This window comes from Hylobates moloch, unplaced genomic scaffold (genome assembly GCF_009828535.3).
Source record: "Hylobates moloch isolate HMO894 unplaced genomic scaffold, HMol_V3 SCAFFOLD_16, whole genome shotgun sequence".
Lineage (NCBI taxonomy): Eukaryota > Metazoa > Chordata > Mammalia > Primates > Hylobatidae > Hylobates > Hylobates moloch.
The window spans coordinates 51,642,486-51,714,574 of NW_026652291.1; the positions used below are offsets into that span (position 1 = coordinate 51,642,486).

The window sequence follows — 72,089 nt, forward strand, 5'->3', positions numbered from 1 at the left end:
TTCCCTTCCCAAATCTAAGTATTGGCTTTTATTTGGGCTCTATCTTGGACTCCCTTTCCTCATGTCGCTTTTCTGGTAATGTTAATCATGGGATGTATGTCGGAAACACCTGGAGAGTTATATATATATATCCAGACCCCAGAAATTCTTATTTATTGGGCCTTTGGTGTTTGTATTTTGAGACAAAATTTCACGAGTATTTCTTAGTACATCCCTTGTTAAGAATTATGGCACATGCATGCCTTCTCTCTCTCTTTTCCTCCCTCTCTCTAGGTGATCTTATCCTCTCCTAAGGTGTCCATACAGTGATGACTTCCAAATCAAAATTTCCATCCTGGAGCTTGCCTTTAATACACATCACTATATACAATTGCATTTCTGGGTAGCTCAGAGGCTTCTCATAAAATTCAATGTATCCTAAATGAAAATCATGACTTATTTCACCAAATCTGCTCTTCCTCCTGTTTTTTCCATTCCGGTAAATGACACTGTCATTTGTACATCCAGAAAAACAAGGCATTCTCCTTAATTCCTTCTCCTTCATCTCCCGTACCCAATGAAGCACCAAGTCTTGCCAAACCTGCATTCTATATGCAATTGCTCATTAGGAACCACATTTTCCTACAACAACAACAAAAAGGCAATTTCGGATAATTCAACCTAATACTTATCAACTCTGTTTACTTTTCCCTATTCCAATGATGACATCTTGGTCCAAACACTCATTCTTGGGATGGCTGAAATGCCTTTTGTACCGGGCCCTCTGCATCTGCTGTTGGCCCCCTTCTTCCATTATTTACACTGTCTTCAGCTTGATTTCTTAAAACATGCGGCCCTAAGTACATCATCCTTTCACTTATAACCATTCAGTAGGCTCTCAATGCACTTGGCATAGTCTAAAATTCTTAAATGGCTTGGAAGCCCCTATATCCCTTTTTTCCTCCACCGCTTTATTCTAAGCAGTATTTTTTTCTTCCACTTTCGTCTATGGCCAGATCTCACTGGGCTTCTTTAGGGTCCTTCTGGTTTCAGAGACTTTGTACATGCAATTTCTTTGGCCTGATACGCCCTTGATCAAATTTTTGTTTGGGATACTTCTTGCAAATCCCTTTTATCTCAGCCTAAGCATCACTTTTTCTAGGGCACTTTGCCTGATGCTCCCCTATTGTGGTTGAGGGCCCCTACTATGTAGCCTGAAACTGTAGTCCTAATTTCCCTTGTTATTCATTACGTAAATAATTCATTATTGTTCTGCAATTATTTATGCAATAACTGTTTCTCTGTGAGACTACACCTCCATGAAAGCAAGGACTATATTCCTGCTTATTTTCCCCTGTACTCCCAACTTTTAGCATGGTGCCTTAAATTTGGTAAGCTTTCAATGTACGTGTATTGAATGCATAAGTAAGATGGGAGTTGAAAAACAAATATCAGAAAGTATTTTGAAACATCATAAGTGGAAGCTTGAACACAGCACAGTGGATGTTGAAAGAAAGAGAAATTATCCTGTTTTTTTGTTTTTACAGACAACTCCTCTGTCACCCAGGCTGGAATGCAGTGGCATCATAGTTCACTACAGCCTCGAACTCTTGGACTCCAGCGATTCTCCCGCCTCCACTTCCCAAGTGGCTAGGACTACACATGTGTGCCACTGTGTCCAGAATTGGTGGGTTCTTGGCCTCACTGACTTCAAGAATGAAGCTGTGGACGCTCGCAGTGAGTGTTACAGCTCTTAAGGTGGCGCGTCTGGAGTTTGTTCCTTCTGATGTTCGGATGTGTTCGGAGTTTCTTCCTTCTGGTGGGTTCGTGGTCTCGCTGGCTCAGGAGTGAAGCTGCAGACCTTCGCGGTGAGTGTTACAGTTCTTAAGACGGCGCGTCTGGAGTTGTTCGTTCCTCCCGGTGGGCTCGTGGTCTCGCTGGCTTCAGGAGTGAAGCTGCAGACCTTCGTGGTGAGTGTTACAGCTCATAAAAGCAGTGTGGACCCAAGAGTGAGCAGTAGCAAGATTTATTGCAAAGAGCGGAAGAACAAAGCTTCCACAGTGTGGACGGGGACCCGAGCGGGTTGCCTCTGCTGGCTCGGGCAGCCTACTTTTATTCTCTTATCTGGCCCCACCCACATCCTGCTGATTGGTAGAGCCGAGTGGTCTGTTTTGACAGGGTGCTGATTGGTGCGTTTACCATCCCTGAGCTAGACATAAAAGTCCTCCACGTCCCGTCAGATCAGTTAGATACAGAGTGTGGACACAAAGGTTCTCCAAGGCCCCACCTGAGCAGCTAGATACAGAGTGTCGATTGGTGCACTCACAAACCCTGAGCTAGACACAGGGTGCTGATTGGTGTGTCTGCAAACCTTGAGCTAGATACAGAGTGCCGATTGTTGTATTTACAATCCTTGAGCTAGACATAAAGGTTCTCCAAGGCCCCACCAGAGCAGCTAGATACAGAGTGTGGATTGGTGCATTCACAGACCCTGAGCTAGACACAGGGTGCTGATTGGTGTATTTACAATCCCTGAGCTAGACATAAAGGTTCTTCACATCTCCACCAGACTCAGGAGCCCAGCTGGCTTCACCCAGTGGATCCCGCACCGGGGCTGCAGGTGGAGCTGCCTGCCAGTCCCACGCCGTGCGCTCACACTTCTCAGCCCTTGGGTGGTCGATGGGACTGGGCGCTGTGGAGCAGGGGGTGGTGCTCGTTGGGGAGGCTCGGGCCGCACAGGAGCCCATGGAGGGGGTGGGAGGCTCAGGCATGGTGGGCTGCAGGTCCTGAGCCCTGCCCCGCGGGAAAGCAGCTAAGGCCCGGTGAGAAATCGAGCACAGCGCGGGTGGGTCGGCACTGCTGGGGGACCCATCACACCCTCTGCAGCCGCTGGCCCGGGCGCCAAGCCCCTCACTGCCCAGGGCCGGCAGGGCCAGCTGGCGGCTCCGAGTGCGGGGCCCGCCAAGCCCACGCCCACCCGGAACTCCAGCTGGCTCGCAAGCCCCGCACGCAGCCCCGGTTCCCGCTCGCGCCTCTCCCTCCACAATCCCTGCAAGCTTAGGGAGCCGGCTCCCACCTTGGCCAGCTCAGAAAGGGGCTCCCACAGTGCAGCAGTGGGCTGAAGGGCTCCTCAAGTGCCACCAAAGTGGGAGCCCAGGCAGAGGAGGCGCCGAGAGCGAGTGAGTGCTGTGAGGACTGCCAGCATGCTGTCACTTCTCACCACCATGCCAGGCTAATTTATTTATTTAATTTAAAAATAATAATTATTTTTGAGACAGTCTCACTCTTTCACCCAGGCTGGAGTGCAGTGGCACTATCATGGCTTACTGCAGCTTTGACCTCCTGGACTCAGGTGATCCTCCTACCTCAGCGTCCCTAATAGCTGGAACTATAGATGCGTACCAACATGACTGGCTAATTTTTATATTTTTGTAGAGACAAGGTTTTGCCATGTTGCCCAGGCTTGCCTTGAATTCCTGGGCTCAAGTGATGCTCCAACCTCAGTCTCCCAAAATGATGAGATTACAGGTGTGAGTTGCTATGCTGCCTAATTTGTGTGTGTGTGTGTGTGTATGTGTGTGTGTGTGTGTGTTGTCAGGGTCTCTAGGCTGGTCTCAAACTTTTGGCCTCAAGCTGTCCTGCTGCCTTGGCCTCCCAAAGTGCTGGAGTTACAGGCATGAGCCACTGGGCTGGGCCCTGGTTTTTTAATTGACAGTTTTACACAGAGAGTGATATTTGTGTTGGCACTTCACAGATGGTGCAGTTTTCCATGGATGGGAAGTGGCATTCTAGGCAGTGGGAAAACCAGGAGCAAAGGCATAAAGGTAGAATAAATAGAATAAGCTTGAGGAATAACCAATGATCCAATTGGCTTGAGGGTAAGGCATTTACTGGGGAGGTCATATATGTTGCTGTGAAATAGGGGAAGGAGGAGCAGAGGAGGGGGAACCTATGGAGTTTAAACTTGAAATTTCCAGCCATGATCCAAGCAGTGTTCTGAGAAAACTGATCTGGCTTTGGTGTGCAGTGAAAGCTTTGGCACCAAAAAACTAGCTAGGAAGATTGCAATAAACTTTGGGAATGATAATGAGAGCCAGAACTTGGGTTGTTGCAATGGGAATGCAAGAAAAAATGGACTTGAGGGTAAGATTACAGAAGTAGCACTGCTGAAGGTTTGATGACTGATTCCAGGACAGCAACAGAAAGAGACCAGACCAAGATGACTATTAGGTCCAAACACTAAAAGAAACACAATGCCTTGGCAATGTCAGAATAGCCACTATTAGAATCTAAGGGAGAATTAACGATTGCATCAAGTGTCCATTCTGCAAAAGCTGCAAGACTTCATTCATTAGGCAAATACATTCACCCAGATTCCCTGCTTTCTGTCCAGTGTCCATTCTGCTGGCACCTGTCTGTGAGTAAGTAGTTGAGGCGATTTGTAAGCTAAGCTGAATTTTAGACTGGTGATTTTTAAAATGTAGCTTTTTTTTTTTTTTTGCATTTTTTTTATTCTTTTCTTTTCCCAGGCAGTTCTTATGGTTCAATCCACTTCACAGGTATGCCTCAGGCTTCCAAATGACTATTTCACATTTGCTATGCAAACTAGTGACTCAATATGTTGCTTTAGAACCAGATACGTGTGGTTTTGCTTCACTTGAGGAATTCAGTAAAGAACATACTTCATGTCAGCAGAAACCCTCGTAAATCTATATAGAGAAGGACATGAGTAAAACTTCCTTTTATAATCACATGGCTGCATGGAATTTGTTTCCTTTTCTTTATGGAGAAGCGCTGGAGTTTTCTCTAAGACCTCAGAAAGCAGCTTATTTGTGCTTGTGAACTGATTTTGAGAAGGGACACCATTGTCATATTTATCTTGAATTTGCGCTTCAAGATTAGAAAATAATCGAAAAAGAAAGTAAAATTCTAGGGGTTGTTATTGCATTTTGTATATAAGATGTATGCATTTTCCCTCTAGACACGTACTCTGGGGAAGCTGGCCAGGGAAAACAAATAAGACGACATGGCCTTACACGGTTTTTCCTGCACAATGGCTGAGCTTCTGTATCTGGCCCTAGGTATGTAAGCTATGTGTCCTGAGATAGAAAGCCTTCCAGAGCACAAAAATATGGACAGAAGAGTTAGGGAAGATGTATAGATAGATATGTATGTATGTATGTATCTAGATACAATCTATATATATATATGCGTGTGTATATATATATAATGGTGAAAGAACATTTATATCATTACAATTTCATCTTGGATAGAGATTAAGGTTTGAAAAAATTTCTACAAGTAGCATCTCCTGGCTATGTAGGTTTTGGCTCAGAGAAATTGGGGTTGGTGAGATTAAGTGAAAGGAGATAAATATTCAGGAAATTTTTCAGATGGAAGGGTTTCTGTTGAAGCCACCTGCCCAGTTTGCCTTAATGGACTCAGTGGCCTGGCAGAACCTTTATTTGAATACTTTGGTTGGATTGATGACCTTTTGTGGCTTTTGTGGTATGGAAAAAACACATAATTTATATTTTTCTGAGTGGAGTGCTATAGGTTTCTCTATAGAGTCCTTGGCATCCTATTGTCTCATGGTCGTTATAAGCTAACCTGGGGAGATTGTTGGACATACATGATATTTGAAACAAATTTAGAACTTTGAATGTTCACTTTATGTATGCTACATTACAAAATTTTCCTAAAAAAATGATATATTATTGGTCTATATTTATACTTCAAATACAAAGCATTTAATAGTGCCACAGGGGTATGTAGTTAGTATTTTCATAGTCTTTAAAAACATGTTCTTGTTTTATTTCTGGCTTGAATAACACTATTCCTTGTGTGTGCATGTGTGTGTGCTTGTGCACACCCTTACCTCTGAAATTTGTTGTATTTTGGGTGACTTTAGAAGACTTTAGAGACAACTTGTCACGCCTAGTGATCAATGTATGGGGACTGCATATCCTAGAGTACGTAGGTCTTGGAACTGAGGTTGCCACCTTTGGGTTAAGAGTAGCCTGGTGTTCCATTCCCCATGGCCAAGTATTTTAATATGTTTTATGGTGAGTACAACTAGAAAACATCGCCTATTTAATTTATAGCTGACACTTTCTTGGAAGGGAAAGCTACAAGTGAACATGTGAGATCAGAATTAGACTTCAGAGTCATTTTGATAGGAGCTGCAGAATTAGCAGAGCAAAACTTTGTTCTATGGCAAATGCATCCCCAGGTTGTCAGAGCATTCCCTCTTTTTCCTGCTTTAACTCAAACCTGGCTGCTCCCCAGGCCTCCTTCTGCTGGGGGCCTCCCCAATACAGGCTGCTTGCCCAGGTTTCTGTTCACTTCCCACTTGTCCTTACACACTCATGAAAAGCCCCGTTCCTCTGAGGTCATCTCTATCCATCGCTGTTTTCTACTGACTTCCATCTCCTGATCACTCTTCTCTCACTTTCTACTGACCACTAATGGCTTTGGCATGCTCCTTTTTCATTCTTCAACAAATATTTGTTCTTCTCCTTTTTCCCTATCATGATTAAAAAGATGGGCTGGGCATGGTGGCTCACGCCTGTAACCCCAGCTACTTGGGAGGCTGAAGTACAAGAATCACTGATACCAGGGAGGCAGAAGTTGCAGTGAGCCGAGATTGTGCCACTGCACTCAAACCTGGGCAACAGAGTGAGACCCTGTCTCAAAAAAACAAAAAGAAAATATATTCCTCCTTGTACATAAGGTCAATCCCTACTCCTAGGCTCTGGATCCTATCCCCTCTGGCTTCCTTTTAGCCCACTGATTTTATCTACTCAACACCTCTTAGATTCTTTTTTCCAGCTCCACCTTCACTGCCTCCTTCTTAATTCAAGCCAACATAACCCTTCACAATCGCTCTGCTCCCCTAGTTTATCTTCCTGCACATGGTATTACCTTTCTCCAGACCATCTTTCCTCATGATGTTAGAATGAGTTTTCCCAAATGTAAATCTGAGCATTTCTTTCCCTCCCATCCCGGGCCCTCCTTAGTTGTTCGAATAAGGTCCAGACTCCCCAGCACAGCATTCAGGTCTCTTCATTGTCTGGCCTTTGCTTAGCTCTGGACAGAGATAACAAATCACCTCTTAGCAATTTAAATAGTGATACGGATTAATAAAGTCTCTTCTGATAAAAAGTATTTTTTCAAAAGACAATTTCTAGCATATGCACAGCCTAACTTCAAAGGATCAGGAGAGAACTTTGGAGCTTATGCCACTTTATAGGCTAAAACTGTTTCTGACATTTGGAGAATCTCTAAAACCATACACCATAGGCATAGATGCGTATGGATGCACGTTTGGACAATTTCTTTTGTATGGAAGATGTGATTCATAGGAGAGATTGGTAATTTAGAAACCATGACTTCTAATTATGGGAAGTTTCCTGTGCAAGGCATGTGTTCAATCTTCGCCTGTTTCCTAAGTGGTAAGATGGTGACAAATCTACGATACCACCCCCGAGAGTGTTTGTGAAACATAGCTAATAAAAATATTAGGCTATGTTATAGGATATTAAGATGCCTTGCAAATAATATTTCCTGTTAATAATGTATGATGACTTATGAGTCCTTTGGAACTGTTTTCAATCCCTGAGGTTAGCCCTTATGTAATTTAAGAAAGAATAATCAGATACATGGTGGTCATATTTCCTGCTTCTCAGTTTATGTAATTCAATATATAATGCCAAAATAAGGGCATGAAATTGAAAAGAAAATCAGCTAATATTTAGTATTTATGAATATCATTTTGCCTTCACAACTCTTTCCAAACCTCAAATAATTAATTTATACACATCTCAGAAGAAGGTGATGATTATCTGTTTTATAGGTGGGAAGAAACTGAAGTTAGTTGTTAAATGCCTTGCCCAGGGCCATAGAGGAGGGGGATGTTTTATGCCTGGCCTGGAACCTAGGCATTTCCGATGTCTAATTCAGCCGCATCACACTCTCTTTGAATAGTATTTAATATCTCTGCTCCCCTCAGCAGTAACCTTGATAGCTGATTGAATGGATTTTTGTCATTTGATCTTTACCGGCTAGAAAGTTGAAGCTAATGTGTTTTGTGATTCATGTGGACTTCACGGGTCCCCTCCAAAAAGCTCAGTTTATGGAAGCTTATTTTTTAGGGACAAGTTTTAGGGAGGACAAAAGGGGATGGGGAAAATGTAAAAACATGACATATCAGAAATTCTTTTGCTTCTATGTTTGAGTGAGTGATAACTGATCGCCTGTGTGGCTCCCAGTATGAGATTTAAGCATTTAATGCTAAATGTTGAGAGTACGCTTGCCCTACCTAGTACACCAGGATGAATTGTAAGCTTCTAGGGAGCAGAGATGATGGTGTAATTCCTTTGTACCTGCAAATTGAGAATGACAGGTTAAACAGGTTGTTCACAATGCTCTTTGAAAAGGGAATGTCAGAGGTCTTAGGTTGCTTGCATTCCTCAATTTACATAACAGATATATTCCTCTAAAGTTTATGTAAATGCAGTCATATTTTTAAAGCACCAGGAAAATTTGCCTTTTAAAAGATCCTCGTTTGAATCCATTTGAAAGTGAACTAAACTATTGTGATATAGACAGTTACTTCTCAATTAATCTATTGTGCAGATTTAGTTTTTCAAATAGTGAATTTTTAAAAACAGAGCCTTTCTGTGAACTTGTCACAAAATGCAGCAATGCTAGTGATACTCAGTAGAAGGTAGCAGGGCCTGGGAAGCAAATGATCTTAGAGACAGTTATCTCTGGGTTGCAATATAAATTCTGTGAATTAATACTCTGTGACCATGAGCGAGTTTTCTCTGGTTAGTTGTACAAAACATTGCAATACCTTTATACTGAGAATTTTAATTTGACTGAGTCATAAACAGACTCAAGGCAATTCTAAGGCAGTTAATATAGATTTTTCTCAGTCTTCTAATATTTGCATGGTATTTCATGGCATAGATTTACCATAGCTTATTTATTCTTCTGTTAATGGACACATTGCTTTTTTTTTCTAATGTTCTATTAAAAAAAGTTCTGCAAAGAATATTTTTATAATACATGTTTATGTATTCCTATTATATGTGTAGGTCAGATTTCTAAAAGTGACATTGCTAGGTATGTGTTCTTTTAATTTCATAGATCCTGAAATTATACTGCCAGTTGGCTGTACTACTTTGTATTCTCATGAACAGTTTATTAGAGTGCTCACATCCTGACACCATTGCTGAGTATTGCCAAACCTTCTTATTTATCTAATCTGTTGGATGGCAAAAGTATCTCTTTGTTGTTTTTATTTGTATTTATTTAATTGTGGATGAGCTTAGTAAAGAGATTTTACGTGAGTGTTAGATCAAATAATTTTGTTTCTGACTGATTAGAGAGAAATAAAAATCAGGCATGCAACTTAATCCGACTCTGGGGCTAAGAACTTCCTTAATATTTTTGTTTGTTTGTTATAATGGTTACAGTAACTTGCAGGAGGGTAGCTAGACCTATTTAATCACAACATTTTGGGGGGAAAAAAAAAACAAGTGCAAGAAATTTCTATATTGTCTTCAACTTCATTAAGACTTCTGGTTATTAGACAAGCATTTTTTGTTGTTGTTGTTGTTCTGGGAACTGGAATTGATGGGAAAGTTTTTAAACAAAACCTAGGAAAAAATTTAATTTCAAGGAATGTGAGACTTAAGATTTTAGAAAAATGATTATTATTTAATGGAAAATAATTTTATACCCCTGAGCTCTGACTTTCAGCTGGAGAATCATTAGTTGCCATGACATTTTGATTGTTATAGGTGGTAGTAGTTATGAGTTTAATCACTCTAATTCTTGGTTTGAACAGCCCACAGAAATTTGGCCTGTAGCCTTTTGAAGAAAATGACCCTTTAAATGTGTTACTGTTGAAAAACAGAATAATCTCTGTGCAAATATTAAGTCTGATAATAAGCCTGTCTTAAGGGCCTTCACTGTAATTCATTCTCTCTCTCTCTCTCTCCTCCTTCCCTACACCCCTCTTTCCTCTTTCCATCGATCAAATTCGACTTCTTCCTTAGCATTGTAAGAAGCTTTTTTCAAACCTTACCTTATATTAATCAAAAAAGAGAGGAGAGAGTGAAAAAAGACCAGAACACAAAAGCAACCTCTTTTTAACTTACAAAGATACAAAAATTGATTGCAATTTAAAAAAAAACCTCAGGTTTCTTTTTGCTGTTAGCACCTTAGTGTACTTTCTCAATCATGTATCGCTATTTGGAAAACTGTGACAGTGGGATTAAATAGAAATATAAATAAGGATAAAATGTATGTCACTTGATAGAACCAAAACATTGTTGCAAGGAATCACAGGTAGTGTCTGCCTTTTAACTAAGGGGTTGAGGTAGTCTAACTGGCATCCCAAATCCTGTTCTGAAGGAGGGTTCATAATTAGAACAAGAAGATCTGGTACATAAAAATAAGACAATGAAGCTAGTTCTATCCTATCACTTAGGTCATTTTAGTTAGAGTAATTTGGTGGGGAGGGGGACAATGGTGGAGGACAGATGTAGAACAATGGAAAAGGATAAGAGGCAGGTGAAGGAAAGGTTTTTGTGATATTGGGTTAGGTAAATAGTTCTTAGATACGACATCAAAATCCATAGGAGAAAAAATTTGATAATGTGGATTTATTCAAAATTTCTGATCTTTGTGCTTATTTCTCTGGTGTGCTGTGTGGGGTGGTCTGGCCATGAAAAATGGTGGTGGACAAGAGGACTTTTAGGGGCAGGGGTGGCTAACTTTTAATCTCATATTGTTTGCAAATCTGCAAATTAAATCATCTTTATTCCACCAAAACTCGAGTACAACCTGCTTATACACATACTTTCTGTGAGTGAGTTGTGTTGTTGCTGTTTTAAGTTATTATTCTTTTGTTGGAAATCTTGGGTTGATGTGTTATGGAAGAGAGACAGCACACATAAGCTAGCCAAGTGATTTACAGATGGAAACACTTGCTGCAATATTCTGAAAGTTGTAGAAATCTATAGATGTGGGGGTGCTGTTTGAATGTTTGTGTTCCCTCCAAAATTCATGTTGAAATTTAATCCTCAATGCAACAGTGTCAAGAGGTGGGGCCTTTAGGAAAAAATTAAGTCACGGGGGTAGAGCCTCCATGAGTGGGACTAGTGACCTTATAAAAGGTCTAGTGGGGACTAACTAGGTCCCTGTTTGCCCTTCCTTCCCTTTTACCATGTGAAGACACCTAGATGGTACCATCTGTAAGGAATGATCCTTCCCTAGACACCAAGCCTGCCAGCACCTTGATCTTGGACTTCCCTGCCTCTGAAACTGTGAGAAATAAACTCCTGCTGTTTATAAATTATCCAGTCTCTGGTATTTTGTTTTGTTTACAGCACAAACAGATTAAGGCAGGGAAAAAGAGAAACAAGGGATTTTCCACAAAATGTGGATGGTATGTTCAAGCCAATCCTATCTAGACTTTGAAAGTCTTATCTATACATAGGCAGATATCTGAGCTGCACCTTGCAGTTGAGAGATGCTCCTCATATAGAAAAGAGAATGACCTTCTCTGCAAAAGAGAATGGCCAGAATGACTTTCCCTCATTCTGGCCCATGAAAGCAGATACAACTTTGGAGGATCCACTGGAGATATTGTATTAAGATTTAATTTGTATATCCATCAAGAATATAATCAGTTAAGTGAGCAAAAACTGTTTGTTAAATAACATTCCTTGAAGTAATTCAGGTTTTTATGTGAACATAAATTTCCATTTCTCTGGGATAAATTGCTCCCAAGTGTGATTGCTGAGTTATGATAATTGCATTTTTTTAAAAAAAGAAACTGTCAAACTGGCTTTCCACCAAGATAACAGTGAGGGCAAAAGAGGGAGCCCCTGCCTCTCTCAAAGCCAAAGCTAAAGCAAGGGCTGTGAAGGCCAAGGAGGCAAGGCTGAGGTGTCTACAGCTACACACACACACACACACACACACACACACACACACCCCTACATGTCACTCACTTTTCAGCTGCCTGAGATGCTGTGGCTCCTGGGGCAGCCCAAGTATCCACGGAAGAGAGCCCTGAGGAGCTTGACCACTCGGCCATCATCAAGTTCCCCTGACTACTAAGTTGTCTGTGAAGAGGATAGAAGATGGCAACACACTTGTGTTCATTGTAAATGTCAAGGCTAACACGCATCAGATCAAGCAGGCCAGCTGAGGAGTTTGAACATAATGAAACCCCTTCTCTACAAAAAATACAAAAATTAGTTGGACGTGGTGGCATGCGCCTGTCATCCCAGCTAGTCAAAGTGGGTGAGGGGCTGGTCGACAGAGCAAGACCTTTTCCTTTAAAAAAAAGTATATAGAAAAAAGTACACCACACTCTTAATAATTATCTCTTGAGTGGTAGGCCATTGCATAATTTCAATTTTTCTTTTTCCCCATATGTAGCTTGCTGTTTTCCATAGTAAAATAAATATTTGCAACATCAAAATAAGAGAAAAATTAATATATGCTCACTGTGAAATAATAGGAAAAGATAGAAAAGTGGAATGTAAGAAAAAAAATTATGGTAGCCTGATCCAGTTTTGGCAACAACATTGTTGTCCGTTTCATGCCAGACTTTGCTTTCTATATAATATGTCTACACATTTTCCCAAATGACCTATTTTTGTCATTCTTTAAACCTGTATGTATTATCTTAACGATCAAGAGCCTACAAACTTACCCCAAGAAATAGATTTCTGTTGTTTGCTGCGCTACTACTGAGGCCTCAAGAGTGTGCTCCTGGGGCCGGGGCCTGCAAAGGCAGCATTTTCCCCTTGAGGATGCATATATGATGCCATTCGATTGATGGCTTCAGTCCAGAGCTGGCTACTATGTGAGTGGGCATTTTCCAGGTAAGAACTGAATGCAGGTAGGCAGGTCACATATTTCCAAGAGGTTTATTTTCAACACAGGAGGTACCAGTCCCTTACCTAGACAGTCTTCTAATAATTAGTATGTCTATATTTGTTCCCAAATCTATTATCATTTTTGGTTCCCCTTCACATGTACAGTTCCTTCATTGTTCTTCTTTTGACCTCAGGTTCAAATAGAGCATTCTTTTTTTTTTAAATTTTTAATTTTGTTTTGAAACACCGTCTTCCTTTGTTTTCCAGGCTAGAGGGCAGTGGTGCAATTTTGGCTCACTGTAGCCTTGACCTCCTGGGCTCAAACAATCCTTCCGCTTCAGCCTTCTGAGTAGCAGGGACCACAGTGGTGCTCACCAAGCCTGACTAATTTTGTAGTTTTTTTTGTGTGTGTGAAGATGGGGTCTCCCTATGTTGCCCAGTCTGATCTTGAACTCCTGGGCTCAAGCCATCCTCTTGCCTCAGCCTCCCAAAGTGCACTGGGATCAGAGGTGTGAGCCACTGAACCTGATCCAGTCTCACATTCTGGAAGCTCTCTGATATGGTTTGGCTGTGCCCCCACCCAAATCTCCTCTTGAAGTTCCCATAATCTCCACGTGTGGGAGGGACCTCGTGGGAGGTGACTAGATTATGGGGGCGGTTCCCTCATGCTGCTCTTGTGATAGTGAGTGAGTTCTCATGAGATCTGATGGTTTTATAAGGGGCTTTTCCCTCTTTGTGCTGCACTTCTCTCTCCTGCCACCACGTGAAGAAGGACATGTTTGCTTCCCCTTTTGCCGTGATTGTAAGTTTCCCAAGGCCTCCCCAGCCTTGTGGAACTGTGAGTCAATTAAACCTCTTTCCTTTATAAATTACACAGTCTTGGGTATTTCTTCATAGCAGCATGATAATGGACTAATACACTCTCCCCTATTAGATGTGCTTGTGTTTGTACCAGGCTTTTTTTTTTTTTTTCTTTCATGTTTGTGTCAAATTCCCTTTGGGCATCTCCTTGATTATTCTAGCTGCTGTCCTCTCTGGCCTCTGACTGGTCCGCTTCTCCCAATTCTCTCTCTGTGTCTCTAGGCCATTACTCTATGTCTCTGCCTCTGTCTTTCTCCCTTCTCACTACCCAGTTTCTCTTTCTATTTAGACTCTGGGCATGCACAGAGAGGTCTGAAGGCAAACCTCACTCAAACTCCTCGTGGTCAAAATATTTCTAGTGGTTCTACATCTGGTGCCAAATATCTGTGATAATATTGCTTATGAATATAAATTGTCAAGTGTGATGATTGTAAGAGAGAAAGTTATTTAGATTAACTTTGCAGTATCTTTTTTATTTGCAGAGAGAGGTAGTGTCATAATGGCATTTAGGAATGAACACTCTAGAGCCAGATAACTTGGATTTGAATCCCTGTTTTACCATGTTTCAGCTGTGGAACATTGGGTAAGTTACTTAATTTCTCTGTGCCTCACTTTTCATGTGTGTAAAATAATAATTATTTTGAGACGGTTTTTCACTCTGTCTTCCAGTTGGAGTGCAGTGGCACAATCTCAGCTCACTGCAACCTCCGCTTCCTGGATTCAAGTGGTTCTCATACCTCAGCCTCCCAAGTAGCTGGGGCTACAGGCAGGTGGCACCACGCCTGGTTAATTTTTGTATTTTTAGTAGAGACAGAGTTTCTCCATGTTGGCCAGTCTGGTCTTGAACTCCTGGCCTCATATGATCTGCCTGCCTCGGCCTCCCAAAGTGTTGGAATTACAGGTATGAGCCACTGCACCTGGCAAAATAAGGGTTTTAATGGTGCTACTTCATGGTGTTGCTGTGAGGATTAAATAGGTTTTGTAAAAGGATTTAGGGGAGTGCATACTGGGAGTGCTACATAAATGCTAGCTGTCCTCATTATGGGATAATTTCACCTCTCTAGGTCACAAAGATGATGGTAGAAGTAAGCATTAGCTACAAATGTCAAACAAAAGTTGGGACTTGAACCAGTTCCCAAAAGAGGATTCTCTGTGATATTGAATGAAAACTAGCTGTCAAGGCAGAGGGCCTCGAGTACTGAGATAGCAGAGGGGATGTTCCCAAAGGGTTCAAAACTTTGAGCAGCTGCCCCAACCAGAGTAGTTTCTTGGACAGCTTTGACCTTGGTGACAACTGGGAGTATCAGGAGTCCAGAAAGCTGCTTGTTTCTGTCCTGTTTCATGTGTGAGACTGTGAGTGTGTATAGACATTAGAGTGAGTGTGTCAGTGTGACAGTGTGACAGTCAATATGTGAGTGTGAGATAGTTTGTATCTCTGCCTCTTTCTCCCTCCTTCTCTAATGTGAACTTATGGGAGCCAATGGTAAATATAAATGCTAGCTGCAGTCCCACTCACCATGGGCTGTTAGAGAGTGGGAGAGTGTAAGTGTGCGTGTGTCGGTGTGTGAGCATGAGTGTGAGAGTATGTGAAAGTATATGAGTGTATGTGTATGTGTGAGTGTGAGAGTGCATTATGTATGTGCATATGCATAAGTGTGAGTATATGTGTCAGTATGTGAGTGTGTGTGCAACAGTGTGTAAGTGTGAATATATGAGTGTGGGAATGTGAAATACATGAGTGTGTGAGTGTGAACATTGCAAGTGTGTGAGAGTGTGTGAGTGTGCAAAATGCGTGAGTGTGGAAGTGTGTATGTGTGAGTGTTCCATTATGAGAGTGTGTGAGCCTGTGTGAGAGTGTATGTAATCAGAGTGGGGAGCAGGAAGGTGGGTTCTTCCTTCACCAATGCTCAGTGAGCTAAGAGGAGGTCTGTGAACAAGTGCGTGTAAAATGACAATACTATTAACTAGGAGCTTTGACCTTGCTTCTCAGTTAACTCTTATTTGGACCTGGGAGAAAAATTATTGGCCAGGAAGAAAATGAACAAACCTTACTTTAGCTGTAGAAATGTAAACTCAAGACCCTGAGAATCCTATTTTATCTTTCATATTTTGCTTTATTCTACCTAGTGAGTGCCTCCTACCCAAATGCATGATCTCATCATCATTTCCAAAGAGAATAGAGGCAACAAAGGGATATTTAAGGGCACACATGTGATGGGAAATGAGCTCTTTCCACAAAATGCACCACTAATGAGGGCATTTCTAATTTGATCAGATACTTCTAGCATGCATCCATTAAAGGCAGTGGAATATGTTTACATGAATACCCTGTTTCCTTAGAGCAGTGCTTTTTGAGTCTTTCTCATCTGACCTGAGGATGCTTGTGCATGCCCTCCCACCAAACAAAAACAAAACACAACAAAAACCCAAGATGCTGGCAGCGGACTGAGAGGAGGAGATTGGATCAGCAAAAGTTTGGGCCTAGGAGGGATTTAGCTACAGATAAAGTAGAGAAATAGGGCCAAAGGGATAGGCAGAAATTGGCCCTCGTGCTAATTAGGAGGGCAAGAAGGTCATGGCAGAAAGGGTGCCCAGCGAAAGGGTTGTAAAAGGGTTCAGGGTATTGATTTCTTTTTCTCAGGCAAACATTTGGATAGTGAAACTTCAAAAAATTCCATTTACCACAACTCAAAAATCACAAAATACTTAGGAATATATTTAACAAAAAGCATGCAGGGACTCTGTGAGAAAACTACGAACCATGGCTGAAAGAAATTAAAGAAGATCTAAATAAATGGAGAGACATACATATTCATGGGTCATCAGTCTGATAGTGCTCAGATGCAGGTGCTCCCCAAATTGATGTGCAGAGTCAGTGTAAGCCCAAAGTTCCAAGAGAATTTTTTTTATAAAAATTGATACATTGATAATAAAATATATATAGAAGAGCACAGGCCCTTGAATTGATAAAACAATCTTGAAGAGGAAGTATTTTGCATAAGGTAAATATTGACAACTAAACTGCTGTTACTTAATGATTTAAGCTCATTTGGGGAAAAAGCTAGAATACTGATATGGCCAGGGAGGCTTATTTTTTGTTCTTACTTTTTATGTGTGTTTCACTAGTGGTTAATTCCAAAAACGAATGCAGTTATAACTGCATTTGATTCTTGGTTGGCTTCCTTTTCTTCCTAATTCAAAAGTCAGAAAGAGTGGGGGTGGGAGGGAGTTAACACAACAGATGATTTCCCTGCGTGCTTCTGTTAGTTTCTAAGTGTATGGGTAAAAATTTCGCTCTAGCATACACAGCTCTCTAAATTTACTAACAAAATCTCTGTGTAAATCTTAAAAGGTGGTTTATATTTATAGCTGCTTCCTAATGTTTCCCCTCTTTGGTCCTCTCTTTATACATGCTAACCATAGGGTTTAGAAAACTGGGGCTGTTTAGACAATGTTAGAGAATATTGGATTAAAGCCAGGATGTGTTAAACTTCTAAATGTAAATATCTACCAACAGCCCATGGTGAGTGGGAGTGCAGCTAGCATTTATATTTACCATTGATTCCCATAAATTCACATTAGCTGGGCTGCAAAGTTAATCTGGATACAAAACTTGAATGGAGCTCCTTTACTATGTACAGTCTGTGAGTGGAAGTGAATGGTGATGACAGCTGCTAGAATAACAAAATTGAGGAGAGGAAAAAGGATAGCACAGCTCTCATCCCAAGCTCAATTGTAGCTAATTGGAGGACCAGTCTCCATATCCAGGCAGCTTGTTCTGGGCTCAAATGGCAGACAGATGCTCTAAAGCCCTTGGGCTCAGGTATCTTATAATTGTGGATCCAGCCAAGGACAAATTTGATTTGTAGCTCACATTTTGACCTCTCTATAGTAGCAAAGTGCTGTGAGTTGTTCCCACTTTGCCCCTCTCCTTCAGATTGTTTCCATCACAGTCCCCCATTCCCAGTGTTGTCAATTTCCAGAACTACCTCCATATTTTACCAACAGTCCTTCAGAGATTGAATTCTAGAAAGAATGATGGAAAGAAACTGGCCTAGAGAAGGGAGCACAGACTTGTTGTAAAGGTCACATGAAGCTGCTAATCTGTAGTCTATTTGGGGCAAAAAATAAAGAACCTTCACTTGGGAGGTATACAGTTCTGAGAAGACCCTGCCTGCCCCTCCAGTGCAAATATTTATATAGATAAAGTAAAGTTAAAATGATCATTGAAGGCAAGTTTGAAGAGAAAGAGGGTCATGAGAGCAAGACACAACCTACACTTGATATATATGGAGATGGTATTTGGTGACAGCTGGGGAGATTTAAAAACTAATCGTGTATTCTGAGCCTCAAAACTTTTCAGCTACTTGTTGTCTTTTTTTTTTTTTGAGATGGAGTCTCACTCTGCCACCCAGGCTGGAGTGCAGTGGCACTATTTTGGCTCACTGCAACCTCTGCCTCCTGGGTTCAAGCGATTCTCCTGCCTCAGCTTCCTGAGTAGCTGGAATTACAGGTGCATGCCTGTGCGAACCATGTTCAGCTAATTTTTGTATTTTTAATAGAGATGGGGTTTCTCTATGTTGTCTAGGCTGTATGTTCTACCATGTTGGCCAGGCTTGTCTGGAACTCCTGATCTCAGTGATCCACCTGCCTCCGCCCCTCAAAGTGCTGGGATTACAGGCATGAGCCACCGCGCCCAGCCAGCTACCTGATGTCTTAATTACCTTTCAGATAATCAGCAGGTCCCTGAAAAATGCCATCATTAATATAACAAGTGGATCTGTAGGTACTTTAGAAATATGGCTTATAGTGGTGGTTAGGCTTATGACGTGGCACTGCCTGAGAAGCTGTTTATCCAAACTGGGGCACAGCCTTAACGTTGCGGAGCTCCTACCACACCACGGGTACTGAGGCACTTTGCACATAATCAGTATATAACATCAGCACCACTTCTGACCTCTGCAGTTGTTTATTTAGGTCACGGCTATTAACACATGGCCTTGAACATTTGATCTTTCACTTTAAACTTGGCTTTAAACTCAATTTTTTAAGATTGTGAAATATAGGAGATAACATGCACATTTCATCATGCATTTTACTTACACCCTCTTATACTCTCTAGATGTGCACTGTCCAATACAGTAGCCACTAGCTACTTGCGGTCATTGAACACTTGAGCTATGGCTAACACAAACCTAAATGTGCTGTAATTATAAAATGCACACTCAATTCCAAAGATGTAGTGTAAAAAATCTAAAATATCTCATTAATAATTTTATATTGATTCCATGTTGAAATGATAGTATTTTGGATACATTGGGTTAAACAAAATATATTGAAATTAATTCGACCACTTTACTCTTTAAGGTGTGTCTACTAAAATTTTAAAATGACATATGTGGCTCACATATTTTTATGCACAGCACAGTTCTAGATTTTTAACATTAGAAATATGTAAAAAGATGGCTGATCAAGAGGCAAGGTTTGTTTAAAAGTACTCACTGATTCAAGATATTTCTCTCATTTAAACAATGTAATATTTATTCAAAACTGGGTGACCAACACAATGCTCACTGTGGAGGAGCTTACAGTCTCAGTGGGTGGGAAGACATGCGAATAAGATGTATCCGTGTCTCGTTTTTTAATCTCAGACTGGAAATGAAGGGTCAGATTTATAGCTACAGTGTTAACGATCATCCATCACACATCAGATGAGCAAGGGAAGAGTTACGAAAAGAGACACACCATGGGGCCATAGCATTTGGAGCAAGGAGGAATCTTGGTGATATACATTCTAAAGCCCTGATTTTACAAAGCAAAGGGGACTGACACCTCGGTATCTGGGAAGAGTAAGTGACTTACCCAAGATCGCACAGAATGAGGACAACAATTTCCAACTCAGGGCTTTACCCAAGTCACAAAACTGCATCAACCCCTGTTATCCTACCTCCAAAGTGAGGTGGGCATTGAGGCAGGTCCATTTCAGTCAAAATGTCAACTAAGATGTAGAAAAAGTCCTTTCTTCTAAACTCTGCCTGAAAGTTCACTTCATTCTTTACATGTGGCTAACTCTGTTCAACCTGACTCTTGATCTCCCGCTAGTCTAGCATTTTTAGTTACATGGCAGCTGTACTTTCCGACTGATCGAATTCTCTCATGGTTACATCGAGTAATGCTTCTAAGTGCATTCTTCACTATTGTATTCCTAACCGCAGTAGAAATAAACCTCTGGGGCTCATCACAAGTAGAAAATTATTTGCATTTTTCTCCATGGTACATGTGTATATGCTATAATACCAAACAATGCCTTAAATATCTTTGGGAAAGCTTTTCTATTTTATAGTTAATGGATAAGATCGCTTTGTTCTGAAGTATCATGATTTGGAAGTTTGGGCCTGCAAAAAGGAAGTAAACACTGATTATCAGATTCAATATACACAGTTTTCCTTCTTTTTCTTGGTATCACAATATATCAAGAACTCACACTTACATAAATGAGTGGGTACAAACTTCAAATGTTTTCACTTCTTTATGAAGTCTGAGAGGTGCACAGGATGCTGCTAAAGTGTTAACATCACAGAATATTATTTTGCTACTTTTGTATGGAATTTTGCTGAATGTATTTTAATGCTGTGGGTTGTTTCCTGTGTGATCTGATAAATTGCAAGCTTCTCGAATCACTGGTCTTTCTCATTTATGGTTTCAGGAAAATAATTCTCAAAGCATTGCTTTTTATGACGAAAGATGTATTTATTTATCTTACCAGTAACATTGACTTTTAATCACACATACGTGATGATACTCCTCCCAAACAACTTTCTTCAAACAGCTCTAAAACTTTACTTTCAGCACATCAGTCAGGTGCAGATGACGTAAAACACTCAGCTGTGTTTTGTAGTGTTTGAAAGCACCCAATGTTGGAAAATGTCTGCTAAGTAAGTCAACTTTGTAAGCACCCAGGCATTGAGACAAACAAGAAATTAATTTATCTAGTTTAGATTTTTGCTCTTTGTTAAAATGTCTTCAGTTTCTGATGAGCATCTGAGTTGTAGTTTCTGATGAGCTTCTTCTGATTTAAACACCTTGTATATAGTCCAATATGCTTTCAGAATTACATTAAATATTGTTATACATTTGTGTAACAGGAGTGAAGGAGTAGGGATTGTTATTGGCTTTTGGTTTCTCATCATCTGAACCTACTTTGTGCATTTGTGTAGTTTGCTACTGTGTGAGCTTTTAGCTCCCTGCTCCTACAATGGAAACGGAAGTTAGCCAGCTAAGGCATGGACACATAATCTAAGCTTGAACAACAGGGTCTTCCAACCAGGGGTTTCAACCTAAGGAGAGTTACACAAAGAGGTAGGTGACAGTTTAGAATTAATTTAAATGGCATTAACAGCACCTGTGTCTAGTGGTGGCTGGATCAGGAGTTGTGTGTAATGTCCATGATGATGGCGAAACTGTCCTTGCAGGGTGTTCCTGTGGATTAATTGCCCAGATCTCTTTGTTTCCTGCTTGTTTTCTGAGTCTGATTCTTCATACTTTCTGTTGATTCCTTGAAATCTTCCCAATAAATTTCTTTTCTGTGTAAGTCAGTCATAAATGGTTTCATTTTCATCAAAGATTGGTTCACAAGTCTTCAGACCACTTTTGTTGACACATTTTACAATTCTTACCACCTCATTAAATACAATGAGAAATTGAGTGACAAATTTTTGGGGGGTAACTTGTTCTTAGTGAATGATGCAAACTGAATTCTTAAGTACTGAAATTTTTCATTGTTTGTTGCTGGATTTTGTTACATTCCTTTGAATAATGTTGTGATTTGTTCTAGTGCATAGTGAAGTCACTCAGAATCACTTGGATACTTTTGAGGCTTGCTTTTAAACCTTATCAGTGTAAGTCTAGAGCAATATATAGTCTAGGGCTAATTTAACTACACTACTAAGGCAAGATACTCTGAGGATTGTTCCCAATATCCTGTGTATTATGAAGTTTTTTCTAACCTGAATGGGGAGAACCCGAACTATTCTCAGCCCTGTGTAAATGCTAGAAATTTGCTTCTTCCTTTCCTTTTCTCTGCTCTCAGGTAGTTTTCTTTCAGGCATAAGGAGGGCAGTAGTAAATGAAAACTTTACAGTACCCCTCTCCCAATCTTCAGAGCTCTCTGTCTGGCATTCTGCCTTAACTGTCTTGGTCTCCTGATAACTCCTGTCTCTGTCTCCCCACCTCAGTGAGACCATTAGGTTGTGTTTGTTTCCCCATCCTGCCCTGCAACATGGAAACCCTCTTTGGGCAGTAAGCCACTTTATTGCAAGGCTCACCTTGTTTATTTCCCCATTCTCAGGGATCACAGTCTTACACTTCTTGTTGGCCAGTATCTAAAACCATTGTTTCCTGTATTTTGTCAGTTTTCTAGTTGTTTAAGATGGGAATGCAAAGTTGGCCCCTGTTTATTTCGTCTTCATTGGAAGAAAAAATCCTCTTCTAGGATTTGACTCTTAAGACAATAGGGCCTTTTTTAGTCTTGTCCACATTTGTGCTAAAGCCACCACGTAGAACTCATTCAATAAATATTCACCGAGTGAATAAATAATGCAGAGTGGTGTTTCAGGATGGAGAAGAAGATCTTGAAGAGGGCTACTTCTCTTACTGTTTTATTTTCTTTAGACTTCACTACAGATGTCCAGGCATCTCTATATTTTTTCCTAGTTCATTTCACACTTACTAAAAATCTAAACTTTAAATATATTCTTCATCAGATACTTGTTATTAAGCACACTGCGAGTTAATATAACTTGGCGGATGTAAGAATAACAAAATAGCACAACATTCATAATAATAATATTGGATATTACTGCTAGATAATATATACATTGTTAATAAGGGCCATGCACAGATCAAATCATTAATGATTTATTCTTTCCTCAAATTGTAAAGTGAAGAACCAAGATTATTTTCATCCTCTGAACCCTAAATCTGCTTTTTTGAGCTTATTACAATGTGTAGTTTGATATAAATCTTTCAAAAAGGTATTTTTAAAAAAGAATGGGGTTTTTTTTAAAGCAACTTTGTTAGGTATAAACAAAAAAGACAAAAATGTAATGCACCTTTACGTATCCATTCCCAGCTTCAACAATTATCAAGCTTTTGCCAACATTATTTCTATCATTCCCATTTTTTTTTTGCTAAAATGTCTTTTTAAAAGTCCATCCATCTTGCCCATTTACCCATGAATACTCTTTGATTAAAAATCAGATTTGACCATGGCTAGATATCTATGCCAAGTTCTTACCTACTATATGAGCTTTGCCTTTTAAAGTGATTCTAAAATTGAGTTGGTTTTAGAGGGTGCTAAAAAAGTGATGGTTTATATGGTTTTTGCTTAATTTTTTTTAACAGAAGAAATATCAAGATTTAACATTATTAAATTGCAAGGATAATGAACTCCAACTTTTAAATACTCATATAAGTAGTAAATTTCATGTGTTTTTAGATTAGCTAGGGTCACTGTTAGCCTATGTGGAGTGTGTGCAAATTAGACAAATAAAGCATCCCTTCCGGGCAGAGAAGCATAGACATTTTGAAGCTAATGAAGCTGTTGTGTTAGGACCCCTCATTTGCATGATTCTCTTCCAAAGACCTGGAAAGGGACCAAGTGATGGCTCACACAGTTTATTAAAGATGATCAATGAAGGCATGGTGGCTCATGCCTATAATCCCAGTACTCTCGGAGGCCAAGGTGGGTAGATTGCTTGAGTCCAGGAATTTAAGACCAGCTTAAGCATCATGATGAAACCCAGTCTCTACAAAAAATACAAAAATTTGCTGGGGGTGGTGGTGCGCGCCTATAGTCCTAGCTACTCAGCAGACTGAGAGGTGGGAGGATCGCTTGATCTCCATGGGGATTGAGGCTGCAGTGAGCCATGACTGTGCCACTACACTCCAGCCTGGCAACAGAGTAAGACCCTGTCTCAAAAAAAAAGATTATCAATGAATTATTTGCCCATTGGAATATAGTCTGTTTTATGGATTTTGTACACTTATTGGTCAACAAATACATTAGCTTCTCATTGTGAAGCTGCATTTGGATATAGTAAGCTATCAGTTTCTGGACTCCAAGTCACTAGAAAGATAAATCGTATTTTAAATATAGAATTCCTTTAGTTATATTTAATATTTACAAAATGATTCTAACACAGTGTAATATTTCAAAATGCTTTGAGAAATACATTACAAGAGAATTATACTCAGGTTAGCTTCAGGATTAAGAATGATTGTTTTCTTTTTTTGAGACAGGGTTTTGCTTTGTCACCCAGGCTGGAGTGCAGTGGTACCATCATGGCTCCCGGCAATCTTGAACTCCCAGGCTCAAGTGATCCTTCCACATCAGCCTCCTGAGTAGGTAGTACCACAGGGATGCACTACCCCTTCTGGCTAGTTTTTCAGATTATTTTTTGTAGAGACAGGGTCTTGCTGTGTTGCCCAGGCTGGTCTCAAATTCCTGGGCTCAAGTGATCCTCTCACCTCAGCCTCCCAAAGTGTTGGGATCACAGACATGAGCCACCACACTTGGCCAAGAATGATTGTTTTCTAATATGGTATATTCACTATAAATGAAATGTTCTGAACATGGATTTCATAATGTCTTTTTTGGAATCAATCTTACTGACTTTGTTTTCACACCCCCTATACAGTAACTCTTAGTTTGCCAGAACACTAGATTAGCCAGAATATCCCATTTCAAGCCCAAAGAACAACAGAAACAACAACAAACCACTGCCGCCCCCGCCAGGTTTAGTAATATGCTTTCTCCACTAACGTCTGATCATGTAGTCGAATAATTTTCTTTTCTAAAAGTTGTAATCCTCTCACCACAGATTCATGTTCTACCTGATTTAACCTCAAAATTGATTCTCAATATTTGTATTAAAAGTCTGGTGTGATTGACTAATCTAATAGTTACCTTTAGGAATAAATGTTTTAAGTGTCTACTTCATAGTAAAGTAAATAAAACCCCACGTAATCTCCATTAAAGCCACCGCAAATTGTATATTGATAGTGTCTGTTTCCCCGACCAGACTGTGAGCCTGGGGTGTGTCCTGAGGTTGTTATATTCCACTTTGTTTTCTCTGATTCATCCAGCCCAAGACTTTGCATGTGGTGAGCACTCCAAAATGTTTATGGATTAGAAATAAATAAACACATTGTAAACAGGATTTGGAGAGCACTTCCTTTACAGATGCTGTGTCAGGTCTCAGATGGCTCCAGCAAGGCCTTCCAGAGCTCCCTGCTGTGCACAGAACTGAAGAGGGATAGAATAAGAATGATGATCCTGGCTTTGCTTAAGGCCTGAGACTGAAATGTATGGGCCCTCTGGACCAAAAGATGGGGGTAGGGGAAGGGCATTTGGTGGAAGAGCCTTGGATTTCCAATTATAACCTGATGCTTCCAGGTGGAGTTCTCATCTATTTTTGGGCCTCATTTCCATATCTGTCAAATATGGGTATATATTGTGGGCTAGTGAATAAGGCAAGAGACCTGTGATCCTCAAATGTTAATATGCACTTGAATTTGCTGGGCTTCTTGTTAAAATGCAGATTCTGATTCTGCAGGTCTTGGGTGGGGTCTGAGATGCTCTCTCTCGAGTGAGTTCCCAGATGATGCCAGTCTGCTGATCAATGGGCTACACACTGAGTGAAGAGGCAAGGACCTGTTAAATTCATTTCTGCATGTCTGATCCTGTAAATGGAATAAAGCAGGCCCTCAATAACTGTCTGCTGAAAAAAAAAATCAACCAGTTCAGTATTTCATACCCAAATAGTACAGCTTTCAGGGCAGAACCAGGCCCTTAGTGGAGAGAAGGACTTTGAATTCCAAACCCTTCACTTTTAATATCGAAAGCCAAAAGCCTGGTAGACTGAGAACACAGAGCTTTTATCACGTGTAGGGGGGTTGGGAATGAGAGCTGGTTTCCAGCTTGAAAGGAAATATGAGTTCAACTAACATCAAGGAAGAAAGGATCGGAGGAGACACAATGAGAGGTGAGGACCTAGTGGGTGCCTCAGAAGGGGTGCCAGCAAACTGTGTGTTCCAGGGGTTGAATCCCAGAGGGAGTTCCAGGGCAGAAACGATAATTGCCGTAATTCCCAGGGTTTAGTAGGAGGAGCGTGGAAGACCCACAGAGCAATGCCTGTGTAATGGGTCAGTAAAGGTGAGGACAGCCTTGCAGAGTCCTGGACCCCTTTGGACAAGTTGAATTCACAAGATTAAGAGTTCCAGAAGTTTGGCTCGCGATCTAAGTTGTGTGCTATCTAAGTTAGCAAGAAATAAAGTATAGTGATTTTGTATATCTGAGTTGCGTCAGTACATTTTAAACTTGCTCCAGATGTCTGATATTAGGCTCCACCTGAAGTGGAGAGGCAAAGAGAGGGATGAAGTAAACAGAAGAGTCATGGAAAAGGCCAGACAGTTGTTGCATGTACCTAGTAGCAACTTCCCAGGTGTCTTGCACCTGGCTGATCTAATGAATTGGGTTTATTTGATTATAAACCTAAGCTTTGGAGAGTATGAAGAAACATTCCCCAGAACTCTAAATTCTTCCTGGGTCACAAAGACCCTCAGGTCACCCTCAGTGATGGGGTTCAAATACACCCTATTCAAGAGAAACAAAGAACTGGGAGAAGATGCAGCAGAAGATTTGCCTTAAAGCAATCATGCTGAAGGGAAAGTACAGAGTGCTGTTGTTCGCGCTGTTGTTTTTTCACTATGAACCACTTGAAACCCACATGCCAAGGTTAGCATTCATCTGCTTGCTTTCCCTCCCACCCTACCCGCAACAGGTTCCCATGTTCTAGCCTCCTCTACCCCGACAAGATGAATGGGGAGCCTGAGAACCCAGCTTAAGCCGTGCTGGACTCTTGCAGGCATGAGTCCAGTTGCAACATCTGGTGGCTTGGGAGGGGTGTTGGCCTGAAGCTTGGAAAAGTGTTGTGACACCCTTGTCCTCACGAGAGGCAGCCTGTTACCACGGCTTCCTCTGGGAACTCCTGCACCACCCAGGCTGACAACTGTGGAAGCAAGTGGGATCATGAATCAAGTAATACCCTGACCTGGGGCCCTGGGCCTTCAAAATAAGTGGACTAAGGAATCAGTGCTCTGAAGAACACAGCCACATGATGGTTCTAATACTTTGTCTTGTTAATTTCTTCCAGCTTTGATCTCAGATTTGTCTGAAGGCTCTGGAACTCCATGTTCCGACTTGCATGGAGTCTCAAACTTAGCCGGTAACAGTGCAGATTCTCAGGTCTTATTTCAAACCTGGTGATTAGCATCCAGAGGTGGAACCTGGAAAGCTTTCTTTCTTGCCTTTTCCTTTCCTTGTTCTTTTTTTTTTTCTTCCTTCCTTCCTTCCTTCCTTCCTTCCTTCCTTCCTTCCTTCCTTCCTTCTTCTTCCCTCCCTCCCTTCTTTCCTTCATTCCTCCTTCTTTTTCTCTTGTTTTTCTCTCTCTTTCTCTCTTCTTCCTTGCTTTTAAAAATAAGCTTCTTTGGCCAGTCTCGGTGGCTCACGCCTGTAATCCCAGCACTTTGGGAGGCCGAGGTGGGTGGTCGGGAGTTCAAGACCAGCCTGACTAATATGGTGAAACCCCATCTCTACTAAAAATACAGAATTAGCCAGGCGTGGTGGCGGGTGCCTGTAATCCCAGCTACTTGGGAGGCTGAGGCAGGAGAATTGTTTGAACCCAGGAGGTGGAGGTTGCAGTGAGCCAAGATCATGTCACAGCACTCCAGCCTGGGTGAAAGAGCAAGACTCCATCTCAAAAAAAAAAAAGCTCCTTCAGGTGGTTTTTGCAGACCACGTAGGAAGAGTTGGGGAGAAGTGCTGTTTGTGAACACTCTGCGGGTTTTCTACTGTGTTCCTCTGGCCATGTCCCTGACTTCTCTTTGGGCTCATGGACCAGGCTTTGATCACTTGTCCAAGTATTCCGAGCAACTACCTTACCCTTGGTGTTTGCCTTTGTTATTTCTGTCTCACCGAAGGCCTTGCAACAGTACCAAAATATAGAGAGAGGAGGGCTGAAGATTGCACTTAGGAGAAAGTCTAGATTGGGATCATGGTGTGTGGCACACCAGAGGAAGAGTAGCCAGAGGGGTAGTAAGGGGAGTCACACTTGAATGTTACAGGAGCGAACAGAGCATTTCACAGAGGGAGATGAGCATCAAGTCCTGTGTCTGCAGATTAGCCAAAGAGAATGTGTACCATGCGAGGAGGAGGAGGGACGATTTTCTGCAGCACCGGTGAGTGGTGGTAGAAGCAGCTAGATGGCAGAGGCAAAGGAAAGGGAGAGAAAGCTCCATTGAATGGGAAAGGAAACTGCTTCCCAGTCTAGCCATGCTGCCTCAGTTTTCTGTCTCACTTTCCTCACCTTTAAAATGAAGATAATAATAGTTGTGAATTTTAACTCTCGGCCTCCGTAGTAGCTAAAGGTATTAAAACAGGTCTTGGCATACAGTAAAAACTCAAAACATACATCTTCTTCCTCTTATTTTTCTCTTACTTTTAAATCTTTCCACACACTCTTGACTTTGCACACAAATGTAAGCAATTTATATTATCATTATTATTTTAATTGTCAGAGTCATTGACCTCGAGTGAAAATTATAACTTTCCCTGGGCCCAGGCTTTCTCCCTAAAATTTCCAGATATGAATGCCTTCTATTTCTGTATCGCCTAATTAATTTTGATGTCAGCATCTAGGTCAGTCAGAAGCATCTGAAGAGATGCTATGCACAGCCAAATAAAGTTGCCAGACTGCATAGTCTTCCGTTTAAAGACATCTGTACACTCAGGATTCCGAAGAGGGAGCGTCTCTGAATCCTCTTTGCTTCTTTGCTCAGCCAGGATCTTTTTGTTTTGTTTCATAGACATCTCATTCACCTGTGTTACAACTTATTCTAGCCTATGTAGATCTGCCTGCATTTACTGGAATCTCTACTAGAGGTGAAAAGAAGAGAGAGAAAAAGCATCGTTCTTCACCAAGTTAAAGTTGCTTTGTGTGTGTGTGTGTGTGTGGAGGGGACAGAGTCTCACTTTGTCACCCAGACTGAAGTGCAGTGGCATAATCTCGGCTCACTGCAACCTCCACCTCCCAGGTTCAAGTGATTCTCCTGCCTCAGCCTCCCAAGTAGCTGGGATTACAGCCGTGTGTCACCACCCGGCTAATTTTTGTATTTTTAGTAGAGATGGGGTTTCATCATGTTGGCCAGGCTGGTCTCGAACTCCTGACCTCAGGTAATCCACCTGCCTTGGCTTCACAAAGTGCCGGGATTACAGGTATGAGCCAATGTGCCCAGCCTGTTGTTACTATTATTATTTATAAATATAGGTAGGAAGACAGAAACAGCACTGATTTCCATATTGCTTTTCATAGTTTTCACCTGCCCATGAATAACAGAACTGGTCAGGCTTGGGGAGTGATACACGATTTCCTGAAGTTTGCTTTGGTACTATTGGAAGCTTCCTCAGGCCAGGGCTAATGGTTTCTACTTCTCTTTTACCCACAACACTAGTCCTATAGATTTGTTAACTTTATTGGTTTCTTTTTTAGGCTTAATAATGGAGATTCAACCTTTAAAAATAGTGTTACCATTGTTAAAATTGCCACCACTGAAAAGGTCTTGCTAATCACTTACATTTTCTGGGACTCTGTTTTGCTTCCAAGGGCATTGAGTTCTTAATGTACCTTTAAACCTTAACACATTGATTATTGTTTCCAGATATGGAGGCCATCCTGTCTTTATTGAAAATGCTGTACTACGCTACACAATTGCAAACAGTGGCACAAGAATGCTATATTGGTGGCCTATTGTTCTACCCTGGCAGACCCTGGAAGACATTTGTAACATGTTTAAGTTTTAGGCTTTAAAGTGAATATATACAGGGTCAGCTGTTTAATGTTTTTTTCACTAATTAGAATAATCTCTTACAGTTTGCCTCTCCTTTGTGTTTTATGTTTATTGTGATCTATACAATACACAAAAATATATAATATCTTTACTATGGTAAAAAATGTAATAACTAATTAAGCAAGTGCGTTATGGAGTTCTTCTTGGCCAGGGTCAGTTCAGCCACATGGTCCTCCCTTCTCTTCCTCATTTTGTTCTGAAGGCCCCCTGTGCCTTGAGATTGGTAATTAATGGACCTTTGTTCCCAGTGGGCCCTCTGTTCTCCTGGCCCACCTTCCTGAGTGATGTATTGGAACAACCAGTGGGTCCAGGGGTTTTATTATCCCATCCCCTTAGGGGCCTTGTGGTCTCTGTGGAATTTCAGGCCTTGTATTTCCAGAAATCTTAGCCGGGGAACACTGGGTGGCCTGGCCTGCCTTCTTTGCTGTAAGTGCTATAGAGCCGTGAACAAAAAGCATCTCTGGAGGAGGGGAAAAAACTGCCCCCCCCACCCCCACCAGCTGGGCTCCATAGTGAAGTTCCACCCTAGGTTACAGGATTCCTGGAAAGATCATGTCCAGAACCAGAGCCCTGCTCTTTGTAGGACTAACTAGGTACTGATGTGTCATTGCCATCTGGTTTTCCCTGGAGATGTTTACATGCAACTGTTCTATGAAATCAGTCCACCATGCAGACTTATCTTACTGAGAAAATGTGTGCAGATGATTTAACTTAATGACTTAGTTAAATTGAATGGCTTCCAGTAGCATAGTAATGTGTTTTGAGAAGTTTTGAAGGAGAGAGAGGAAAAGCTGGTTTCCCATCTCGTTCAAATCATTTTCCATTCCTCAGGGGGAGAAAGGAAAGTCTGAGAATCTGACAGAATTAATGCAGGTTACCCATTACTTCATTTTATAATGTTTGGCAAGGAAAACATGTTAAGTCAGTTAAATCTGTTTATTTGGCTCTTCCAGGCATTCCATGTGGATGGGGCCTGGGTTGGAGGGGACAGTGAAATATATTTCTGCTGAGATGCCTTCCTGGAGAGAAATAGGTCTGTTTTATAAGCAGGGCTGGCAACACCTGGATTCTAACTGGTTTACTGGGGACCCAAGGGTTTACTTGAGCATCTTGCAGATGAAGAACCTAAAAGTCTATCTCTGACCCCTCAGGCTGTGACGGAAAAGCACTGTTTGGGGTCATGTGGGTTCAATTCCTGCTCTGCTATTTGCCAGCAGTGTGACACTGGGCAAGTCATGAAATCACTCTGTGCATCCTAAGGAGAATTCCCTACTTCAGAGAATTGTTGCAAGAATCACATGAAATAGCAGATGTGAAAGTGCTTTATAATCTGCAAGACGATATAACAATGCATTCTAAAGAATTATCCTTAACATTGGCAGTATGAAAGCATGTTTTCAGCCAGAACATGGTAGCAGAGAGGGGAGAGGATATGTAGAGTATCAGGTTCTTTGGAAGGAAAATATCAACATCCCAGACCTGTTCTAAAATGGCCTGACTGGTGCTTGTGAAGAGATCACCGTATAGGAGGTACCTTAGAGGAGATCACCTTACTGCAGCAAGTTAGCAGGAGCTGTAGGCTGTTTGTACCACAGTGGAACCAACTGCAGTGTGTCTTAGAGGCAGAATGTGAGAGAGTCATCTCATCTTTGGTGATATGCACTGGGTAGATGAGGATGGCAGGGCTGATGACCTGACATCTTCCCAGCACCGACGCTGGCCAGATTCTGTACTAGGGGATTGCTTGCATCATCTCATTGTTTCTCCACAACTATCAACTACACTCCAGTTAAGGTCTGCATCTTACAGATGATAATTCCTGGAAGGGTTAAGAAACCTGTCCAAATTTACAGTGAAAATGTAGCAGAACAGGGATTCAAACTCTGAGATTCAGGTCTGACTTACTTAAAACCCACACCTTAACCTCTGTTAAAGGAAGACAAATAGAGCAAGGATATTTTGCCCTACCAGAGGTCCGAGCAGGAGGACATTTTCTCCTCTACAAACTCAATCAAGAATAACCCCAGAATTCCTTAGGGTCACCTGGAAAAATAAAAATTGAGGCCAGGTGTGGTGGCTCACACCTGTAATTCCAGCACATTGGGAGGCCAAGGCAGGAGGATCGCTTGAGGATAGGAGTTTGATACCAGCCTGGGCAACATGGCAAAACCTATCTCTACAAAAAAATTTTAAAAAATTAGCTGGTTGTGGAAGTGCATGCCTGCAGTCCTAGCTACTCGGGAGGCTGAGGCAGAAGAATTACTTGAGTCCAGGTGCTGGAGGCTGCAGGGAGCTATGATCATTCTACTGTACTCGAGCCTGGGCAATAGAGTGAGACCTGGAAAGAACGAATGAATGAAAGAAAGAAAGAAAGAAAGAGAGAGAGAAAGAAAGAGAGAGAGAGAGAGAAAGAAAGAGAGGAAGGAAGGAAGGAAGGAAGGAAAAGGGAAAATAAAAAAGGAGGACAGAATTGTGCCATGTGGCTGTGATTACTGATATCTGTGATCAGCAGGTACACGTCTTAGAAGAGTCAGCCCTCAAGAGGATCTCTGGACTTTCCTTTTGAGATTTCAGGACAAATGTTCAAGGGCAGGACTTCTTTCCTCCGCAAGGGCAGATGCGATGTTGTTTTATTTCTAAGGATTCTCTTCAGCATCTAGCTCAGTGACTTGCACATTGTCAAAACGTATTTGGTGATCAGTAATATCAGTGGAACTAAAAACGTAACCAAAACTCCTTCCTCTAGATCCTGTCCTCTCATCACTTCTAAAAAAAACCAGCTCTGATTTTGTGGCTCTGAGAATTTCTATTCACAGAGATGTGATCTGAAAGCAACATCCCGCATTGGTTCTGCTGGGCAGGTGAAGCATCACCTGCCCCTCAGCTTTGTTAGTTTGGACGTTTCACTCTCATCTACCTTCTGACTTGAAATGTCTATTGAATTCACTGCATATCTAGAGGAAGGAAAAGATGCAACTGCAAGGGACTGGGGCTATTTAGCTTTTAATGCAAGACTTTTGGTTCTCTGTGATTTTTACTTGTTCTTCTCTTAGTTTTGCTTACAAGTAAAATGAACATACACTAAAGCCTTAACAAAACTGGTAGAGAATGCTTATCTAACAGAGTGATGTTCATTTATCCTTGTCAGACAGTTTTATTGTGCTTAAAACTCTCTTTTCATTTGTTTTCATTCTTTGATTTTTCCCCCCTTGCACATACAAGTGGAAATACCCTAAATATGGCCTTTTGTAACCAACAATTACTTTCTATTCCACATACATTTGGATCATTGTGAAGGAACTCCCCAGGAGTTTTACTGAAAAGGAAAAGACAGAATGATGCCAGGAGGTGAGGGGCTGTTTTATTTAGCGTGCAAGTGAAGGCATGCACTATCTTCAGGAAGATGTGCCTAGAATTGTTTGACTGGTGCTTGCCCACTGGTGTGTGAGAAAAACTGGGATGGGGTGTTGGTGAAGCTCCCAGGGCTAAAAAGATGGTGCATAATGCATTCCAGAAAACACATGACCTGGAAAAACTAAACTCACCAATCGCTTCTCAGTGAAAGGACTCTCATCCAAGTACTTAAGTCCTTGGTGAAGTATGTACTTAGGAGGGACCGTCTCAGCCCCTGCCTTTCACTCCTGTTATTGGTGAGCCCCCTTTCTGATGTATAATATCCTTTCTGGGGAGTTTTGTGGGTAACTTACAGAGTGGTACAGTGGAAAGACCTTATCTGAAAGACCTGGTGGCCATATTCTTCTTGGCTTTGCTACTTTCCAGCTATTTGACCTTGCCACTTAACCTTCCTGAACTCCTGTTTTGTACTTTGCCTATTTCGTAGACTGGTTGTGAACGTAAACCAAATAGTCTCTGTGAACAGATCTAGAAACTGAGAAAGCACTATGCAAATTGAAGGCAGCTTTCGCACTTTAATTTTCTTTTTAATTTTAGACACAGCAGGTTATTGTTGGTAAGTGAAAGACAGTGTGGAAGAAAAACAGTCATTATTTTGTTCCAATAACGTTTCTGATAAAACCATATAAACTGGAGCTCTTTTTGTATGAACGATTTTTGATTACGTAGGATTCATTAGTTGACAAAAGAGACATATCATATGAGGTTGATGCAACAGTTTACAATTAAACAAATTAGAAGCCTATTTTGTAACCACATTTTTGTAGCAAGTATTATTGGTATACTTTTTCTTTTGTTGTAGAGACAGGGTCTTGCTGTGTTGCCTAGGGTAGAGTGTAGTGGCATGATCATAGCTCATAGCTGACTGCAGCCTTGGACTCCTGGGCTCAAGTGACCCTCCTGGAACACTTTTTAAATGGATGTTTAAGGTGATTGAAAAGCCGAATTATGGTTGCTTTACACTGCTTAAGTAACATTTATACAATTATTCCACCTACACAGAATTACCGATGTATAATAATTCAATTACTATAGTTAATTTTACTTAGTCAGAATTATGCAAATTATTTTACTTATTCAGATTCTTTCTTCATTTGGTATAGGAATTTTTTTCCTAACTCATGATATTTGAGACTTCTTTTCTTGGTTCACGTACTTTATAGTTACATCATGCTTTATAATTTTCAAAGCCTTTCGCAGACATTACTTACTTTGATGCTTGCATGGTATAAAATTTCTGTGTGTTTCCTCTCAAAGTAATAAGGGAGGTGAGACACTGGTGATTGTAACAGTCACCTGAAACCAAGTGCTAAGTTTACAGTAAGGATGTTAAGTCAGATCCTCCTTATTAGATGTTCTTATAGCACTGCCTCCCTTTCCTTGATGCTCTTGCCACAGTTGTATTGTACATTTACTTCTGTGATTACTTGACTAATGTCTTTCCCTTTCACTAAATGTTAAGCTCCATGAAGGCAGGGACCAGTCTGTGTTTGGACCACCTTTCTTAGGTGTTTGGACACCTTTGTATCTCCGGCTCTTGTATCTCGTTGTATCTCCACTCCTTATATAGTGCCTGGCACTTAGTAGGAGCTCAGTGAGGAAGTGTCAAATGAATGAATGAGACCTGGACATTGCTTGATACACTACACAGGTTTTACTTTTTTTTTTGGCTGGGCTTGGGGGGTGGAGGTGGGGCGGGACAGAGTCTTGCTCTGTCGCCAAGCTGGAGTGCAGTGGCACAATCTCGGCTCACTGAAATCTCCGCCTCCCGGGTTCAAATGATTCTGTCTCAGCCTCCTGAGTAGCTGGGATTACCGACATGCACCACCATGCCTGGCTAAGTTTTTTTTTGTATTTCTAGTAGAGATGAGGTTTCGCCACATTGGCCAGGCTGGTCTCGAACTTCTGGCCTCAGGTGATCCACCTGCCTTGGCCTCCCAAAGTGCTGGGATTACTGGTGTGAGCCACTGTACCCAGCCTTAGGTTTACCTTTTTCAGGTCTCCTGGGAGATGTTTTTCGTGGTCTTAGCATTGCAAACAGCCATGTCTCTCCTGAGCAGTTGGTTTGCTCACACCCAGTGGACACTGTGAGCTGTGTACCTGATATTTTCCTGTCCTTGTTGGCTGCTAAAAAGCCTTAAAACAAAGTTTGGTTGACATTTAGCAGATGTGTAGGACTTCATGGTATATATTTTGTGAACTGGCCACTTCCCATTTACAACTTATACCCCTTTCCTTATTTTCCTTTACCATCCTTTTGTTTATTATATTGCATATTTTATGTGACCTTTGCTATTATAGTAAGTCCATTTGGCAGCAAGGTAGGTTATTAAAAAGTAGTACTCATATTAACTGCCCTTAATATACTGGGGGTAGTAGATAAAGGATTAGAATTTCAGGAATGTGACATTTTCATATGATAATAATTTCTTTTAAATTTGTGTGTTTTTTTTTCACAGTGAAGGCATGATAAGAATTGATGTTCATACTGAGATTCTTGGGTTCTAGCAAAATAAGATCCCATAATTCCATTGAAATGTGGACTTCTGATGTCTACTCAATGTTTAGAGGGTGTGTGAGAAATGAGAACGTCAGCTGAATAATGCTTTGCTAAAAAGATTTTTTGGCTTTTTTCTTGATCTGTTTTGTCATCCTTTTATTTTTTGGAAGCAAAGATAAGGTGGGGTTCAACTGTGGCCCCACACACTCAGTGTTGCTTTGTTTTTCCCTAGGTTTCGGGTTGTAAAAGTGTGGAAAACTTATCTCCCATGCAGAACCCTGGTCCAGTCTAGGCCTTCTCAGGCATTCTTTTGGCAATGCTCTCTGAACTCTGTAGCCCCTGAATTAAATCTTAAAAATAGTTCCAGCAACAACTTCCACAGAGCTCAAGCAACTAGATTTGTAGCACCAGCAGACGAAGAAGCAACCTCTTGCCTTCTCTCTCTACTTTTGAAACTTTAATGACCCCCACTGTTGGGGGCAGGGGACTTTTGTTTATAGTGAAGGACCACTTTCAGTTATACTCATGATTATGTGACTCTCAGTGTTTGCTATGTCCTCACTCTTGGCCAACACAAATATGTTATCACATTCGACCTTCCTTAGCATAAGAATGACTTTGGAAGGCCACAAGATTTTCTAATAAACAAATAATGAAGGAAATGAGAGCACCTGCAAAAGGAAGGAAAATCTCCAACTGCAGATTAGGAGATAAGACATAACAAAGCCATCCATTCCTGGGATGTGTTGGTCCCTTCCAAGAATGCAGAATGCTGTGGCCACTTGTGTGGAATGCCTGCCCCGGAATGCTGGTTCCAAAACAAGCAATCTGCACCAGCCAGCATTGTCTCAACCACCATCACTGAATGGACCCCCAGGCATTCACTAAGTGAGTCTCTGTCTGACCCCCACCCAGGAGGGAGAGGAGGAGCTGACTTCGGGTACCATTAGACTTGAAATTAACCCAGTGTGGGTAACAACTGACAATTAGCCAATTCCAACCCTTCTCCTTTCCTGCTCTCCTCTCCCAACTAAATCTAAGCAGTTCTTGACAGCAATAACTTTGCTTTTTAAAGGCCTGTTGATGAAGCCAGGACTTGGAGTTGGGAGGAGAGAGGGTCCTCCCTAGCTTCTGTTAGCCTCAGTTTCATCTTCTGAAAATAATCCAGTTAGACTAGAGGATCTCCAAAGTCCCTGTAGCTTTGGTCTACTTTTTTTAAAAAACAGCATTAATTCTGTTTCCCTATTTTCAAAGATGCTCAAACTTCTTTAGAAAGCTCATTTTACCATCTTTAGTTTGTATGTTCTTCTTTTACTCCTTGTAGGAATAGCAGGCTCTGGATTCAGACTACATGGGATGAAATTCTTGCATCACAAATTACTGCCTATGAGATCTTAAGCCAGTTTCTTAAACTTTCTAAGCTTCAGTTTCCTCATCTGAAGAGAAAAGGAACAGAAATAATGGTTATGTATATTTCCCAGGCTTGCTGTGAAAATTACAGGAGAAAATCCATATACAACACGTTGTGTTCTTTCCTTTTCTTCTTCCCCTTCCCTCCTCCTCTTTTTCTCTTTTCCTTCCTCCCCAACCTTCCTTGCCTTCTCTCTATTCTGCCCACCACCTCCCTTTCCCACCACTTTCCTCACTTCTCTCTCTTTCTCTCATACTCTGTTGTACAGCTTGGGTACAACAGACTCTGAAAGAGGTCAGTAGCCAGATGTTGGGTAGAATATTTTCCCTTCCACTTCCTCTACCTCCCACCATGGCCTGTGAGACAAGCCCAGAGACCCTGTGTACACAATACCAGTACACTTTACCAGGTTCCACAGCTAGCAGAAGAGGACCCCAAATGAGTGGAGCTGCATGGAACAGGTGAGATGCATTCTGGTTGCACTCTGTTTCAGAAAGGATACAAGGACATTCTGGGGTGAAGCAATGCCCACATTTTAATTTAGGAAGTTCCTATAAACCTTCACATTCTCAGATTCATTAGGTTCTTAGAATGGTCTCCCTTTTGGAGCTATGACCACCACCATTACTGAGGGAAGGATGGGGTGGTGGGGAGGAGGAAATGGGAGACAAAAAGGGGAGAGGAAGGAAAAAAAAGTTACTGTAAGCAGGTGGTTGGCATATTTTGAGCTGGTTTAGTAAGAAGGTTGTAATTGAGTTTTAGAAAAGGGGGTTACTTTTTTTTTTAAAAACACACACACACACACACACACACACACACACACACACACCCCACCTATTATATCCGGAACCACTGATGCTAAGAGCTGTAAAAGTAGAACTCCATCTACAGAAGAGGGAAGCACATGACCAGGATCTCAGACAGGGATGGCAATTAGCTTGCACCCCAAGAACCTGCTCCTACCAAATGGTAGTGATTGCTTAGGATACTGAATTGAGAAAAATTTGGAGGCACACCTAGAATCAGGGGAAAAAAGTGCTACAATTTCTTATCAATGTCATCGACAAGGAGTGATGGGTCTATATGGAGCATGTATTTGCCAGTTCCAGATTCAGACATACCATGATGACATCCCTTTCTCAAGTAGGAAGCAAAATCACCTAAGACTGCTCCAAGTTTAATGTGGCATGCCAAAAGAGGAGGAAGATAGGGGAATTCATTTCTTGGGATGTGATGGGGGATGAAATAGGGAAGCCAGGGTGGAGAAAACAGGACTGCTGAAATGAATAGTGGAGGAAAAAGAAATTGTTGCATAAGGGGATATAAAATATCCATGAACATTAACTGTTTCTGAGATGAAGTCATATGAAACAGTATTTTAACAAAAGTCTCTCCTTGCACCTGTTAATGTTTAACCTCTGCTGGGGTGGAGTCCAGCTGGACATATCTGCTGAGTGTAAATGGTTTTCTGGGTTTCCCATATGCTGTTTCTGTCTTAAGCTATTGATATTTGAAAGAAAAGGAAAAAAAAAAACCAACTTAACCCAAGCGTATGGAAGAAGCCTTGCTGTCTTTAATTACCTTGATGAAAAGTTCTGTCTTTTAGATAAATTTGACTGTAACAAAGGCTCTAAAAGCTCTCCCTTGCTCTGAAGATTGTTACTCACAGAGATGATAATTTAAATCTAAGGAATAATGCAAAATTTGGCCATGGCCACTCAACACAGACTCAAATTTGAATTGTCCCTATGTCTTCCTGGCACTTTAGTTCCTTGGTATAAATTAGAATGTGTTCTCAAAGGTTTTTCATTTTCCAAAAAAAAATATGTTTTTTTAATGAAAATCAATACTTTCTTTTCTTTTTTTATTATTATTATACTTTAAGTTCTAGGGTACATGTGCACAACGTGCAGTTTTGTTGCATATATATACATGTGCCATGTTGGTGTGCTGCACCCATTAACTCATCGTTTACATTAGGTATATCTCCTAATGCTGTCCCTCTCCCCTCCCCCCACCCCATGATAGGCCCTGGTGTGTGATGTTCCCCACCCTGTGTCCATGTGTTCTCATTGTTCAATTCCCACCTATGAGTGAGAACATGCTGTGTTTGGTTTTCTGTCCTTGTGACAGTTTGCTCAGAATGATGGTTTCTAGCTTCATCCATGTCCCCACAAAGGACATGAACTCATCCTTTTTTATGGCTGCATAGTATTCCATGGTGTATATATGCCACATTTTCTTAATCCAGTCTATCATTGGTGGACATTTGGGTTGGTTCCAAGTCTTTGCTATTGTGAATAGTGCCACAATAAACATACATGTGCATGTGTCTTTATAGCAGCATGATTTATAATCCTTTGGGTGTATGCCCAGTAATGGGATGGACAGCCAATATTTTCTTATTAAGCTCAAACCTCCAAGTGTAGTCATAGTACATTTGATGTAGATATGGTGGTTTTGTGCGTGTCACAATTTGGCAGTTATAAATTCATCACTGTCTGAAGTAGCACAATGAGGACAGTGTAAGGAATCCTTTGTTAAGGTTTGTTCTCTTCTTTCTTTAATGCCTCCTACATTGAACTGAACACCATTCCTGTTGATTTTACCTTCTTTTTCTTTTTTTGAGACAGAGTTTTGCTCTTGTTGCCCAGGCTGGAGTGCAATGGCACAATCTCGACTCACAGCAACCTCCGCCTCCTGGGTTCAAGCGATTCTCCTGCCTCAGCCTACCGAGTAGCTGGGTTACAGGCATTCACCACCATGCCCAGCTAATTTTGTGTTTTTAGTAGAGACAGGGTTCTCTATGTTGGTCAGGCTGGTCTCGAATTCCTGACCTGAGGTGACCTGTGGCCTCCCAAAGTGCTGGGATTACAGGCATGAGTCACGGAGGCCGGCTGATTTTACCTTCTAATGTCTTTTCTGCGCTTAGTCCCTAGCTTCTAATAGATTCCTCTTCTCTGTACTTATCCAATCCCTCCTTACTTTTTAAGTCTATTTGTCAAACTCCTGCCATAATAATCTTGTTCCTCTTTTATTTAAAACTGTCCAGCGGTTTTAATCACCTAGAGGATAAAGTCCATTCAAGACTTTCCATGCTTAGTCTACCTCCCTAGACCCATCTTTGCCCTCCCCATGCCCTGTAGTCTAAGCTCTTGGCACACCAGCTCTCTTAGAGTGTCTCTTCATTCTCTCGTGATTATCATCTCCATGTTTCTCTGCATACTGTTTCCTCTCCCCTTCACCTTTTTGTACACCAGATAAACTCTTACCCTTTGAGACCCAGCCCAAGCATTATCTCTATCGCTAAGCCATTACTTCCGCTTTCATCTTGTTTTTGCCTCTGTGCTAGCTTGGGTGGGATCTACAGACTATTTTCTAGTACAACCAGAAAGGTTGTGAAATAGTAAAATATTTTCACAGGCCCTGGAGTGCCAGCCTCAGGGACTTCCCGCCAGAACCTCCCAATGATGCAGCAATTAAAGGGTTATCACCTGCAATAGCAGGAGGCTTCCTAAACCCTTTTTGAACACTTTGGCCACTGTTCATTTAGGTTCAATGGTTAATATTTTCAGTTTTCCCATTGTTTACATTATGTTCCCACTCTTTGCAAGATTATCTGTTGCATTTCTCACTCTTCTGTCTCTCCTAAATTGTAGCTTCTCTGAAGGCAAGGATACAGTCTTTCTTTACCCACTCAGAATTCCCAGCACCCAGCCCAGAACCTGAAATAAAGTAGATGCTTAATAAATGTTGAATGAGAATGAGACAGTCTCTTGGGCTGGGGACAGGACACCAAAGAAATGATGCTGAAGAAATGATACTGACTTCTGATTGGCTCGGCACCTCTCCATACTGGTAGCAGTGGTTCCCAATGGGGTGATTTGGTCCCACCAGGGCACATTTGGCAATGTCTAGAGACAATTTTGTTGGTCACAATGAGGGGGTGGAGTGGGATGAGGGTTGAGGGTCGAGGTGCTAATGACACCTGGGGGGTAGGGGACAGCAACGCTGCTAAACACGTTACAATGCATAGGACAGCCCCTACAGCAGAGAATGATCTAGTCCAAAATGCCTCACAGCCTTGGCAGAAGTCTCCTTTCCTCTGTACTCCCCGACATGGGGGTCCCATCCTCTTCTTGGTCAATGCCGTTTTCTTTCCACTTTCCCCCATTCCGTGGTTCTAGTGAGTGTGCACACGGGAACGGAAGAAGAGTAATTCCTTTATTTTTGTCTCTCCACTTTTCCGTTCCTTTGCTGCCTTGGGGAGTTCCCCTATACCTGATTTCTGCCAGTTTCCTGACAAAGCTAAGGTTTCTCTATTTATATCCCTAAAAGTGAAGCTTTTCAAATATGTAAGATCTGAGGCTCACTGGCACAATATGGCATACTCAAGACAGGATTGAGGTCCGAGAGAGAGTCGTGAAAGAAAGAGGACACAGTCTCGATATTTGACTGTGTTTAAAAGACATCAAGGCACCCAGTGGAACATGGCAAAAAGGAGCTGCCAGTCAGTTTTGTTTATGTGGAACAAGCCAATTGTTTCCTCCCATGTGAGTGGCTGGTTTTGTTTTATCTTTATGTAGCCGCTATTCCTCCTTTTCCCCCACAGACCAACTAGAAGAAGTCATTCTTTTTGTGATCTTTGTTTTTTTTTTTTCCCTTCCAATGAACTCTTATTTTGCTGCATAGTATCAAAATATTTTCTTCAAAGACAATTTCCTTTAAAAATAAACTGTTATCAGAGAGAAGCTATGTTCACAGCTGGTAAAGGCATGATTAAATAATCACCGTATGGGGAATTGAAAAGCAATTTCATAATATAGCTTTAGACTCCAAAGAGAAAATCTAAGGAAACATTCCAGTTAGTTAAGAAAACTTTTAATCAAATGAAGTGTTTGAGCTCTATTTGGTTTTTGTGTGTGTGTTTTTTTTTTTTTTTTGGCAACTTTCTGTGTGTGCATGTTTTACTTGGTGAGAGTTTGTAAGAGGTTATCTTAATACAGTAATGGACTTCCTGAGAGTTTGGTTAACCTTCTAATTACATATAAAATAGCCTTCCAAATAGTTACAATAAATGTTTTAGACATAAATTTGACATGAGTCTGTATCTTTACTGCTAGTCTCTACTATAACTTTTTTTTGAAAAAAAAAATACCATTAATCTAAGAAGAAACAGAATATCTAAAGCAGAAACTCCTATATTGTTTATGTTCATAGAGTGACATAAACTCTTAGACTCTTCATGAGTAGTGACATTATGGAGAAGGAAACCCTACTTTTGAATAGAAAAAAAGCTGGAGCTTTGCCAAAGCCCAGCATGTAATTCCAGGAATCATCAAATCTCTCTGGGATTTAGTTTATCTCATCTATAGACTAGGTGCAACATGATCACCCTTCAGGTTTGTGCTACAACTAGAGCTTACCAATACAAAAGCCTCACCACAGTACATGCCAGGTTGGTAAACAATCGATAATTCAATAAACAATAGCTGTGATCAATACCTTGATTGTATAGGCAATTCAGACAACACTAGCTTTTTATGTAAAAGTTTCCTCTTTGAAACTAATAAAATATTAGAGTTACCAAAGAGATATTTGTAAAATACTTATCAGAATATCTAAGGCCCCAGATCAAAATATTCTAAGCTGGACAATAATTTTATGCCTATGTTTTGGGTCCAGTATGCATTGATTTTAGATGAGAATGCTTTGATTTTTTTTTTTTTTTTTTTTCATTGTCGGGTATGGAAATCCTGTACTAATACCAGATAGTAAAACAATTTACACAGCTGTAATTGTGAGACAATGTAAATTCCATCAGAAAATTGTATTTGAATGATTATAAATGTTATTCTATAATCGACCTAAGATTGTTAAATCATAAACTTAACTATGAAATTTAACACTATTTAAATATATTTAAAATAATATAGAATGTACCTTTTGAGCTTTTCAAATTTATGTATTTATTATTATTATTAATATTTTAGTGACAGGGTCTCATTCTGTTGCTCACACTAGAGTACAAGGCTACAATCATAGCTCATTGCAATCTTCAACTCCTCGGTTTAAACGATACTCCTTCCTCAGCTTCTGGAGTAGCTGGGACTACAGGTATATGCTGCCATGCCTGACTAATTAAAAAAAATTTGTAGAGATGGGGTCCTGCTATGTTGCCCAGGCTGTTCTCAAACTCCTGGTTTCAAATGATCCTCCTACATTGCCCAAAGTGCTGGGATTACAGATGTGAACCACTACACCTGGTCTCAAGTTGATTTAATTGTGTAAGATGAAAAATAATTGAAGTACTCTGTTTCATAAAGCTATATGATATCTTGAAAAAGAAATGACTTATAAAGATTTTTCCAAGTTCTGTGAAATGACTTTTTATTGTTCACATGTAGTTCAGAATATTTTAATATTTGGGTGTACAGTAAAATAATCAAAATTATACATTCTAAAAACATATTTTGAACTTCTATAACACAATTAACATGCTTTAGAACTGTGTTTGAGTGACTCATTCAGTAAGCCATTAAATCAGTTGACAAATACAGTATCGGAAATACCTTCCCAAAGCATATTTATCTATATTTTATTTCCTGTGAAAATTTGAAATTTAAGTACTTGTCATTTTGACATAAGCATATGTCATTTTTGTATTTATCTTAAAAAATTGTATTTAACATTTTGTAAAGACTTCCATTAGTATTAACCCAATAGAGCAAAATAATCAGAGAATGGAATTTTAATTAAACTCTTTTTTTTTTTTTTTTTTTACCTTTTATAGGAGTGCTATATCACACCTGTTTATGAGCTTTAGGTTGGAGGTACTTCAATGAAAAAAATAACCTTGTATCCACACACAACCTTATATGCACATAGGATTTTAAAACATGAGATGAGTTCCATTATGCAGCAAATGGCATTCTCTGATTCTAAAAATGGAAATAAAATCAGAATCAGTGACATGCAGATAAAGGGAATCAACCAAGTCTTCAAACTTATTGCTTTGTATTTTTGTCTTATGAACTTTGAATTGAACTTCTGCACAGGATCTGATCTGGATGAAATGTCATATCTGAGACTGATCCTTATCTCCTAAACGTTTCCTTTGTTTCTTTGATTCTTTGGGCTTTACCCTCTTATTTTATTGTGAGTGGCCCAGAGCTTTGATCTTGCAATAAGCTCTGGCTCGCAACACAAACCTTTGCTTTGCTATGACACACAGAAGGACATGGGTATACTCAGAAAATCTAAATAGACAAGAGGTTACTTCTTCTGTGGTTAGGGCTAAAGGTAAATGGGGTAACTTCAGAATTTATTGTCTCCCATTACATTATGGGAAACTAAAAATTCACACGGGTATTTTAACATTAAGAAAGCACACCTGTGAGAACAAGTTTGACGTACGGTATCTATCTGTTTCTCATTTCAGTTACAATAGTTTCTTGAGTTGTAAGAATTAAAACTTCCCCTTTTGTATTGTTGCAGACATAAAATATTTAGAACCATCTTTCAGATTTCAAATTCCTTTCTGGGTAAAAAAATTGTATTAAGATAGTTTTGAAGTTGTACAGTAAATAAAAATTGATTAATATACTGAGCACGAAGTATATCACACAAAGGTGCTTTTTAGCTGAAATATCAATTAGAAATGCACAATATATAATAAAATGGGAGTTATAAGTGTTTTGTTTGCAATTAATGTTTCATATGTTCTATTTTAAATTTTTCTTACATTAAGAAAAAAAGATGTATACAATTTTCTGAACCACATAGTTCGTTGTATCTACAGTATCAGACAATGTGTTAAAGAATCATCTACCAGAGGAACGTATTTAAGGCAGCAGACACCCTGGACATGTTAGATGTGTACAATGTACCTCTAAAATTATGAGTGTCATAAATAGAGTGTGTTGACAGACGACTCTAAAGATGCTTGAGGAGAACTTCAAAGGGTTTCTTTCTTCAGGAAGATCTACTAATAAGTTAATTATAAACATATAAGTATGGTTTTTAAAGTAATTTTCTTATTTTGTATGTCTTTGTTTAAGAAGAAAATGTTGAGCAGCAAGCTGGTCCCAGCCATATGACCATATTAGTGGCGAGTTTATCATCTTGAAATGGACACCAACACTTTTATGTCCCTCAAACTAAAAGCAGCTAAGAAATTGAATTCATATGCTTAATAAATGAGTAATTAGAATGGGAAAATTTTATTCACCAGCGTCAGACATTTCCCTCCTTCTACTACCAGTTTTCATTAAGTTTGAGAAAGTACAGCTGAAAGAGTCAGTTCAGATATACACTGGGAAACAACTCAAAACTGCTTTTCATTTTGAGTATTAGAGACTTTTGTTATCTTTATTTATAGTTTTACATACGTGCTCACTTTTTTTAAACTGGAACTCATCTGCTAGCTACTAAACAATCACTGAACTTTGTCCAGTGGGTTCACAACCTGAATTCAAGTTGTAGGTAATGTTTGTAATTCTAAAAATGCCAACATTTGTCATTGTGAATTATGTTTCCTTTAGGAAATTCCTTTACTAAAGAGAGGCAGTCATTTTTGACACTAATCAGATGCCTCTGTGCTGACCCTCTTGCTGAATGAGGCCAGGCTTTCTAGGTTATTAGTATTTAAAAAGAAATAACCACTCAGTGTAGCATTTCAGTAAATAATGACCTACAAGACCTATTAGGCATATTCCACAATTTTTCCCACCCACAGCAATGATTAACTTAGAAAACGTTACAGAGCTTTTCTGGTGTCAGCTGAGCAGGGGCTTGTGGTTCTTCATTCACATTTTTCACTTAATCCCATGGCTTTGAATTCTTTCCCTTGTAAGTTCCTATATATAAAGATTAGAAACTGCTTCTGGCTATGCAGAATTACATGCTTTTAGATGAAATTCAATCCATTGTAAAAAATTCTGTTCAGAGCAACACTATTTATTCCTTGTTGGATTTGGATGACACAGAGAAGAACTGGGAACAGAAATTATGTTACCCAATTTTAATAAGCTGTAGCAGTAATTTTGAGAAAGACTAGAAAAATTAAACACTGGTGAGTTTATTTAAGCCTTTTAAAGAAAAAAAAAAAAAGGAAATACCAGAAGATAATTAAAAGTGCAGAGCTAACTTTTCCTCTGGAATGTCTTTGGCTTGCCTTCCTTTTATATAGATTATGTCATAGCGGAGGTTGGGGATTGAAAAAGAATTTTTGGTATTTAAGGAAGTGATGGGTTTTTGTGATTCTTAATACACATCTTTGCATAAAACAGGTTGAAATAAATCTTTAACAGTGAAGAAAGAAAAATGTTTGTATCTCATGAGCTGTTGGAAATTTTCTTCTTGCCTCTTTTCCAAATATAATAGGTTAAAACGTGGAGAATTTCTGAAAAGTGATTACTGTTTCCCGAATGATTGATCTGACCACATATAGACCAGACAGGGGACTCCTCTCTGAGCTTTGAGATGGGACTCTAGATATTTGGCTGCAGAAGACTAAAGAAGCAAAAACAATGGGGCTTGGGATGGGGAGGTGGGGTGTCTACAAGTCAGTTATGGAGGAAAATGCCAAACACATATTTCGCTGGTTCATATAGCAGGATTAACATTTTTGTTCCTCGTGGGGCACAGGCATAAATCCTTAGAGAATCTCAGCAAAATCTGTTGAAGGGTCACTTGAACTTAAAGGTAACAAATTCTTGGGGTCTTTGAGTTATATATTTTTACGTACTTGTGCCCTTTTCAACTAACAGAAAGGGCAAAATACCCACAGAGACCTCCTTTATTGTTCTCTGTGCCCTCCTCTGCCTTTCACATCTTATTTTCCTCCCAGATGTGTTTAGCATATTCGTGTTTTGGTTTGTGTAAATGAGCCACATCTCAAAGTCGTCATGACCCCCCGACTTCTGAATCTACTCTTAATGGATAACCCTTACTTCCTCACTTCCCAATCTGCCCCCTTAAAACATTTGCAGCTTCACTGTGTTTAACATTAGCATTGGATGGTTCTCAGGATTCATTCAAAGATGGGAAATGAGTTTTTTTTTTTTTAATTGACTTGGCTGGAAGGTGCTCATATAGAAAGGATGCTGGGAACAGCAAATGAGCAGACATCCTAGGGAAGTGAGGTAATCGCACTAGGCAGAGGGTGGTTCCGGAAGGTCCCACTCGGAGTGGGCTTCAGTGTTACACAGACTGACTCTCCAGTCCTTGGCTGAGTGCCTGATAAGAGAAAGGGCTTTGTAAATATGTAACCCCTTTCCCTATGTGCCCCTCTCATCCCCACTAAGTATTATTGACTGACTCTTGTCCTGAAAGACTTTTTTTTTTTTTGGAACTAATTTTTTTTTTTTTTTTTTCAAGAGCATGGCTTCATTGAGCTGAGACCCAAGCTTCTCTGACAAACTGTTGAGGAAACTGGAAATGATCAACTAAAGAATATAGATCGCTGAGTCTGATGTTGTACGAAACTCATAATACCTGACTGGGAAAAAACAAACAAACAAACAAACAACAACAAAAAAAATGTATGAAAAGTGAGTGTCACCAGAAAGAACACAGAATGGTGAGCCTTGAGAAGGCAGGTCTGTGACTGTTGCGTGCACCACCACATCCCTAGGGTGGTGGGTGCTTGGGCGTGCTTACTGAATGAATTCTCTTGCAAGATACCGTTGCCAAGTCTTCAGCTTGTTCCTTTCCAATGTCATTTGTATTAAGCCTGAAATTTGCTTTGAAATCACAGGAAGAAAGACTCTATATAAACTAAATGGCCATTGTTTTCACTAATATTGTTATGTCACACCCAATCCCTAATCCCTCCCAGACAACAATTGAACCAAAGCAATATCAGTCACGTGATGCCTGAGGTCAAGTGAGTTCACCTCCCTGCCTGTAGCCCAGCATCATGTAAACCACTAAAATAAAGGCAAAGACATCTAGTATTTCTCTGGAGGCACACGCTTAATAAAAACACAACTGAGGTGAGGAGGCTCAGAGAGAACATTGCTCGATTTCCTACATAGGAGTAAGTTATGCTCAGACACAGACCCAGTCTCCTGCAAATTTCTTTTTTGTTTTTTTGAATGAAATTAAGAGAAAAAGGATTTTAGGCTTCCAGTTTGCTGTGGAGAGCGAGAGTCCGGCCTCACGTGCACAAGATGATTTCCTTTCTTTCTTTCTTTCTTTCTTTCTTTCTTTCTTTCTTTCTTTCTTTCTTTTTCTTTCTTTCTTTCTTTCTTTCTTTTTCTTTTTCTTCTTTCTTTCTTTCTTCTTTCTTTCTTCTTTTTTTAATAAAGTAAGCACATTTAATGGAAATACATTTAATAGAAGGTAAGGGTAGATTTGGAAACTTAAAATTCTTGCTAACTCTTAACCACACCTGGGTTAGTAGCATCTGGACTGCCATTACAGCCTTCTAACTAACATTTCCACATCCTTTCTCATGCCTTCCATTTACACCCAACTCCATTTATTCACAGCATTTATCCATTTGTCCATTTATCCATTTATCCAACTTCATTTATCCACAGCATTCAGAATAGTTTTTTAAAAATAAAAATATTTTATTTGTTTATTTATTTTTAATTATACTTTAAGTTCTGCGGTACATGTGCAGAACGTGCAGGTTTGTTACATAGGTATACATGTGCCATGGTGGTTTGCTGCACCCATTAACCCGTCATCTACATTAGGTATTTATCCTAATGCTATCCCTCCCCTAGCCCCCTACCCCACAACAGGCCCCAGTGTGATGTTCCCCACCCTGTGTCCATGTGTTCTCATTGTTCAACTCCCACTTATGAGTGAGAACATGTGGTGTTTGGTTTTCTGTTCCTGTGCTAGATTGCTGAGAATGATGGTTTCCAGCTTCATCTATGTCCCTCCAAAGGACATGAACTCATCCTTTTTTATGGCTGCATCATATTCCATGGTGTATATGTGCCACATTTTCTTTATCCAGTCTATCATTGATGGGCATTTGGGTTGGTTCCAAGTCTTTGCTATTGTGAACAGTGCCGCAATAAACATACATGTGCATGTGTCTTTATAGTAGAATGATTTATAATCCTTTGGGTATATACCCAGTAATGGCATTGCTGGGTCAAATGGTATTTCTAGTTCTAGATCCTTGAGGAATCGCCACACTGTCTTCCACAGCAGTGGAACTAATTTACGCTCCCACCAATAGTGTAAAAGCATTCCTATTTCTCCACATCCTCTCCAGCATCTGTTGTTTCCTGACTTTTTAATGATCGCCATTCTAACTGGCGTGAGATGGTATCTCATTGTGGTTTTGATTTGCATTTCTCTAATGACCAGTGATGATGAGCTTTTTTTCATATGTTTGTTGGCTTCATTAAGGTCTTCTTTTGAGAAGTGTCTGTTCATATCCTTCATCCACTTTTTTATGGGGTTGTTTGGTTTCTTCCTTGTAAATTTGTTTAAATTCTTTGTAGATTCTGGATATTAGCTCTTTGTTAGATGGATAGATTGCAAAATTTTTCTCCCATTCTGTAGGTTGCCTGTTCACTCTGATGATAGTTTCTTTTGCTGTGCAGAAGATCTTTAGTTTAATTAGATCCCAATTGTCAATTTTGGCTTTTCTTGCAATTGCTTTTGGTGTTGTAGTCATGAAGTCTTTGCCCATGCCTGTGTCCTGAATTGTATTGCCTAGGTTTTCTTCTAGGGTTTTTATGGTTTTAGGTCTTACGTTTAAGTCTTTAATCCATCTTGAGTTAATTTTGTATAAGGTGTAAGGAAGGGGTCCAGTTTCAGTTTTCTGCATATGGCTAGCCAGTTTTCCCAACACCATTTATTAAATGGGAAGTCCTTTCCCCATTGTTTGTTTTTGTCAGGTTTGTCAAAGATCAGATGGTTGTAGATGTGTGGTGTTATTTCTGAGGCTTCTGTTCTGTTCCATTGGTCTATATATCTGTTTTGGTGCCAGTGCCATGCTCTTTTGGTTACTGTAGCCTTGTAGTATAATTTGAAGTCAGGTAGTGTGATGCCTCCAGCTTTGTTGTTTTTGCTTAGGATTGTCTTGGCTATACTGGCTCTTTTTTTGGTTCCATATGAAATTTAAGGCAGTTTTTTTCTAATTCTGTGAAGAAACTCAATGGTAGCTTGATGGGGATAGCATTGTACCTATAAATTACTTTGGGCACTATGGCCATTTTCATGATATTGATCTTCCTATCCATGAGCATGGAATATTTTTCCATTTGTTTGTGTCCTCTCTTATTTCCTTGAGTGGTGGTTTGTAGTTCTCCTATCTGTCTCATCGGAAACGCTGAAACCCAGACACAGCACCAGCGTCTAGGTGAGTTTATGCTGAATTTTGGTAATCTTGGGGCAAGTGAGAGACAATAAATTTTGAGCCTCATAAAAGTAGACTAGCATCGATGAAACCTCTATGTGCTTGTATTTCAGACTTTAGAGGGAGAAAAGGAAGTGCTCTTATATGTCCCCACATATTGACGAGAAGTTTATTTCTCAGTATAATATGCCACTAGTTCTTCATGTTTTTCACTCATACGTAGGACAGGACCCATTGATTATGGGTCAGGCAGTGGCCAGACAGACATGATTCCTACCTTCCTGGAGTTCATATGTAAGCATTGAAACAGTTATCAATTAGCAAATAAGAACAATTGAAATTCTATCTTCAGTAGCTAAAAACCACTTAACAATAATAACAAGGAGGAGGAGGAAAAAGAAAACAAAAGGAGAAAGACAAAAGGTTTCAAGAAAATAAAACATAAGTTATAAACCAAGAACAAACAAAAAAGAAACCCAGGGACCACGTGCTCAGTGCTCCTTCCCGTGATGAGACTGCTACCCTGGTGAGAGCAAGGCTACTGAACCTACCTACATAGTAACCAGGGCCAGTGGAAGACTTCCTGCTTTCCATGCTTTTCCACTCCATGCCCAGCAGAAGGGAGGGCAGAGGCCACTCATGATGAAAGAAGGTCCTATCCTGCTCATGCCTTGTTCTTCCAAATGCTTGTCCCTTTGAGAAAGGACCACTCATATCTATAGCAGTACTTGAGACATAGCTAGCAACGAGAAAAAGTATGCAGCATAAATTAATAAAAGTATTGTCCAAGTAGTAAGTCAAATGCCTTCCAGGTCAGGCAGAAAATACAGGCAAGTAGAGTGGCTGGTGTGGTGAGTGGCGTACAAGTTGGGGGCTAAGGAGCAGTGTGGGCCCCCTTTCAAGGGGCGGCAGCAGCTTAGCTCCAAGGGAGTATCACCAGGAGGAGAACATTGGTCCAGTATTGCTCAATCTTCTTATTTTGCAAGAGGAGCCAGAAATCTAGACTTTTGTGTGAAATCTCATTACCAAACAATGTCATTTAAAAATTTTGTGTTGCTATTGCTATTTTTAAAACACTGTGAGGACCAGACAAACGTATCTGTGGTCCAGATGTGGCCCCAATCTGCTAGTTTACAGCTCTAGCATAGCTGAAAACAACAGAGGCTGTACTGGGGGAAACACCTCGACAAAGAAAATAATTGTGGGAAAGTTATTTTCAGTTCATATTCATGAATATTCATGAATTCTTTTGGTTTATGTCACTTTGTGACTAGGCTAGATGTTGAGAGATGTGAGGCAATATCATGGGGTTCTCTGTACAGAGGGTCTCTGTTGGCCTTCTGTAGCCTTGTCTGAGCAGGTACATGAGTCCTTTCGTTAGCTCCAGCATGCTAGAAATCTCCTTAGGGTGACTGTTTGTGTTTAATTCATCTGAATGAATGAAGCAAGTGTAAAATACTTTTATGTGGGTCTTTCTATGCAGTGATCAATGTGAGGACAAACTGGGCCATGCTCTGAGAATGATCCTAACAGGCAGCAGTCCCTGACTTCTGGATTTGGCTTGCTCACATTGGGCATAAATATGTTTAATTATAAGTCATGGAGGGGTGAAGAACAGAGGCCTGATATCACTCTGGGAAATAAGAAAAAATGGGCCTTGCATCCCAGCCAGTATAGAGCAAATTTTCAGGGTGTGACCTGCAGAGAACATCTGTGACCTTCTTTATTTCAGAAGTTCCAGGAGGAGGCTATGGCTCTGGCTGCCACCACCGGTTGAGCTGGTCAGCAGGAAGCTTGACGTGCCAGAAAAACAAGGGAGGGAACAAGAAAGGCATTTTTCCAACTTATCCAGATGCCTCGGAACCTAGAGTTGATTGGCTGAAGAGAACTGATTTGAATGAGTCTATCTTTACTGGTCTACATTAGATACGGTAGGCTACATGATGCTATAACAAACAAACTCCCAAATCTCAGTGGCTTAACATGGTAAAAGTTTATTCTTCTGCTTACACAAAGTCCATTGCGTGCTCAAAGGGTAACTTCTGTGGGACTCTCCTTCAATCCCATAGATTCTGGGATCCAGCTGCTTCCCTCAAGGGCCTCGGCTCTTCCCTGGGCTTTCTCTGCAGTCCCTCTGGTGGGATAAACAAAGAGGGAGGATTAATTGGCATGTTTTGGAGCCAGGCCTAGGAATGGCAATCTTTGCTTCTGTCACATTTTGTTGTCCAGAACTTAGTCACATGGGAAGCTGTTTACCCTGGAGGAGGAAACAATCTGTGTGAACATATAGCCATCCTGATACACCACCTATTGACTGTCTGAGCAGAGAAGGGAGAATTATGTCAACATGTTCCTCTCCCCCTCCCTCCCTTTCTCCCTCTCTCTCCCTTAATCTTAATTTTAAATTTAATTTTAATTATTTTCTTGTACCTTAATTTTTTTTTCTGTCATGCTGATTATGACTGGCCAACCACAAAAACAGTGAGCCCAACTGATAATAAGCTGGTAGCCTGGCTTTTCCTGAGGTTGGTCTTTACATATCAGGAAAGAAGCCTGAAGGTCTCATGCATCTTGGAGCACAAGAGCAAATTTGTCTGTAATTAGCCTATGGCTAATTTCTCACTTCTAGGGATGGAGCTGTTATCAAAGAACTCCCATCCTTCTCCTTAGTTAAGTCTAAACTCCTAAGAGCACATAGACCGATATAAGATGTATGCAAACCAGTCCAATTAAATATTCACATAGGTTCCTTTACTTGATTTCTTCCATTTCCATGACTGAAACAAATAATTTAGTTTGCTAATTCTTTGCACTTTCAAAGTAGCTTCGATCAGAGGACCTAATGGTAGTTTACAAATAGTTAAGTCATTACAGTCATTCTAATGAGTTTTTGAAGTAGTTGAGCCAAACATCAAATTTCTTTAGCTTATAGGGGAGACACTGAATCACAGAAGAGTTAAGAAATTTGTTCACATTCACTGTCACAAATAATTATTATTGCCAGAAGTTCCTAGGGCTTTTAATCATAATTTCACAATCTTATCAGCTATAAGCTAATAGTTGATGAGACCAAATCAGAATTTGCATTTAACCCTCTTACATTACTCCTGAAAAAATTAAAGTATATTTATGTTTCATGTATTTTAAAATATGCATTTTTGGATCACTACCACTAAAATTAAAGGTCCTTTGTCCTAATTCAGAAATGATTGGAACATATATTTAAAGAGATTACTCTATCCAAGACAAGGTTTGAAAGTTACTAGGTTATGTTAGATGTCCAAGGAAGTGGGACCTCCCAGTTTGTGAATCTGCTTCATGGGGAGTGTTTGTTCCTATGAAACAAGCCTAAACAATATGCCTGACCTATGAATGCAGTTAACAGAGTATCAGTGCAAGGTGGTGTTCTTAACACAAACAGCTTATATGGGCCGGCAATGATATACTAGCCAAGTAGGTGAAAAATGACTTTTTAATGCACCCTATATAGAATTGTTATGTAATAAAGATAGACTGTCAAGTGGGCTTAAAGTGACATTTTGTGGGAGGGTTTATTGGCCAGATGCAGTGAATCTGAGATCAATTAATTTTGCTTTGAAGTTTGTTCTTGATCCAGATCTTCAATAAGAAGGTAGTTTCCAAGTCACTGGTCTGTGAACACTGCTTGTGATTAATTACCCTTTTATAATCTTAGGAATTCTGTTCTTTGCTATATTTTGAATAACTCAGACTCCATGGGGAGTTGTATTTTGGCTGGTATATTTGGAACTGCTAATAAACACCTACTTCCTGTTTTTCTTACTACTGTGTATAGCAAATTGTAAAATTACTTGTATTGCCATCTCTGTTTCTTGTGTGTTTAACCAGCTCTGATTTATGTTGTGGGATAATCTGCATCAAAGAGTCTTTGCCAAAAAATTTCTCATAGCTTCAAAATGTAAGATACTGTGTCTTACTATTGCAATGTAAACTTGAATAATGATAGAGAAAATATTCCATTTCATCAGCACAGAAAAATTAGAATTTTAGTATCTTGAGCCACAAATAACTCTTGGAAAGAAGTTTAGTGTATTTTTATTTTTTTACATATGTTTCTAAGATCATTAATTTTATTCTTTTATGGAGACATGTGATGGAATAGAAAAGATGTTTCTGTTTTCCTTTTAGTGTAAATTTTCCTGCTTAAGTCTTAACAGTATATTAAACCAGTAATAAGTATTGGTTACTCATAAAAAATTTTTAATTTGAAAAACACTCTGGTTGTTTTTGTTGCTTACTTTAGGCTGTCTGGAACTGAGACCTCCAGCTTCTGTTGTGTAGGCTGCAAGCTCATGTCTAAGTCTGGGAAGCTGCTAGCTTAGAATAGCTCAGGGATTCCCATGGAGGAAGAGGCCCCTGGAGAAAATCAGTTCTGGTCTCGCGCTAGCCCTGAGAGGAGGGAACTATCCTTTGCCTTCCAAGCCCAGAGTGCTATTGAGTGAATGATCAACAAATATTCATTCTCCTTCACTTATAGAGAAGTATGGAGGGTTAATGAGTTACTGGTGCCCTGGAATCTCTACTCTTTTCCTACTCTCCCACCAGAGCTCCAGGTTATGTTCCTGCAGACCCAAGCAGGAACAGAAGTGTTGAAAGTGATATAAGATGCGGCATAGACACAGCCTATGAAGGCAGCACTACATTGGCTGTGGAGGAGTACTAGTCTTAGACCTGGGCAAATACGTGTCTTTTCCAGATGCCTGCTTTAGAGGATGCTGCTTGGACCCTCCTCTGCTTGTACCCCTGTATTAAGTCAGGGTTCCCTAGAGACACAGAATCAGATTATATATATAATACATATATATATCATATATATATAATCTGTGTGTATACATGTATATTTTATACGTAATATATAAATATAAAATGTACTATATAAAATATATTATATATAAAATATATTTTATATGTAATTATATATATAGTATATATAAAACCTGTGTGTCTACATACACATATATATACATACACGCAGTGATATATATGTGACACACATATATAACATATATCTGTGTGTACACATGGGCGTGCATGCACGCGCACACACACACACACAGTTTGTTAGCCATTGTGGAGACTGAAAATTCCCACGATCTTCCGTCTGCAAGTTGGAAACCTAGGAAAGCTGATGTATAATTCAGTCCCAGTGTGAAGGCCTGAGAACCGGGGGAGCTGATGGTGTAAATCCCAGTCTGAGGACCAGAGAAGATAAGATGAGATGTCCCAGGTAAGCAGACAGGAAAAAAGGGCAAATTCCTCCTTCCTCTGCCTTTTGTCCTCTTCAGGCCCTCATGGATTGGATGATTCCCACCCACGCTGGGGAGAGGAAGCTACTGAGTCCACCCATTCAAATGCTGACCTCACCCAGAACTCCCTCCCAGACACACCCAGAAAGACTGTTTAATCTGGGCACTCTGTGGCCACTCAAGATAACACATAATGTTAACCATCACAGACTCTAACCCATGGGGCAAAAGGTGCTTGTGGCATTAAGAAGTGTCCACCCAGAGCTCACGCCCAATCCCTCCATAATGTGAGTCCTAGGACTACAGAATTCCTGTCCAAATGACCATAGTACTTCTTCCAGGGCTTGTGAAGACCTCTTTCCTCATCCATCCTCCCGAGGGGTGGCTTAGAGGTGGCCTGGGGTGACCAGTGTGTGTGTGTGCGTGTGTGTGTGTGTTGGAAGGATGGAGCTTGGACATGAGGGATGGGGTGTCCACACACATGCACCTCAGGTTCTTACATACAAGATGGAGCCAGCGGTGGGAACACAGGGAGTAGACCAATGCTTGATGCCTTCATTCATTGTCTGTCCTGGCTAAGAGATGCCAGGGGCCAACCTGCTGTGCACTAAGAGGGGATGGAGCTTAAAAGCCTAATGATTCTCCCACGTTTTTCTCTTCTGCTTCTGCTCCATGTCTTCCACCATGTCTGAAGCTCCTAACTTACCATTCTCATGTTTTCACCTACCACCTCTCTGCAGTTGACTTCCCAAGACATCCTTCTAACCTCTCCTCATCAAACTCCAAATTTCTCTGTGCAACTGCCTGCTTGTTTTCTCTTCATGGAGGTCCCACCAGTGCCTCAAATGCAACGTGGTTAACACTAGAATAAAAATCAAAATCTCCCACAGCCACCTCTTATTTTTGAGGTCTTTGCTTTGGTTAATCACACCAACTTCCATAATTATCTAGGCAGCTGTATTCAGAAACCAGTTTTGACTCCTCTCTCTTATCCATTGCCCTCATTGAATTGATTCCAAATTAATTAGTGATGTCTAAATGTGAAATAGGATGCGATTGTGCAAATCTCCTGTTTACTTTCCTTCTCATGGCTGCTGCCTCTTGGAGGTTTCATGGCTGCTCACTAGGAAGACTTTCCAACTCCCCACTTCCTCCTGCTTCCTCTCTACCTCCCCACACAACCCAGCTAGACTCATCTTCTTACAGCGTAGAAGCACTCATATCACCCTCCTGCTCAAGACCCTAAAAGCAGCCTCATTAGCTGATCTGATTAAGTAAAAACTCCTTAGCCAGTTATGTAATTTTTCATGTTTCCATGTGACTTTATGACACAGATATTCTGTATCTCCCATGAAACCATTGTGATTCAGCAAGATTTATTTAAAATAATACCGAGAAACCTCTCAACTTTAGTGAATATTTTTTCTTTCTATTCTTTTAACGCTTTTTAAATCGTATAATATTTCAGGTAGATAAGGACTGGGAATAATATGATGAGCAGTGTGTATGCACCATTCAGCTTTTTCAAACCCCAACATTATGTTGTATTTTTTTAGACCTTTCTTTTCTTTTAATTTTTATTTTAGGTTTGGGGATACATGTGGAGGTTTGTTACATAGATAAACACATATCACGAGGGTTTATTGTTACATCGCCCAGGTATTAAGCTCAGTACCCAATAGTTACCTTTTCTGCTTCTCTCCCTCCTCTCACCTTCCCCCCAAGTAGACCCCACCGTCTGCTGTTTTCTTCTTTGTGTTTATAAGTTCCTATCATTTAATTCCCACTTATAAGTGAGAACATGCAGTATTTGGTTTTCTGTTCCTGCATTAATTTGCTAAGGATGATAGCCTCTAGCTCCATCCATGTTCCTGCAAAAGACATGATCTCATTCTTTTTTTGTGGCTGCATAATATTTTATGGTGTATATGTCGCACATTTTCTTTATCCAGTCTGTTATTGACAGGCATTTAGGTTGATTCTATGTCTTTGCTATTGTGAACAGTGTTGCAGTGATCATTTGCGTGTATGTGTCTTCATGGTAGAATGCTTTATATTATTCTGGGTATATAAGCGGTAATGGGTTGGATGGGTTGAATGATGGCTCTGCTTTCAGCTCCTTGAGGAATCACCAAACTGCTTTCCACAATGGTTGAACTAATTTATAGTCCCACCAGCAGTGTATATGGGTTCCCTTTTCTCTTCAGCCTTACCAGCATCTGTTATTTTTTGTCTTTTTAGTAATAGCTATTCTGATTGGTGGTGGTATCTCATTGTGGTTTTGATTTGCATTTCTCTAATGATCAGTGATACTGAGCTTTTTTTCCTGTGCTTGTTGGCTGCATGTATGTTTTCTTTTGAGAAGTGTCTGTTCATGTTCTTTGCCCACTTTTTAATGGGGTTGTTTTTCTCTTGTAAATCTGTTTAAGTTTCTTGTAGATGCTGGATATTAGACCCTTGTTAAATGCATAGTTTCTCCCATTCTGTAGGTTGTCTGTTTACTCTGTTGATAGTTGCTTTTACTATACAGAGCTCTAAAGTTGAATAACATTCCATTCGTCTTTTTTTTAACTTTTGTTGCAATTGCTTTTGCTGTCTTTGTCGTGAAATCTTTGCATATTCCTAGGTTCAGGATGGTATTGCCTAGGTTGCCTTCCAGGATTTTTATAGTTTTGAGTTTTATATTTAACTCTTTAATCCATCTTGAGTTGATTTTTGTATATGATGAAAGGAAGGGGTCCAAGCTTCACCCTTCTGCATATGGTTAGCCAGTTATCCCAGCACCGTTTATTGAATGGTGTCTTTTCCCCATTGCTTGCTTTTGTCAGCTTTGTCAAAGATTAGATGGTCATAGATGTGCAACCTTATTTCTGGGCTGTTTATTCTGTTCCATTGGTCTATGTGTCTGTTTTTGTACCAGTACAGTTTTGGTTACTGTAGCCTTTTAGTATAGTTTTGGTCACTGCAGCCTCGTAATATAGTTTGAAGTCAGGTAAAGTGATTCCTCCAGCTTTGTTCATTTTGCTTAGGACTGCCTTGACTATTCGGGCTCTTTTTTGGTTCCATATAAATATTAAAATAATTTTTTCTAGTTCTGGAAGAATCAGACCTTTCTTTTTTAAAATCCAAGAAATAAAACTTCACTGAGTAGAGGCTGCTGGGTACCTCAGTTCCACTTTCCTCACTCCCCTTTTCTCTCCCAGAGACAATTAATATCTTGAATCCAGTATTTATCCCTAACATACGTAAGTTTATACTGCATACTTGTATATCCAAAACTATATTTCATTGCTTTTCCGGTTTATAAACTTAATATAAAAGTCATAAGTGGCTGGGCGTGGTGGCTCACACCTGTAATCCCAGCACTTTGGGAGGCCAAGGTGGGTGGTTCACTTGAGGTCAGGAGTTCAACATGGTGAAACCCCATCTCTACTAAAAATACAAAAATTAGCCAGGTTTGGTAGCGCATGCCTGTAATCCCAGCTACTTGGGAGGCTGAGGCAGGAGAATGGCTTGAACCCGGGAGGCAGAGGTTGCAGTGAGCCGAGATCGCGCCACTGCACTCCAGTCTGGGTGATAGAGCAAAACTCCGTCTCAAGAAAAAAAAAAAAAAAAAAAGTCATAAGTTAGCAATTGGTTTGCTCTACATATTGTTTTGCAGCTTTATCCATGTTTATTTCACTTAGCAACTTTAAGATATTTCACTACATGAATATTCCACAATTTATTTATTCATTTCCTTTTGACAGACATTTGTGTTGTTTTCAATTCTTTGCTCTTACAGAGTTGCTATGAACATTGTTGTACTCTCCTCCTTGCACCTAAACCTGAGAGCTCCTATAGGATTCATACCTAAAAGTGAAATCCCAGGGTTATGGTTGTGACCATCTTCAGCTTTCTTAGATTCTGCTAAAATTCTTTGCAAACTGTACCCATTTACATTCCTATTGGTAGGATGGGAGGAGGGTTCCTATTTCTCCTTGCATTTGTGATCACCAGATTTTAAACATTTTGCCAGTATGATCAGTGTGAAATGGAATCTCACTGTTGCTTTAATTTGCATTTCTCTCATTTTCCATAGGGAAGACGCATGAAGTACAGGCATGAAAGAGCCACAAAAGATCCATACATTCGGCAATCCCAAAATAAAGACTTTTATATAGCAAAAGATACAGTAATGTTTAAAGAAACAAAGAGATAGATACACAATGCAAATAATACAAGGATAGTATTCAGAATGTGTAAAAGAACTATACATGTTTTAAAAATCAACTTTTATTTTAAGTTCCAGGATGTGCAGGTTTGTTGCATAGGTAGACATGTGCCATGGTGGTTTGCTGCACAGATCCACCCATCACCTAGGAATTAAGCCCAGCATCCATTAGCTGTTCTTCCTGATGCTCTCTCTCCCCTGCTGCCCCAATAGGCCCCAGTGTGTGTTTGGTACCCCCGCCGTGTGTCCATGTGTTTTCATTTAAGAACTGTAAATTTTAAAACAAGACTGACAGAAAATACACAAATGTTATGAAAGGCAGTACTCAAAAGAAGAAATCAAACATATACTTGGGGCTCAGTAAACATTTGCTGATTATTAAATGAATAGAAAGAATAGGTGAAGCAGATCTCAGATGTCAATGTCATTGTTGGGTGCCCCAGGACACAGACCCTGAGACAGAGATTTGTGTCTGAGAGGTTTACTGAGGAGTGGTTTTGTGGAGAATGAAAAAAAGCAGGATTGGCAGGGTGAGAATTGATCTGGGAGTTTTGGAGCTAGCATGGCCCTTCAGCTGGGTCTAGAATTGAAGCAAGTGACTGGGCCTTGCATCTATCAATTATGGATTATAGGTCTCTCTGAGGAGGGGAAGCAGCCTCTGATGGGGCAGATCCTTTTGGCAGAAAGGATCATCCAAAGAGAGACTCAGCTATGAGCCATCAGTAGCCTATGCTCCTGTCAGCTAGGGGAATTCAGAGGAGCTACATGGAGCATACCCCAGCATCCATCACATTGAATATTAAAATCTGGTGAATTAGTCAAAGTACTGTGATTAAGAACACACATTGGAGCTAAGAGAGCCCTGGGATTTAATCCTTATCCAGCTAGGTAACTCTGGGCAAGTTAACTGTTCTTAGTCTCAGTCACGATATTCTTTCGACAAATATTCATTGAGTGCCTAACAACAACTACCTTGGGACTGTGAAAGTTGAGTGAAAAAGAGTTTGGCACCATTTCTGGTGCACATTTAATGCATGGCAAACAGTAACTATTATTATTATTAACAATTGTGGGTAAAGCACGTATTACTTTTACACTGTCAGTGTAATACAGCAAGAAACTTTCTCGGAATGTGCTTCTGTGGCCTTCTTAGATAAATGGAATACTCATGAGGCTAGTGGGATTTAGAGTAGGATTATTCTCTGGTCTAAGCCGGTAAATGCCTTAGCTGTTTAATAAAACATTTCCTGGATTCATATTTAAAACATAACTGACTTCCCACTCCTCAAGGTCAATTGTTATTTTTTTCTTCCTATTTTCATATGACTTAATTTCTAAAACAAACAGGTAATCTCAGGCAAGAGAAACAATACAATTGCCCCATCTCTTCCTTAAGTCTCCCAAGTGACTGTAGTAAGTAGCTTTAGATATTAAAAAATTCTTTCTTTGTTAGAATCGGGTAGAATCAAACACATTTTAGAGCTGGAAAGAACTGTAGGCTTTAGAGATTATCCGGGGCAATGGGTTTCATGTTTTAGGCAGCAGGAATCTACCTCCTCTCATTCTCTAACACTTTTTCCATAAATGAAATCTTATGCAGTAAGTCCATTATTTGGAGTAAGTCCATTATTTGGAGCAAGAAAACACAGATCGGCTCTGGCTGAACTGAGGTGGAGACTGGAATTCACCTTGTCTATCTGCTTTTTGCAGTCCACCTTTTTATATGGCTGTTCCTAATACACTTATTGGACTGTAGTTACAAAAAAAAAAAAAAAGAGAGAGAAAATCACTTGTGGTGTAGTGCAACCCATTTATTGTAAAGACGAAGAAATGCCTAGTTGTCCTCCTACCTCTCTGGCTGCTCTTCTCAATCTCCTTTGCTGGATTCTACTCTTTTTTCTACCATCTAGGCTCTTTAGGACTCTGTCCTTGGACCTCTCTTCTTTCCACACTCATATTATTTGATGATTCTTTCTAATCTCATAGCTTTTAATTCCATCTGTGCGCTCTTGATTCACAAACTTATACCTCCAGGCCAGATCTCCCTTTGGAACTCCAGTCATATTTCCAACTGCCTAATTGACACCTTTCTGGGAAATCTAAGAGATTGCTCAGAATTTGCACACCTCAAATGAGACTCTGGGACTTCTGCAAAGTCTATTGTGTCATATTTAATGGCAACTCTGTCCTTCCAGTTGCTAGGACTCAAATATCTTAGTCATCCTTGACTATTCCTTTTTTTTTTTCTTATGGCATGCATCAGATCCACCAAGAAATCCTGTGGGTATCTTGAATCAAACCACTTCTCTTTCATCATTATTAACCTGTCTCATACCATCATAATTTCTCATCTGAATTATTCCAATAGTGTGTCCTCTTAATCAGGATGATAATTTTGAAGACTCAAAGGGAGAAAGGCATTAGCAATTGCATTGAAACACATTGCCCAAAATTATTCTGGGCAAACAGGAGGTATGGTCACTCTTAACTCACCTTCCTGTCCCATTGAAGTTGAATCCTAATATATTAGCCAGAGTGCCCCTGTTCAAATCTAGCTTTAGATTATATCACACAGTTGTAATCTCTTCAATGGCCCTTTGTTTCACCCAAAGTAAAAGCCAAAATCCTCACAAGGTTCTGTGCTGTCTGCTCTTTCATTGCCCAGCAACCATATTTTCTATAATATTACTTGCCTCTTCTGACTCTTTTTCTCCAGCAGTGTTTTTGCTGTTCTTCAATCATGCCAAGCATGCTTCTACCTCAGGACCTTTGCGCTGGCTGTCTCTCTGTCTGAAATGTCCTTCCCCTAGATGTCTGCATGGCTGCATCCTTCAATTCGCCTATATCCTTCAACTGGCACTTAGTCATTGAGGCCTATCCTTGTCATGTTATGTTAAATTATAATAATCCCTTTCCTCTCCATATTTCTCTTTCTTTGTTTTAATTTTTTTCATAGTACTTGCCATCCTCTAATATTTTATATAATTTACTTACTTATATTTATTTTCTGTCTTTTGCCAATAGAATGCAAATTCCACATGGGCAGGAACTTTTTTTGTTTGGCTTCTAGTGTACTTCCTGAGCCCAGAATAGAACCTGGCTCACAGTGGTAACTCAAAAGATATTTGATGATAACTGAGTGGAGAAGCCTTGAAGCCTTGGAAGGTTAAAGAGCTTCCCTCAAGTCACTTGGTGACTTGAAAGCCTGAATCTGGAGCCAGAGTCCCTGATTTTCCATCTTGGGGTTTTGGTTGGGTCTATGTGACCACAATGTGTGATGAGATAACAGACCAAATTACTGACTGTTCAGGTGAGTTCCACCATAATTGGGCACTTTAACTTGTTCAAATCTGAGTCCTGAAAATGGCGTTGGAAATGGGTCACAAATATTCATGTAGAATTAATTTTTGGTAGAAGTAATTAGTTTTGAGAGCAGTGATGTGAAGACAAAAGGAATCCTATTCAGAGGATGATCTGAGAAGGATTTCTGCTTTAATCCTATTGAGCTTGAGATTAAAATAGCACTTTTGTTGTGAGCTGCCTCAGAAAACCCAGTAATTCTAAGAAACTGGCTATCTTTGAGGAGACTGGTAGGCTGGAGGCAGTGCTCTGGACTTGCTTGGAAATCTGGAAATCTAGAATTCTAGATTTATTCTTGTTTTACTTTTATCCTTTTTTATTACTTTGAAAATATGAACCTTGCCTTCTTGCAAAAATTAGAGGGATGAGTAAATCACATCTGCAGTATTGATACATAAATTGCTGCTGGTAACCTGTAACTTCACTAATTTCTTATATCTGAAATGTTCTTCCAAACTATCTCTGAAGTTCCTTCTAAACAGGAATCCAAAGTTGTTCTTTCTGATTGATTTTAGTTGCTTTTGATTCTATCTTCCTCTTTAAATAGTTTGCAGCATTTATGCATTACTTCTAAAATGTTATTAAACTGTTTTCTTGAGCATCTGTCTTGTGTCTGCAATTAAATTTAAAATGTTCTTAAGATGGGGTAGGTGCTGTGTTTTTTTTTTTTTTTATCGTTGTTGCTGTTACTTTTTTTTTTAACTCTGTCTTCTGTTTTTCTCCTTTGTGTTTAAAGTAAGACTCATAAGGGCTGATGAAGAAACTGAGAAGAACCTGATTCTACTTTTGGTTTTACCTTTACTACCTGTGTAATCCCTCTGAAATTCAGTTTCTTCATCTGCAAATGAGAACCCTACTACTGAAAAAAAAGTTAGTGGGTGGGATAGACATTCAAGTCAAGAATATATGTATTAGTATCCTTTGGGTTGTCTCTCCTGCGCCCTCACTTTTGTTATAACTGTCCCCCCTCCACTGCCTAGCCCACTCCCATCTGCATGGTTACAATTGCTGGGCTCTTACAAGCAATATTTAAGCAATGTGACCTGACCTCCCTGCCCCAAGTAATTGAACCAGGGCTGGGAAACTGACCAAGGAGGCTCCTTAAACACACTTGGAATTAGGACCAAGAAATTTCAGGTTCACCTGGCTGTTCTTTTAGACAGAGAAGGGGTAAATTCAGAAGGTGTTGGTTGGTGACACTTTTTCTACCTTGCAGTTAAATCAGAATGCAGCTTTGCAGTGAGAGAGAATAAAAGACAAAAGAAAGAGAGGATGTTGAGGGTTCCCTAGACTAGAACATGGCAATTCCTTATTTTCAAGGGCCAGCTGCATCCTGGCTCTGAGGTCAGTGAGATACTCGCTGTCCACATAATCTATTACTATTATTAGCTTTAGTTAGCTTAAACTGGTTCTGTTACAGCCAAAAGCATCCCAATAAATACATTTTCTGTGGAAATGATTTGTGAATCAGATGTAGCTTTTACTGCATACATTCTTACTGTGTTCCATATTCTCTTCTGTGCTCAAACCCTGGATGGTAGTAGAAATGTGCCAAGGTTTTGAAGTGAATGAACACCTTAACCTCTACACCTATCCCCAGGACCTACCAAGGAACATTTTGTTACCAATAGCCAACAAATATTATTTCCATTTTACTCCATCAACCTGGTATAGCTGTTCTGCTGGCAAGAAAGTAATTGGGCCTTTTATGGTTGCAAGCTGAGACTGAGTCAGGTAAGTAAGAATGCACAGACTGTGACAATGACTGTTTTGACAAAAAAGCCTCCTAGAGCAACGACTATCGAGGGAGGGAGCTGGCGCTGGTGGGCTAGAGATGAGTGGAGCTGGATGATACTATTTCATCATTCAGCATTCAGAACCACTCCTGACCAGAGCTCCCAGGGATGCAGGGCTGTGCCTTATATTTGGCATTCTTATGTGGTCCATTTTGGTTTTGCTTGTGCCACCTCATAATGTGACCTCTAAGAGATCTAAGACCTTTAAGATAAAAATGAGGCAGATGTACTGCAGGGCTGAATGCAAAGATCTGTAAGTTGAACTCCTTTCCTTTAATTTCATATTGCACTTTTAAAGCCTTTAAAAGAGATTCTAACACAAAGGACCCATTCAAGTGTTCTACCATGGAGGGAAGTTGAAAACATGCATCTGCACGCATCTTGGCTGTTTGTTTGTGATAGAAGATCCAGTTAAGAACACCACTGGGCCTTTCTCCACACTTCCCATGTGTAATGTCAAGACATGAGGTTAATTGCAGGCACCCATATCGGAAATAATTTTGGAGTCAGAAAAATGGCGAGCAACCTTGCCCTCCAAGAGGAATGTGCAGGTCTGCATGGCAAATGTCACAGATGGCATGGCACCTTGAGCAAAACCATATTTCTCTGTCATCCCTTCTTTTACATTGCAACATAAGTGCCTGGCCTCTGAGCAGAGCTGGATCTGTCTCCCATCACTGGAAAATGCGAGGAGGGTCTTGAACACACTGGTAAGGTGGTTGTTTTTAGAATGTGGCAGAAATAAATACCATGGGAAAATGGGGCCGGGGAGTGGCCTGACCTAAGCCATGTCCTGTAAGAGGCAGCCGGTCAGCAAAGAAACAGGAAAGTTAGACAAAATCCTGGTCAGAGTTAAATGGAACCACCCAAATGAGACCAACCAGGACTCCCTTAGCTGCAATGCTACTGTAAGAGAGCCCCTGCATCTCTAAAGGGGTGCACTGAGGCAACTTGCTTTCCCCCAAATTTACTTTCACCCTCCCCCACACTCATTGATTTTAATAGGCTTAAGATTTCCTGAAAAATACATGGCCATATAATTTTTCTCTCCCAGAGGTTCTCTGCCACAGCATGTTCTCTTTGAAATTTTTGACTATGAATTACCATTCTATAAGCGTTTACTGACGTGCCAACTTGTAAACATCAAATAATATTTATGGCATTGCAAATTATACACAATTATTATATTGCAAGTCAATGGCTTAAGAATGTTTTAAAGCTAAAAAAGAAATAATTATGTTTTTTGGTTGGTCTGTGTATAAAACAACTCACAGAGAATGGCATAGTATTAGCCATTCACATACAATATTTAATCCTGTGATAAGTGGTAATGCTAAAGGAATTAGCTTTATAATGCCTTTGGAATTAGATCAGGTGTGTATCATTGTGGGCAATTCAAATAACCTCTTAAAACCTTAGTTTCCTTTTTGGTAAACTGGGAGTAAAACTCATCATACAGAGTTGTGATAAGAATTAAGTAAAATAATGAATATAACACACCTGGAATTACCAGGAGCCAAATGAATATGCCTTGCAGGCTTTCCCTATGCCCACTTTTCCTACAGGTTACATTTGCAACCAGCACATACTACATTATTTTGGTGACTTTTTCTTTTTACCCTCAAATTAATTTAGTTTTTAATTCATTTTCCTTTCATAGCAGGCGTTACAAAATAGGAACAACAAAAACAATGGAAAACAATCCCTTAGGAATAGATGGATTAATTACTGCTGATTGTCCTTAGTGTTGAATGCAGTGCCTGGCACTTAATAGGTACTCAGTGTTTTTTATTGATTGGTTGGTTGTTCATCAAATGCCTTAATTTAAAATTTCCAGCTTTACTTTGAAAGGAGCAGTCTCTGTTGCCAAGCAAGGAATTAAACCTTTCTTAGAAAAATATCTCCATATAAGAAAGAGTTTCATGATTTATTTCAAAGAACAGAATTAGGACCAGAAGCTGAACATCGTAGGAAAGGTAATTTTATCTCAGTTTTAAGAGCTGTTTAATGTAATCCCAGCTACTTCGGAGGCTGAGGCATGAGAATTGCTTGAACTCTGGAGGCGGAGGTTGCAGTGAGCAGAGGTCGCGCCACTGCACTCCAGCCTGGGCGACAGAGACAGTCTCTGTCTCAAAAACAAACAAACAAACAAAGAACTGTTTAACAATTAAATTTGCCCGTTTGTGCAGTGGGTATTCTTGTGAGGTATATTATAAGATGAAATAATCTTAAATGCACTCCCTTCCCCTAAAATGTCTCCTACTTATATTTTGTCCTGTATTAATGTTATTTTTAAAAAATTCACTGAAATCTTAAGAGGTTTTTATCTATATGTGTGAACCAAGTAATGTTTGTGAATTCTAATTAGTCAATATATACTAATGTCTTAGAATGTCAAAGTAAGGATCCATTCTGGACAAGCATTGTAAAAAAAGGTCTGCCTTGTCTTGGGTGAATGTAAGGTATGGGGGATGCGATTATAAGATAAATGAATAGGGATTGTGCTTGTGATTCAAACCCTATTGAAGGACCAAGAAATGAGCATTTAAAATTTGGCTGCATACCAAATCAGGTAGCCAGGATCAGGGAAAAGGTTTTTTTGAAAAGTGTTCTGGGCACTCCAGTGTTGAGTGTTCTTCGCCATCTCCTCCAGATAATTTACTCAAGGCCATGCTGGGTGACCAGCTGAGCATCTAAAATTGATGGCAAGTGAGGGCTAGTTTTATAGCATCCCATGTTTGTCCATGAGATGGACTTTACAAAATCCAGCAGAGTCTCATCCTAGAGATGTCCCTGTCTCCAAGACTAAGGAGTTGAATGTAGAGGAAGAGGGAAAAAAGGGCTGTACTGAATCGGCTTTTCTATTCATCCTTATGATCTTGCATCTTTTTTAAAAGACTGGCTATTAACAGAAGCTAATTTAATACATCTAGTTCAGAGAGAGAAGGACATTTGAAATCCTAGTGGATTCTGAGAGCTATATTTTCAGTAACTTGGACCTAGCTAGAACCATTCCAGAAGAGGTGGCAGAAGCTTTATTCTTGAAGAGCCCTTCTACGTAAGGATGATGTAGCAGATATGAGGGTGAGGTATGCCAACTCTAAGATTTTTTTATAATTTGGTGACTCTGTGTGAATTTCTAAGATAAGGTGCAATGAATTCTGGTTCTGGAGGTGAGAGTTCTAGATTATGAAATTTTACCATGTGATTCTACTTTAGAACTTCTGCTTGCTGTATCTCTTAGCATCTCAGTCCAGTTGCTGGGTGAAATCTGTGCATTTTCTGTCGTGCTACCTCAACAAAGCAGTCAATTAGAATGCTTACCTCTCAGTCTAATTTTTAACTGCTCAGAAGGAAGCTACAGAAACAGCTTGGATTTAATCATGGAAAATGATGTGTTTACCTCAGAACATTTTAAGTTAATGAAAAACCTGGAAAATATCAATTTGGTCATAATGCAAAGTCCAGAAAGCAGTAAATAATTCTAGCACCTTTCTGTGTCCCTGAAACAAAACTAGCTTTGTTTTATTTTGTTATATTTTAAATCTATTTTCTGTTTTATATCTCAGTAGGATATATTTTCAGCTTTGAAAGGCACATTAAATCACAGATCCTTAAAGCAGGGTTCGAAAAACACACAAACACCCGTAAGTTCTGCTAATTCATACTGTGTTGAGTTGTCTGGGTGGATACATTGACACTCAAACAGAGAAACTTGGTCAGTGTGCTGAATCTGTACGTGACAAAAACGTTTTTGTTTATCAGTGTCTACTTGAGGAAATGTATCCATATGAACACTGGTCTCTGAATCCATATTTATTTTATAGTCTTCATTTTATGATTGGCAGATTAAACACTTCAGTTACATGCCTTGAAATGTCTAGAAAGAATAATTCATGCTAAAACTGATCCTGTTTAGGACATGTGGGTCAGGTAGAAGGATGAAGTGTGTAGGGATCAGCATGGTGCAGATGATGCTTCCTAGGGGTAGGCACTGGAGTGGAGGTGCAGGGAGTGCATGCATTTATTCCACCAAAATTTACTGAGTAACTGCTATGTGCCAAGCTCTGTGTTGAATATTACAGATAGCACTGTCATCTGCCCCATGGACTTTACAATTTGTACATTGCTAGCAATTGTTAGGGATAGCTCACAAGAGCTATGTGAAAGGAAATATGAAGTCAAATCTTAGTACTGATTAGATTGAGATGGATCCTGGCACAAGCCAAGGAGTATGGTCTAATCTTCCATTATGTGTGGGCTCCTAGGAGTCAGGTTCCCAGAAGGCTCTACAGACCATTTGGTCATGAAGCCAATGGTAAATCCTCAGATTGGAGGATAATTCAAGAGCAGTTTTTATGTGCTGTATCATAAATGCCTTAGCAGAAATTCAGTTAAACTAGTGAAATAAAAATCGTGAGTTTTATGTGACTAGGAGAATAAAAAACATTTCTATCCCATTACTTACTTTGTAGAAAGAGAAAACGAATGTATTCATTGATTCAAAAGTAGCTGGCATTATTGAGAGCTTACAATGTACCAAGAGCTGTACTAAGCATCTTATGTACACACTCTCACTTAATCTCCAAAATCAGCCCTATAAGCTGCATACTGTTATTATCTCAGTTTTGCCATTAGGAAATTAAGGCACAGAGAGGCTAACTACCTTACTCAACATCATGTAGCTTTTGAATGGGTGGGGAGAAGGTAGCTTTGAATCGATTTGGATCATAATCTTGAACACCATAATCTCAAATGTTGAAATCCTGAAAGATCAAAATCCTTAAAGTCTAAATCCTTAAACTCCTTAATATCTAAAATCCTGAAAATCATAATCATAGGATAGTTGCATCATGTTAGGTAGAACTATTACCCTGTTATTGTCTTTATATTGTCTTTATTAAGTATAGTTTAAGGAGACACATATGGATGCCAAGTTGACAAGGGCTGGACTAGTGGATTTAATTTTAGGTATCATCTTGACTGGATTAAGGGATACCTAGAAACCTGGCAAAGCATTATTTTGGGTGTGTCTATCAAATAATAGAAGAACTTCAAAAAGAGCAATGCCATGTAGAAAATGAATGTGAATGTATTCCCTGAGGAGATCCACATCCTAAAAGAAAAAAAGGAGCTATTCATTGAGATACAAGACTTTAAAATAGAGTTAACAATTATGAAAGTTGGCCAGATTTTATGGACTATCTCTGTGCAATTGCCCATAATTTACCCCGTCATATATTTTTTCATAGGTTGAATTTTCTTTTTAGTTTTTTTCTTTTCTTTTAGTTTTTCTTCACTATTTTAACTTTTCAGCATTATTTTTATAAGTTGCTATGTATTTCATCTTCACATAATTTCCAATACTGAAGGTATAAATTGTGTAGAGACTTTTGGAGAGTTCTAATTCATTTTATGCATTTTTTTTTTTTGCAAATTTGACTCCTCAGAAGTGCATTATTACAAAGTTGACTTCGTGTGTAAGCATAATGTATGTATCTAAGTGTTGAAACTTCCCCAATAAATGAAGAGAGGTCCCTTTTGTACATCTACATTTGTGAAAGATAAAATTTCTTGAGATCTCAACTCTTTGGGCAAGTGCATATGTTGTGGTGACCCATCGTGGTTTTTGATTGATCTCATCAAAAGACTTAGATTGTTACCCTGGTATTTTAGATGACCACAGTTATAAAGCTGGGTACACACAGTTCCAAACATATTGATATGCATTTATACATTTCCCTTTTTGACCTCTCTCCTTCTGTTCCCTCCCTCCCTCCCTCCCTCCCTCCCTCCCTTCCTTCCTTCCTTCCTTTCCTTCCCTCCTTCCTTCTTCTTCCTTTCTTTTTCTTCCTTTCGACATGGTCCCACTCTGTCCCCTAGGCTGGAGCACAGTGGTGTGATTACAACACATTGCAGCCTTGAACTCCTGATATTCAAGTGGCGATCCTCCCACCTCAGCCACTGGAGTAACTGGGACTACAGGCACACACAACCATGGCTGGCTAATTTTTGTATTTTTGGTAGAGACAAGGTCTCACTGTGTTGCCCAGGCTGGTCTCAAACTCCTGGACTCAAGTGATCCACCTGCCTTGGTCTCCCAAAATGCTGGGATTACAGGCATGAGTCACTGCACCTGGCCCTATTGCTTTGTAAATACAGTTTGCCAGCTCATAACTGTTGTACTCATCCAACTGTTGTTGGCATATCTGAATGTTTATGCCTGCAAAAATATGTGTGTCATTATTGCTTATTTTATTGTGTAAAGTAGCCTACAAAGTGTTCTGTCATGTTTTTATATGTTTCCCAGAAACATCCCTTTTAAAAATGTAAATTAATACTTTTAAATAATTTTAAAATTATTTTTTCCAGAATCAAATTTTTGGTAACTTGAATTTTTGGGATTTCGAGATTTGGGATTGTGTCTTTTGGGATTATGATGAGCTACTAATTTGAATCCTAATCTCTGACTCCAAAACTCATGCTTTTGATGAGTCACTATTGTTATAGCTCCTGTTGTTGAACTAAGCATGCTAGAAAGCCAAAGTCCACAGCTCATCCAATATTCTCTAGTTTGTTAATGGCCCTATTGTCTTCCTAAGCCAGAAACCTGGGAGTCACTTTAACCTCTTTTATTTCTCTCTGCCCGCTTCTCCTCACTTATCAGTCTTTAAGTCTTGATTTTAATTCCTAGTATTTCTTGAATCTGCCTGTAGTCATCATTTTTTATCTGGACAACTGCAATCATTTCCTAATGGTGTCTCTATCTCTCTTCCAATGGAATCTTTACAGTGCTGCCAGGGTGATGGTTCTAACAACAAAGATATTCATGCCACATCACTGCTTAAAAGCCTTCAGTGACTTTCAGACCTCTTATAATCTGGACCCTCCACCCACTCCTTTATCTCACTCTGTTCTCCAAGAGCCTTGAACTATTTGCAATTGGTTGATGGTGCTGTTGCTTCTATGTCTCTGCCCATCCTTTTCTCTAGGACCAGAATGACCTTCTTATAATTTTCCACCCAGTAAACTGGCTCTAATATCTTCTTCTCTAAGAAGCTGTCCC

At 40.0% G+C, this 72,089-nt stretch overlaps 1 long non-coding RNA gene across 1 annotated transcript; it reads left to right on the forward strand.

The window, feature by feature from the left end:
* The first annotated feature begins 13,610 nt into the window (after positions 1-13,610).
* On the forward strand, positions 13,611-48,201 carry LOC116485114 (uncharacterized). The gene is made up of 3 exons (XR_004252757.2): positions 13,611-13,722; positions 14,228-14,328; positions 47,417-48,201. It is a non-coding gene; the product is annotated as an uncharacterized LOC116485114 (long non-coding RNA).
* Positions 48,202-72,089: the final 23,888 nt, after the last annotated feature.